General features: G+C 45.2%; 5 protein-coding genes across 5 annotated transcripts; 2 read left to right on the top strand and 3 right to left on the bottom strand.

The window, feature by feature from the left end:
- Nucleotides 1-8933: 8933 nt before the first annotated feature.
- LOC115320976 (glutathione S-transferase 1-1) lies at nt 8934-21413 on the top strand. Its single transcript, XM_029981219.4, has 5 exons — nt 8934-9113; nt 10361-10419; nt 16687-16828; nt 19333-19497; nt 20924-21413. The coding sequence occupies exons 1-5, from the start codon at nt 8973-8975 to the stop codon at nt 21149-21151; spliced, it is 735 nt and encodes a 244-aa protein (XP_029837079.3). The 5' UTR covers nt 8934-8972; the 3' UTR covers nt 21152-21413.
- A 5770-nt stretch (nt 21414-27183) lies between these two features.
- LOC121834219 lies at nt 27184-29656 on the bottom strand. Its single transcript, XM_042287966.1, has one exon. The coding sequence runs from the start codon at nt 29644-29646 to the stop codon at nt 27184-27186; it is 2463 nt and encodes an 820-aa protein (XP_042143900.1). The 5' UTR covers nt 29647-29656.
- Nucleotides 29657-32788: 3132 nt separating this feature from the next.
- Nucleotides 32789-35252, top strand: LOC121834218. Its single transcript, XM_042287965.1, has one exon. It carries the CDS (start codon nt 32790-32792, stop codon nt 35250-35252), a length of 2463 nt encoding a protein of 820 aa, XP_042143899.1. The 5' UTR covers nt 32789.
- An 8766-nt stretch (nt 35253-44018) lies between these two features.
- LOC121834217 (uncharacterized protein K02A2.6-like) lies at nt 44019-48369 on the bottom strand. The gene is given in 2 exon segments (XM_042287964.1): nt 44019-48178; nt 48180-48369. Coding segments are annotated over 2 exon segments (3534 nt in total). The 5' UTR covers nt 48303-48369; the 3' UTR covers nt 44019-44767.
- Nucleotides 48370-52036: 3667 nt separating this feature from the next.
- LOC115321020 lies at nt 52037-65387 on the bottom strand. The gene is made up of 4 exons (XM_029981259.4): nt 65296-65387; nt 63062-63242; nt 58407-58548; nt 52037-52312 (listed from the first exon to the last, which is right to left on the bottom strand). The coding sequence occupies exons 1-4, from the start codon at nt 65381-65383 to the stop codon at nt 52226-52228; spliced, it is 498 nt and encodes a 165-aa protein (XP_029837119.2). The 5' UTR covers nt 65384-65387; the 3' UTR covers nt 52037-52225.
- Nucleotides 65388-71024: the final 5637 nt, after the last annotated feature.

Raw genomic sequence — 71024 nt, 5'->3', positions numbered from 1 at the left:
TCAAAAGCGCGCCATCATGGCGTTCGTCATAGTTGTGTACCTGTTCTATTATCGCTGAACCAATCATGTACAGAAAAGGCCTAGATATACTTGCGCTCTTGACGCTATTTGATAGGTCCCATTATTTCGTAGCGTCGGCTGGCTGCGTCTGGACTTAAGCTGAAACGAAGTATACTTGAAATTCTGCAGTCTACTCCGACTTCCTCAATCTTTATTCGAATGTTTCTTTTTTGCAACGTGTTGCTGAACTCACTTGAGTCACTGATTCTACGGCCAGTATTCTAGATCTCCCTTGACTCTCCCATAATCTACGTACCGGGTATTAGCGATAATTATATTCTACATTTCAGCTTACTTCCTTCATTGTGTATTTCAGGTAAATCAGCAAAAGCATTTCCCTCACTATAGTAAGGCAAATTTCGGTAAAATAAACAATGAGTTAGCTGGCGTCTCTGATGAATTTCTTCTTAATTTCTCGGAACGTTCGGTGGAAAGCAATTAGACCTTTACACATGATGGGGAAAAGAGCCCATAAAACGCGGACAACGAAAAGAAAAAAAAAAAACACGATAGGACAATGCTGTTCTTTCGTGTTTACACAGCATTGTCCTGTTGGGTTTGCTCTTTTTCGTAGTTCGTGTTTTTTTAGTTGTTTTCCCCATCATGTATAACATCAACCAATTCATGAATTTAGTATCTCTCTTAACCGTACCGGGAAAATTGATGTAATATTTCGTGATCTATCTAAAGCTTTTGACAAGGGGTCTCACATTAAGTTGTTTGTAAAATTACAGTCCATCTTGAGAAATGATAGTATAATTAACTGGCTACGAGACTACCTAGAATCACGATCCCAGTTTGTTAAAATTGGCGGTTCTCAATCTTCAGATGCTTCGTTAATATCAGGCGTTCCGCAAGGTTCCGTCCTTGGACCTCTCTTATTCCTGATTTTCATTAATTACACTACTCGTAACATTCCTGTGAAATCATGCTTGTTGGCCGATGACGTCATATTGTACACCGTAGTTCGTGGTGTAAATGACCAAGTTCAACTTGATACTTGCCTTCGCAAAATTCAGGCTTGGTGCTCGACATGGCAAATGTCATTAAACCCCATAAAAAGTGTCTACATGCACATTACTCGCAAAGGCAAACTTCTAACTTATCAATACGCACTGGAGAGTCATTTCAGAAGTCTCCTCATATAAGTACCTTGGAGTTCTAATTAGCAACGATTTACGTTGGAATATTCATGTTAACTACATAGTGCGTAAGGCACTGTCGAAACTAGGGTACTTGCGTCGAAATCTCAAACAAGCTAGCGTGGATATTAAACCGATCGCTTATAAAACATTTATTCGATCTACTCTCGAATATGCTGCGGTCGTATGGGATCCCTACACTGCACGGAATATTTACTTACTTGAAAACGCACAAAACGGAGCACTCCGTTTTATTGTTAAGAAATATGGTCGTCTTGACTCAGTCTCATCCCTTTATGAGCAGGCAGGCTTGCCTACATTGCAGCATAGTTTATGTTCAGTCTAAGTTCCGGTCATGCAAACCTGAATCAATCTTTGGACATAACACCACTGAGGGTCCCAAGATATCCTTCCAGAAATCGAGATAGAAGAGCCTTCGCCGAGTTTAGCTGCAGAGTAGATGTTTTTAAGTACTCATTTTTTCTGCGACCAGTCATTGAGTGGAACAAGTTACCCGAGGAAATTGTTCATTCTTGTAGCTTGCCAGAATTTGTTAATCGTTTAAACAACTACCTGTAATTTTTTTCATTTGCTCAGTGTGTATTATTTTTGTGAGCTGTGTGTGTGATAAATAGGGAGCATTTTTTTTTCTTGTGTATCTTTTTGTTCTATTGGCGTGGTTGACCCTTGTATTTATACTTCGAGGTGTATTTACATGAGAGCCCATTGTTCATTTTTAGGCACTGTCGGCTGTTAGGCTGTTGTTTTCTGCATATTTGAAGTGTTTTTTTTCACTCCTACCATGACTCCAAATTGAAGTATGTAGTATTTCCTGAGTTGGACGTTATCTTTGCCGGGTGCTATATATTACAGGCACTGTGTTCGCTGCTAAACAGCAGCCCGCGGGGGTTCACTGTGACGACGTTAACGGTGTTTTCTTAATTGTTTTATATTGATTTAAAAAAGAAATCAGACCTGAAGAGAGTGAACTCAAATTTGCTACAGGTACAATAAATATGACAAAAATACAAAAAAGAATGTAATGTAATATGCCTTCATAATGCCTTAATATAGGTAGCAGCACCATGAGCATCTTAATGCAACACTCACGAGCTAAGCATACTCGTATTCAACGGAGATCACTTCGACACATAGACCACGTGTTTCAGACAGCCGTGTGATTGCTGCGCCATTTGCGCCGAGCTGATCGATGCTTGATGAGATCACTTCTATATCTGGACGTGTTTCAACACTTCAGTGATGTGATTGCTGCGTCATTATCGCCACTGCGCAAAAATGCTTACCCTGATACGTTCTGCTACATATTGCCAAAATGTTAGAAATTTGCGGCAACATTGCGCCAAAACTTAATTTCACCTTAATAATGATGAAAATACAACAGCTCGCGCCTGTTCGCTACCCGGCCAGATTGTTACGACAGTCTTGTGCGAGTTTTAGAACTTTCGATTGTTGCCTTAAATAACATAGTAATATTATATCTGACCTCGCATCAGACACTGACAGCACTCGGTAGTTTCGGAATATGCCCATGTTCGCGCCCTGCTCTGGCAAGTTTTTTTTTCTTTTTGTTTTTTTATTGGACACCACATTGCAGCACAAAAAGGCTATGCCATGAAAACACCTTGCCCCACATCTTGCGGACGAGTGGGCGAAACTAAAGTTCTCTCATGTTCTTAATTTCGTCAAACAAGTGCGCCCCATCGGGTGCAGTTGCTGCAGTACGGCAGTATACAGACTGAACCTCGGTGACAATATCGAGGAAGTGCTTATCTATAGATTTAATTTTGGTGTCTGCACGCCGGAATTCCATCCTAGTTTTCCAAATACTGAACAGTCAAAGGAAAATGAAAATGTCATACAGGACATTGTTGCTCTTCTCAGCTGGAAGGTACCGAATAGTGTGCTTGGTTAATACAATGTCTTTTTTCAAAGTTCTTCGCAGAATGTCCCAAAAGAACACAGCGTCCCAACAGTGGATGAAGACGTGTTCGATGGTTTCAGGTGTTTTACACGGGAGGCAATCCACAGACCAAGGGACGAAAATTTCTTTTTCTCTTAGCCACGGTTTGGCCGGCAACGTGCCACTGTGCAACTTAAAGAAAAATGACTTAGCAGCCGGTGGAACACACATTCTTTTCACGCGACAAAGTACATCTTGTCCGGGACACTGGCTGTGTCACTGCGATAGATACAAAGGTGCGAGAAAAAGGGAGCTCGACCAGGTCTCGGCTGAGCTTTTTCGTCGTGACATTTCCAAGGTATTCCATTGAAAAAAGTATTTGCCGAAACAGTGCGGCCTCTTTCACCTCTTTCAAGTACCCCGAAAGTCTTGGGGGCATGGTCTGGCAAGTTAGTGCGCTTCTCATCGCGCAGTGGTGTACTGCAATGAAGCGAGAATGGCAGAATATACACCGCGTATTGCGTGTCTTGCTTGGCCTCAGCGCACTCGCGTGGTAAGGGGAAAGTACTCCCCATAGCGGGGCATTATATATACACTTTCTAAATAAACCTATGGCTAGAATATATGGTAGCCTGCGATGGGGTCCCAAAAATATATATATTTTTTTTACAATTTGGAATTTAGCAAGGATCGTTTGGTATTCCAAGAATATTGCCGCGCGCCTAGTAGGCAGTGCGGCCGTGGCCTAGCGGTTATCGCGCTTGCTTCCCACGCGAAGTGCCAGGGTTCGATTCCCGGGAGTTACGCGTCCTTTTGTTTGTTCTTACAGTTTAATGTTCTAGCGAACTTGAGAACTCTGTCGCCTGTTCGAGGTGCGGATGTTCTAGTCGCCAAACCTTCCAGGTCGATTGTTCCAGAAGCCAACGCGTGTACATTAGGCGCTCCGCGTGGAAATCTGCAGTTAATCTCGCCCCAACGCTCGAACCTGCTGTTACGCCGACTTTGACTCGACGCACACGACGCTTTGTTCTCATCTTCTGTTTTTCCTTTTTGTTTTGGGCAGAAGTTCGCCTTATTAAACGTTTAGTTTCTTCAGTTATTCTTCGCCTCATCATTTGTCATTCGTGACATTCTGGTGGAGGTGCTGGGTATGAGACCCGTGCAGCGTACCCCTACAAGAAACCGTTCGGCAAGCCCCCTTTCCCGACGACCCTCCGTTGAAGAGTCAGAGCATTGTGCCAGCCGCCGTCTTCAAGGGCAAGCTCCTAAACTCGGACCACTCCCCGCGAGGACAAGGCAAGCGATAACGACAATGGCTTCATCGACGGCGCAGACCACAGCAGCACCCCCCGTCGTTTGCCTGCCCGTCGCCCCTCGTATGCCGACGTCTTTCCACGGCGAGATCTACGAAGACGTCAAAGATTGGTTGCAGCAATACGAACGGGTGGCGCTGCACAACCAATGGACTCCGGAACAGCGTATGCAAAACGTCTATTTTTCCCTCGAGGGCACGGCGCGACACTGATTCGAGAATCGTGAAACCTCGATTACATCATGGGACCAGCTGAAAGGAGAGATCTGAGGGACGTTCGCCAGTCAGCACCGAAGGGAGAGAGCCAAGGACCTCCTTCGGATGTGGACACAAGGCCTTAACGAAAGCGTCACCAGCTTCGTTCAAGACGTCCAGCCTCTGAGCGCGCGTGCCGAACCTCAAGCCGCCGACGACAAGAAGCTGCGCGTCCTCATGCACGGTGTGAGGGACGACATTTTTGGGGGCCTCGTCCGCAACCCTCCGACCACCGTCGAAGCGTTTGTCACGGAGGCAACGAACATGAAGTGAGTCGTCCAAGCACGCGCCTCCTGCTACGAAAGACATCCCGCCGTCGTTGCCTCCACGCTGCTTAACGACGAAATCGGCGCCCGTACCCGGGACATCCGTGAGGTTATCTGCGACGTCGTCCGGGAGGAGCTCCAGAAGTTGCTACCTGCGGCCAGTCCTCCGACATCCCTCTCCATCGCTAAGGCTCTTTGTGAAGAAATTCACCGGACACTCCGGCCAAAGGTTCCCGGCACCATGGTGGCGTAAGAGGAGCCGACACTGATCTACGCCGCCGTAGCTCGCCGACCGCTGCCTGTTGCCCATAAATACCAGGCGTCATCTCGACGGGACAATTCAACGCCGCAAAACAATCGACGCCAAGAACAAGTCCAGGACGTCCGCCCGGAGCGACCCTCGCCGAGGAAGACCGACGTTTGGCGAACGGCCGACCGACGCCCGCTCTGCTACTATTGCGGGGAAGCCGACCACATCTACCGCGGCGGCCCCTACCGTCGTCTTGGGTGCGTGGTTTCCACCCGAACGACCTACGCCCGAGGTACGGCGAACCCCCTCGGGAGATCAACGAGTACCTGCGACGACCTCAGTTCCCTCGAGCCTGCGTCCCGCCGAGAGTTCCGATCGCCTTCGCCACGACGTCGAGCTTCGCCGATGCACCGACCCCGACGTGAAAGCCTGTCGCCCCTCGCTCCTCGCCGGGGAAACTAGGCGCGGCAACCCCTGGAGGTGGAGTTACCGAAGACGACCGACGTAAAGAGCCTCCAAGAACGACGGGGCGCTTCCACTCTCCCGACGCTACGCATCACAACGACGCTCCTGCTTCGGTGTCCAACAACCTAAACGTTGTTATCGACGGCCTCGACCCATCGGCACTCGTGGACACCGGAGCAGACTACTCAGGCTTGAGTGAAAGGCTCTCTCGCCGCCTTCGAAAAGTGACGAAGCCGTGGGAGGGGCCGCAGATACGAACCGCTGGGGGACACCTCATTACGCCTGTCGGAAGGTTGACTGCTCGAGTTGAAATATACGGTGAGACGTACCCTGTCAAGTTCCTCGTTCTGCAAGACTGTTCGAGGGACGTTATCCTCGGAATGGACTTCCTCTTGTGCGGTCTTTGCCGAGTGGAGCTGTTGTAGTTCGTCGCTTTGTAGACGACATTTTGATTTGTTCTTTTGAGGAAGGGTTAGCAGGGACGGTTCAGAAGTGTATAATAGAAAAGTGCCACGATTTGACATTCACGGAGGGAAGCACTCTTCAGGGCAAGATTCAGTATCTAGACCTCCTGCTACACACACAAAAGGGCTTGTGTTGGAGGTTTGGTAAGGAATCGGCAAAACCCTTGTTGGCTGCTGACAGCTGTCACTCGAAGTTAGTCAAGAGGGGTGTAATCGCATCAGTGGTAGATAACGCGTGTAAAAAGTCATGTGTACATCACGTTGGAGAGGCAATAGGGTTGCAAAAGTTGCGTCTTTTGGAAGCGGGCCATCACCAGGATGTGATTTCTAGCGTTATGCTCAAGGTGTTAAGAAAGTTCAGTTCGGCTCCGGTAGAAAAACCGGTTGTGAAAAATGTGGTCTGTGTGCCTTACTATCATGGAATATCTCACATTTTGAAGTCAGTGGCCAAGAGGTTCGGAGTAAATTTAGTTTTCAAGGCACAACACAAATTGGAAAGCTTCACCCCCTTTTCGGGTGGTCGTCAGGGTTGCCTAAAGAAACACCAAAACCCTGATTTAACTTGTCAAGTAGGAGTTGTATACGACATTCCGTTGCGGTGTGGATTGTCTTATGTAGGTCAAACTGGTCGCTGTTTGAATGATAGGTTGCTGGAACATAAAAGGGCGGTAAAAGACAATGCGCAGCATTCAGAAATAGCTAAACATGTTGTAGACTGCAATCACTGTCAGCCTGAGTGGGGGGATACCCGGGTATTGCATAAAGAGAAAGAAAATGGTAGGAGAGTTGTGAGGGAGACTTCATGTATTTTGGAGCGTGGCAATTGTGTCAGCACACCGTCCTTGGGTTTCGGAAGTGAACTAAACGCTCTCTATGTCTCTAAAAAAATTTTTTTTTTGAGGGGTGTTTGAATGTTAGCGCCGTCTCTGTTGGATAGGCCTGTTATCAGCTGTGGCTTGTCGTTTCCGAAAAATCTATCTTTCTTTTTTTCTTTGGGGGGGGGGGAGGGGGGGGAGTTTTCATTGTTAGCAGGGTTGTTGTTTGAGCGCCCGTTTCATGGATTGGAAAGGAGGTCGTCTGGGTCAGTTTTTGGTTGGTATGAAAGGAAGGGAGGTAGCATGTGTCATTGGTTCAGTTTGAGATGCCGTTGATGGAGTGGAGAGGAGGTGTGTCGACATTTGGAGAGGAGGGTTGTGGTGTATATATAAGAGCGGAGGTGTTCAAATAAACTAGAAGCTGTGTTTGAGACTTGTTGTTGTTTTGTCCGTTTTTTTATTTTTCCGTGTCTCCGGTTTACGATGGAAGTCCTTCACCAGCTCGCCTGTGCTTTTACCCTTTCTTCTGTGCAGTTTGACTGATCCAACAGGTGCTCCAAAATCGCTCAAATGAATTATATCACTCAGTACCTTTCTGTTGCAAACATTACGCGTTTAAAAAAAAAAAAAAGAATATTACTTGCTGAAAAGTTGTCTCCCGTTATGTGAAAAGATTTTTTTTTTTTTTTTATTGAAAGCGGTATATTACGAGGTTTAGGGTTTCTTGCAAGGTCGCTGATAACTCGCCGATGAGGTTCGGTGGGACGTGGTGCGGTATTACGACAACAAAGAAAAGACAAATTAGGCTTTTTTTTTTGTTTTAAAAAGCCAGGGAGAAATTGTCATTATTTGTTTAATTATTATTTAGCATCAGGGCTCTTAGTGACGTACTAAATTACTTTCGCGTGAACGGAATGATTATTAAAAGACGACAAAAATTGTAAACTAAAAAAACTAATATAAAGAAGGGAACCCTAAAATGGTGATAACTCTTAGAAAATCCATTGAATTGCTCTTCTAATACTAACTTGAATCACCGTAGAGTATATGGCCGCTACGTAGCAACGCCGAACGCAATGGAAAGTTTCAAGATATCTTATACCGTCCTGGCGAAAGCATGCACCGCTGGCGTAATGCACGGGCTCTAGAATCATCGACAGTTTCTCCAGCTGCAGGTATGGTGAAACTGCGTTGCAAGATAGCGCACCCATCATCATTGCAGGCGTTGCCAAATGATCAAAAAGAAGCTCTGCATCATCAGCAACTTTCTTTCGACCATTCAAGCCGCATTCTTCTAAGTATAAACAGCTGGCGAAGAAAGGAGTGCGAGGCAGTAGAGAACTGCGGAGGCACCGCGTTTACACCGTTTCGGCACCACTACTGAAGTTCGGGACCTAACCTGCGAAGCATCTCTTCTTGTAGTGCGGCACTCGGGGTAGTACAAAAGCTATTTGCCTTTTCTTTTATGTCTCATCGTTACTCTATACTATTTTCAAAATCTTGATTGCATTTGACAGACTCGCTTAAGTACTGTTCACCTTCTTACGTTTTAACTTTCACGCACATTTCGTGAATATTCGAATGTTATACTGTGTCTGTAGAGGTAAATAATAGTAAAAACGTAAATAGTACGAGATATTGAGATTCCGTCTTGTGATTTAGAAGGCTTGCGTTTGTTAATAGTGGCTCTGTTTACGACGACCTAAGAAAATTTTAAATGCTACATGTCTCTAATTTTTATATCTGTTTGTTGACTCTAACGGTTTTAGTATAATAGCTAATAAGATCAAAGTTAATGCATAATTCGTATATCCCGATAAAGCTCCATCTCGTAAAAAAATTATTCCCCGAAGCTTTTCGGACGTATCGTTTCGAGTCATTCTTACCATATTCCTCTACTTTAGTGCTTTGCTTTACCGCCTATAACTTACTGCACGTTTCGCAGGATGCTCGGCTTTAAGTGTTTTCTTTATTGGGTACTTCAGGTTCTAGGAGAGACCGTCAGGAACCAGGGCTAGCATCATGGCAATCGACCTCTACGTTTCGACGAGCAGCCCTGTGTGTGCCTACGTCCTTATCTTGGCCAAGCGGCTCGGTCTCGAACTTAATGTTCACACTATCAGCATTCGAAATAAGGATAATCTCAAGGCAGATTTCGTCCAGGTAAGGTTGCGGTTATGTAGCCATTGAAACAAAGGAACAATTAAGAAACGAAAAAAAAGTATCAGTATAGTGTTTGTCGTCGCTAACACAAGGTTATTGTAGCAACATTTATAGAAGGGTGAAGAGTAAAGGTCAACTTAATTTAAAGCGTGATTGAAGTCATCTTTCCCGCAAAAGTAAGGAAAATATTTTTTTTTTTAAATTTACCGTTTGTCTACTATTTGACGTGTCTATGTGCATTTGTTGTATGTATAAATCACAGAATCATCAAAACGATATATATATACATGGCTTATCATAAGAAAAAAACAAATAACTAGAACTATACATTCCAGTCGCATTTGTCCTGTCGCGCGCGTACCCAACGAAAATTGTTTACAGTCTTTTTTTTTTGTTGCTTTTTTTGTTTTTTTAAATGTGGCACAATGCTTTCTTAATGTCCTCGGGAAAATACATGTTCTGTGAAACACAAAATATAGCGGGAAAAGACGAGAATTTAGCCGCCAGCAGCGTTTGAAACTGCGCCTACGCAGGCTGCGCCTGTTGAAATCACAGTCCACTCGGCTAGGGTTAGGAGGGACGCCGGTGAGAGTCTATCCTCAAACTCAGTGACTGGGCTCGAAAACGGTTTGTTGCTTCTGGGGTCGAGTGTTTTTTGGGAAGGTGTATACAGCTTGGCCCTAATGATAAGCGAACAAACTTGGTCAGGACCGTGTTAATGAATGTAGGCCAAATGCTGCTATGGTTTCAATCGTCTTAATCGGTATTGCGTAGTTTATAAAGCAAAATATATTAAAACTTCGAAAAGTATCAACTATACTTCGCGACAACTTTTCTTGGCAATGCAGTGGAAGGTACGTCCCGCGTCCCCTCTCCCATTTTGAGTGTACGCAGGCTCTCCTCCTCCCCCATTTCCGGGGAGAAGGGGAGAGCTCGCGCACACTCAAAATGGGAGAGGGGACGCGGGACGTACCTTCCACTGCATTGCCAAGAAAAGTTGTCGCGGAGTATAGAGTGTGTAGCTAAAGCCATGACAAGGTTGGGTCACGGTCAAGGTTCTTGCCATCTTTGTCGGCTGGGCTATAGAATGCCTTCTGAGCATGCGCTGTTACTCTGCTGTGCGGTATATCAGACGCTAGGTATACGTCCACAGCTCAGTGACTCAGCATTTTTTGCCCGGGTGATGAGCGATGCAAAAGTGTACAGTTCTGAGTATTAATCGATGGTTACCTGTTGGATCCCACAAGATGAATCCGCAGAAAACGGTGCCTCTTCTCAATGACAACGGAGTAATCTTGGCCGAAAGGTTCGTATTTTCACTTTCATTTCGACGGAACGGCAGTGTGACGTGCTAATTTAAATCGCTGTCTCATTAGCTCACAGCCTGCCGTCGGCGCATTTATTAAAGGAATACTGAAATGTAAAGTCTTTGTAAGTGCATGGTGAAACATAAAATAAAAAAAAAAAAAATAATTTCAACAGAATAATAAAATAGGCCGAAATCGCTGCTGCCGCCATGCTGATTCTCGAAGAATGCGCGAGCATTTCGCGCAGCGGTTATATATAAGAAAGCATGGTGCATGCAGCCTCTCAGCACTTTTTGCCCCCCCCGCGGGGTGAACATTCCCGAAATATTTTCTCTTTTGGCGCAAGCAAATCAGGTCTCTTAGCGTGTGCATGAAGGCAGAAAACGACAGAGCCATTTTGCTGTTGTGCATAGAGAAGCGACGAAACCGTGCGCTTACGGCCCGCTGGCATGGTAAGACCACTGCGCGTCAAGGACGGCGTGACAGGCCGAAGAACGGAGTCGCAGCCCGTGTGCGCACACAGGTCTCCGAAACCGGCGGCAGGAGCTTCCGAGGGCGTCGAAAGCGCTACGCACACCGGCCTCGTGACGTAGTACGTAACACAACCGAGATACAGTGGGCGAGAGCGGGGATAGAGCGTACTTGGGCTGCCGGCGGGGTGCCGAGAGGCTTTCGTGCAGGGGTGGCCCAAGGCGGGTTAATGTTTTGTAATGAGCCATCCGCAGACTGTCGCCGCGAAGCGGTGTTAACGAGGGGGGGGGGGGGGATGCTTGATGACACGCACACCCCAGTGATACACCCGCCGTCCTCCACTGCGCGGCGCCGAAATTGGCGAAGGGGACGTCGCCGGCGATCTTCGGTTGCTATTGTCGGTGACAGGTTAAAGGCTCTACTATACTTCGACCATGGCCTCCGAGATTGCGAAGAGTGCGCGCGAAGGCTTCTCCGGCCCTCCCATTCGAGTCGCTCCCCCAGCAGTACGAGTGTAATCATGACCTCTGAGATCCCGAAGCGCGCGCTTCGGGATCTAGGAGGCTATGCTCTGACGTTTTGTGTGTGTGTGTGTGTGTGTGTAGGCGTTGTATATGGAGATAGGCCGGGAAAGAGAGAGCCAATTGTGTACGCACATGGGGCGCATTTGTCACTCGCTCATGCAGCAAATACAGCGCAGCGCAGAACGCGCGCGCTTCACTTGCCGGCGAGCAGGAGCTCGATATCTGCGACAAATCGGTATCTGTGTGCGCTGCGCTACGCCGTGTTTGGTATGCGCTCGACGTCGGAGTATAACAGAGCCAAATACTTTACCAGGGCAATACGTAATGACATACTGACGGCCGTGCCATAAACCACACCTAGTGGAGTGGTTTATTTGGCGAGGCCTCTGTCTCCCACCACCCTCATATCGCCGCCAGAGCACGTGAAGGCGACGCCGGGGAATGCGGTGCGTTTGTCGGGGTCGCGGACGCGAAGAGGAACCACTGCCGCCTTCACGCGTGTTTCCGCAGATCTTCGTTGTCGCGTTTTTCTATGTATTCTCGGGGAGTGTCCTGCATTCCCCTAGTTATGTATTTAACAGCGCCTTAAAAAGTGCAAGCTCCTCGCACCTCTTTATACTTTAGCAGAGCGAACGCCAGAGAGGAGCTCGCCTTCTCTCCAGCGTTCCCTCTGTTAAAGTGGAAAGAGGTGGGAGGAGCTTCCACTCTACTCTTAACCTGTTACCGACTAAAGGTGTTACGTGGGACTGTGGTGCTATCCCGTGGCGAATTTGCGAACTTTGAATAAGTGTTCTCTAACCAGTCTAAAGTCAGCGCATGTATACTAAAGCAGTAATGCTAGCGCATAAAAAAAAAAAGAAAAGATAACGCAATGTTGACGTTGCAATACCTAATTTAGGTCAGGTCACAACCCGCTCTAGACCCCGCCCACAGAGCGATGACCCCTCCCATTACTACTGGATTGGCTCGGCTGCTCGGCCGAACACGTACACAGCCTCCCTGTCGCGACGTCCGGCGCGTCTAGTCCGCCGTCTGACACCGCCTGGTAGTCGTGCGAGCAGACGCGCGGCAGCATAGCGTATCGTCTCAGGGGCGGATCCAGGTTTTGTTTAAGGGGGGGGTCCAGCAAGGACCCGGGAAAGGGGGGGGGGGGGGGGGGATCGACCCATCATTTGACCGCGGAAGCCGGGCATCACTCCCTGCTCTCTCTCTCTCCCCCCCCCCCCCCCCCCCCTCTCCTCCTACTTCCCTGACCCATTAAATGCTTATTGGCTGGGGAAAGTGCTACAGGCGCCGACACAGATTGACCGCAATTATGTTGTGATAAATTGTAATCTATTTGATATAATTATTTCTGTTTGTTCCGTTTTCGGTCTGAAACCAAAACTCTAAACTGACCCGCTCGCCTCGCCGGCGCCCTGGGCCTTGGAAGGCGCCGCTGCTCCCCTCGCCCAAATTTGAAACTTCGTAACGGCGGACGGCGGTGTCGCGTGGTTTTGTTTACCCAAGGGTCGTGCAAGCGTGCTGGCACGACTCTTGGGTAAGAAATTATAGTTGCGGTCGCGTAAGCTGAGAAACGGACCGTCGTCTTTTTCACTGGTGTCCGAAGAGCTTAGCTGGCTGGCTAAAAAAAAAAAAAAAAGGGGGGGGGGGGGTCCGGACCCCAGGACCCCCCCCCTGGATCCGCCCCTGCGTCTGCTATTGGAACAGACTCTACACTACCGTCTGGAATGCCGGTAAGACGCGCCCGTGGGAGCGCCGCGTGGGCGTCCGCCATTGCAACATCACGGAACTGCCCAGAGACATTGCTGCACCGAGACTTGTGGGCAGGGCTTGAGGCATTTCTTCCCACACCCAGTTCCAGACGCAGGCAAACAAAAATGCAAGAACGCACTGATGAATGGATATCTTATAGCTCATTTACTCTTCGCAATTTATACCGAAATTCAAATTTTAATATTAACTTTCTTTTAAACTTTAAAATAACTTATCAAGTTTGTAGTTAATTAATGATTTGTAGTTTAGTATCAAACGAGTCTTAGAGGTAATATTGCCCCATATAATGTACGCCGAGCCCGACGAACACACAGTAAAGACAGGGTTCATGTAGCCTTCACTGTTTTTCTCTTAATAAATAAAAGAAAACAGCTCGTTCGTTAATCATGTCGATCTTACCCCTTCACGGAGGTAACTTTATTAGGAGCGCACAATTTAGTCATGATCATTTTCATTGAGGCAGCAACTGAGAAGCCTGATATTGTACGTGTTGATTGTTCATGCCTTTTAGAACGCAGCTCTTAGGCGCCCGTTTCCGGCTTGAGCGGCGTCGCCGTCGGCATCGCCGAAACCGTGAGGTCGCGTGACCCCCCTGAGGTCACGTATCCTTTTGTCCTCCTCCTCAAGAGCTGCGCTCTAATCCGGCGTTACGGGACTTGTAAACGGCTTTCATTTTTCTGGTGAAATTCGGTGTTCTTCGAACGCAAAAAGCCACGTGATCGCGGGGAGAGGGGCACCAAGCAAACCGTCGATGCGAGGGAGGGAGTGACAGCACTCCGCTCCCCCATTCTTTGTTACCTTGATCGTCGGCCCTCGCACAACCAGGGCAAAAACTTTCTACTCCACTCATTTGAATTAACAGCGCGACTATATATGACCAAGTCCTTTCCTATTCCCGTGGATAGACCTCGTCCAAGAGAACGCATGCCCATCGCGCTGCCCGAGCTGTCGCGCTTTCGGGCTGCGTCGAGGGAAAGAACTGCTGCGTGCGCACCGAAATACCGGATTTGCCGAGACTATATATAGTGTACTAGAATACGGGGTAGTGCTTGGACCGGCGCGGCTCTGCAATGGGAGCTCGTGATGTTGCGTGCGAGACAACAATCGTGGTGCTGCATTCGTCATGATAGTGGAAAGTGGCTGCAGTCCTCCAAGTTCGGCGAATATTGCATCAGGCGTCCGCAACATATCTCGAGGCGCGCGCGCAATGGGCACGAGATGGAACTATAGGGGGCGCTTTATCGAGCTTGTTGTCCCCATGCACAGCCCGGTGTTTACTGACACAACATAATAAAGAAATCGAACCTCGCCTAACACGGCCTGGGCACGAGCGCTTCGCTTTGACCAGTGCTTCAGTAGCACGAGGAGCGGCCTTCGAATCGTCATCTTCGATTTCTCAGATGAAAGATAAACAAGAAAATACGATTTTTTGTCCCCACAGCTGAAGCGCACCGCTAGAGGCATGACTATTCGATCTCCTCCCCAATAGTAGCAATGCGACACCACGCGCCTCACGCGATCCGCTCCGTTCGCAACACAACCCCGTATTCCGCTTTAGCAAAAGAGCAGAGAGGGCTGGTCTATGCTGCCTCGAAACCCCTCCCAAACTCTGCTCCTAATTCAATGGAGACAACACCGAGGCTGCGCCCAGCCGTTCTAATCACGCAAAAGCTGTTGGCCCCAAGGCCATGAAATTTTTCGCAGAGTAAGATGATATTTCATAGAAGAAAGTTCGACCACGTCAGATCTGCCAAGACGTTACCTCTTGAACCCCCCCCCCCCCCCCCCCCGCCCCCGCATTCGCCGCTCTTGATTCTTAATAAACAATGCAATCGCCAACATTTTTTTAAAGGATTCAATTTATTGTTATTAGACATTGGAGTCACGTGCACCGCGTCACGGATGTTTGCTGATTCTCCGAGACCGCGGGGAGCCGCGGAGAATCTGCAACCGACCTTCAGAATATACAGGGCGGTCCAAACCAACCGCAAAACGGGTGAAGACGGTCACCGGAGAAATCTGGGAGAGAGGAGTGACGCCAAAGGTTACGTGAACGTAACGTTTTGCGGTTGTCGCTTTGCGAGTCCAAAGTTGAATACATTGACCTTTTTCCAATCCCGGAGAGCCCCTCTACTCTCCTGGCCCTCCTCGCAAGCCTTGAGCGGAGGAGGGGGGGATGCGTTTGTTGCTTCTCGGGAATCCTACAAAAGGATAAAGGAAGGCTTAAGAAGCACATATTTGAACAAACCGGAGACGACAATTCTTTCAAATATGTGTAACATCAACCAGCTCGCCTGCTTACTGACTCTTTATTTTAAGAAGCAGTTGCTTTTGTTATATTCTCACCTTGGAAGCCACTCAAAAATCCCACAAAGAGTGGCTTTTCTCCCTCTCTCCCTGTAATGACCGTTTTTCTTTTTCCCGCTCAACCTTCCCGTCTCAGGCGTCCCGGCGCGCTGTCTTTTCACTCCTGCATGCTTCTAGGCTGCAACAACAAGCAAAAGTTATATACAAATTTTTTTCGCCTTTTTACTTTGGTGAAGAAGGAAGACCAGCGAAGTTGTACTATGGTGGAAATGAAGTAATGGCCGGCCGCAAGTCGGCAAGCCAGAGTAAAAGACTGGAATGGTTGCCGCCGTCGTTCATAGATGGCGGAAGCTGTCCAGAGTTCTGTGTCGTCATCTGTTTGCTGACGGACACGATGCTGGGGAAATTAGCCCATAACAGCTCCACTAAAAAAAAAGAAAAAAAGAAAAAAAGGAAATCGAGTTCCGTTTACCTTATTTTTGCGGGCCTGTTCTGCGGCTTGGTTTGGACCGCTTATGTCTTCCTCGCTTTTGGGAAGGATTGCAATGAGGCTCCTTCTTTTCTTTTTCTTTTCCCCTGGCTTTGTTCGATGAGCCCTCGAACGTAGGATTTCCTGAACCGCATTCTCCTTCTCGCGACGTTTCCTTTTTCAACCTTTAGGGGCCCTAAACTCGACAAACACAAAGTTGGAGCCGAAAGTTCGCTGAGCGTGCCTATTGGAAAAAGGTGGAAAAAGCGCGAAGGCATCGTCGTGATAGTCCAATCGGTGCGCTCCGTCAACTTGGGCCCCAACTTTGTGTCTGACGAGTTTAGAGGCTTAGGACGTACTCAGTTTTTTCCAGTGATAAAGATAAATCTGGCGTGCGAATGCACCATGAATTTTCTCCGCGCGTCTAGGAAGTGGTAACCAGAATGGCGTCATTGGCGGGCCGCAGACGACATGCTGCGCAAAGTGGCGGAGGCGGCTTTGCATGGCAGTTCTCCGGCTGCTTAGTGCGGTTGTTTTTGATGTATCTATATACTATAAACGCCTTGTTTCGTCTTACCTTGTCTTAGTCCTTGCTGTTTCAGAGCTTTATACTTTTTAAACTACGAACCTACTATTCCTGGTAACCACTTTGCCATGTACTATATACGTTGCGCATATCCGTGTTTGACTGCATGTGCTTGGCATGTCTTTTTATATAGCCGAGCTATAGGCATGTACCTGGTGAATAAATATGCACCGGGCAGCTCGCTCTACCCTCAAGACGCCGAGAAAAGAGCCATTGTGGATCGCCTAATATTTTTCGAATTTGCGAGTGTGTATGCCTCCGGTGAGAAGATGTTTGTAAGTAAAGCTGAAGTCCTTACACCCAAACCTTGTTGTCTCAAATGCTCGAACAAACTTTCAACGGTGAAAGGATATACATGTGATGTACTATATGATGGTCTTCCTTGTTTGAATAATATCGCGATAAAATTAGCCTCTTTCGAAGTGCTAATAGTTCCTAAACTTATCGTGTATTGTTACATTTTTAGTCTTCTTGCGTTGCGCTAAGAGTTGTAAATTTTGAGTGCATAGGTTAACATAGGTAAATATAAAAACGTCTTATGGTTTTAAATAAGCGCGGCATAATTTTGTCTTTTATAATACATTGCAGGGTGTTTAGCGGTATGCCTGGTTTCCGTAGCAACTTTGTATTCTCAAGCGGATTGAATATATTTATTCTCCAGTGGGAAAAAGTAGGTCGCTCCCCTAAAGCAGCAGTAAATGTATAGTATAGCGGACATTGTTATGCGACTACTGTTTCTTTTTCAGCCACATGTAAATTGGGTAAACAAAAACAAGAGTTATTAAATATGTTTTAATATACTCAACTTCTATATATATACACATTGTTACTAGGTCGTCACATGATCACCTCACAGATTTAAAGGGATACTGAACCGAAATTTCGAGCTCACAAAACAAGGAATGGCGAATAGACGGGATGCTTTGAAACCCAAAACCTTTACTCATACAACGATATCTCTAACGGATCGCCCTATTTTTGGAAAGAAGTGCGCGATTAACTGCTGCTGCTGCTGTTGGGTGGAGTGGCTATTCTTGTTGGGCACCCGGTGTTGCGGTTACAGCAGTCTGTGTACCGTGTACTGCTGAAACTTTGGTGGGAGGGTCAGGGTATCCTACGAAATCCAGGTCCTTGGCAGCTTGATCTTTCTTGGTTGGTGGCGGAACGTACCGGAGGCGATGCCAGGCACGCTCCATGATAGATCCTGCCGCTTTTGCCATTTTTTTACGGTGTGTGGCGCGCGAGCGCCTATGTTCTGTGCGCGACCGTCGCACGCACAGCCCGCACCCTCACAGTACAATCTCACAAAAAAAGGCGGTTGTCGAGTCTTTTGTTTATAACATGCATGCCTACTCATTTCGTGTTTTGCTGATTATTTCAAGCCGCCTCGATCGTTTCGAGGCAAAGCGCGAGACTGCGGTCCCCTGGTGGCGGGTTCGAACCCCGGAAAAAATGCCCGCAATCTGACGGATGATTATTGCAGAAAAGACGCCGTGGTAACCGATGCGCGTCAAGAGATCTCCAGGTGGTCAGAATCAATCCTTAGTTCTTCGCTGGGGTATCAGATGCCGTTGGTTTTGCACGTATAACCCCTGAATTTGATTTGTTTTGATAAGTTCATACAAGATAAACGCTATTACAGATAACCCCCTTAGCTGGATGCTTTGATGAACAGAAATACGAACATCCATTTGCAAATAGAAACGTAGAAAACGTTTCACATGAACTGTGTTTATTTAAAAAAGGCAAGAGTATAAGGTTTGCTTGCTTAACTTGTTGTTTAATGTTTATTAGCATTAAACAATAGTTGCAAAAAAGAATGATACACATTGTGTATGACAGACATTTTCAGCGTCGCTTTTTATGGTTATGATTTTATTCTTAAAGGTGTTTTACTGAGGGCTTTGTCAAATAGAAGGTTCAAGCGTAATTTGAACTTTTTTTTTGCGCAGGGTAGTAATTTGTTGGATTGATTATAATTTGCTTCTGAATTCTGTCCATTTTCATGTTTCTTGTTGCGTTGCCAGAAAGTTTACTGTCTTTTACGTTGAATCCATGTCTAAACTACCACCACTGTCCCGTATGCAAATTTCATTTAATAGAATCGCATCCTCTAGCTAGGACATTTTCACGGATCCCTCAATTTTTCGCCGGGACTTGGAGAGTATAGTTGAAAGTTAAAACTGTACTACATTTTGTGTGAAGTGTGCCCACTATTTGTAGTCATGTTAATTTGTACATTTGACGCTGTACGTGTATTGCATTTCTTTTTATCTTCTTGTGTGCCGCAATGTGAAGACCCGCGAGGTTGTTTTGGGCGCACAAAAAACAATATTATATTAATATGATTATATTATTACAATGTGCGCAATGCCATTTATATGATCAGATAATAATTAAATACGATAAGATATGAATCAATCAATCAATTTTTATTATGCCTCCAATCAGCAGGCAGTAAACACTTTTCTGAGCTTTTCAAAGGAATAGTTCAGATTTTCACGTCAGGGTTATTAAACTTTTCCTATATAAGCTAAATTCTTGTCATTATAGTTACGGATATGCTTAACTAATGACAAGAACGCAGCTGAACAACATTCCTATCCCACGTATATGTTATCAAGATGTTATTTTTGAACAAACATAAAATGAAGCGGACAAACGCGAAGAAACGCGAGCCTGTTCGTATTTAGGAGTACACTGAAAATCTTATAACTCTGAATTAAACGAAGAGCATGCGCACCTGAACCGCAATTGTATGCTTCTAAACAATCTGCAGAAGGCCTACACTAAACTTCGCTACCCATCTAAGGAAGAAAAGGATGATGCGTTGGAAGGAATGAGAACGGTGGTTGAGATGCTGAGAGGAAAGAGATTTCTTGCCGGAGATTCGCTCACCTTGGCGGACCTTGGGTTGTGCACAAGTCTGGAAATGTTTTTCAGGGTAAGTTTGGCGCCTCTCCCATTTGTTTCACATCATTTTTGATTACCAACAACGTAAAAGTTGGGACCAGAGAAAGGGTCGTTATAACAAACGTGATTTATACCCTCATCGATTGAGAAATGACACACTGAAAATGTACTGAAAATGAACCTTGATACACATAACTACTATGAAATGGCTAGATCACAAACATGAATTATTGTTTCTTGTAGCATTTCAAGCCAGTAGATTGGTGCTAATAAACACTGTAATCTTGCTTCTCTGCAGTCTTCTTTTATTTGGTTAAAGCTTCGATGCGGAGAAATAGCCTCCAAGATGAAGTTCCCCTTGGCCACATGCCTTAATGGTGTAAAGGGGTTGATTTCTCTTGTTCAAGCCCGAATGCTTTTTCTTTTTTGAGTATCTCAAGCAATTAAATACAAAAGTTGACTGAAAATAACAGTAGAACAAATCAGTTGCTTTATTATTTGTGTGACGCTAACTGTTCTTTACAATTTGAACGTTTTTTTTTGTAGCTTCAAAACTGTGAACCTACAAGAAATAGATCTTAGGTATTCAACTTGATACATTGTAAAATGCCTGAAGAATCGGCGGAATATTGATATTACTATTATATGACTGAACTGCATTTCAATGGAATTTTGAATATGACTAAAGACAAAAACAAAATGGCATTCTCTTTGGTTACTGTCAAAAAAAAAAGATGTAATGCGCGGACATTTAGGATTTTTTGCACCTCTTCAGACGTCCGTCAAACTCGGACATTTTCGAGTCAATTCTTTATCAGTAAAATGTGCATATATTTACACAAAATCAAGTTCTCCCGCTAAATTAAATTGATATACCGCAGATCGAACAAGGATACACGTTTTAATTTTATATTGGGCAGGCAAACGCTTCACACCACATTTAGTGAAAAACTTGAATGTTGGTCCGTTATTTATGATACATCAATTTAGGTTTAGGTATCAAGCCGCGGCGGACGATAGCATAGAATCTCACGATTTTGTGGCCCTCGAACTAGTATCATTTGTAACAATTGTCTGGACAAACTTATACACACTGTATTAAATTTTTATGGTAGTTGGATATTAAAAACCAGCGATCCGGGAAGCCAGAGTGCTACGAACCCGTGTCTTGCTCGGTACTTTAGTTCCTGTCAGTGTGGTGAAAGCTCTTATACATATGCTGTTTTATGCGATATTCTTTAAAGCGAATGTGCTAAATGTGTAAGCATCAATAGTCAAAAATTCAATGTAGTTTATGGTGTCCCCTGTCTTAATTTTTTTTTTTACGGTCTAATCGGTATTTTTGTTTGGAAGAGTCTTAATTAATGACGTAGTTCCCTGGAGTTACTTCATGAAATTTGTAGAAAAAACCAAGTTGTGATTACTTATTTTTTTTTTTTTTTTGCTTTTTATTGCAGCAAGACATTTCATCCGGCTTCAAGGACTTGGAACAACTCCGAGAATATTACGAGCGAGTAAACGCTGGAATGCCCGAAATACAGGATATTCTTTCGAAAACGATGGATGAACTCTGCGATGTGATATGTCGGTGCAAGCGTATAATTGAGATTGCCTCTTCAAAACCTGAACAGCCCCAAAGTGAGGTTGCTAATAATGACAAACAAAGGTATCACAACGTAAAATGATTCCGCCCAGATAATTTTCCGAGCGGAACAAGGCTCATAATTTCTCAATATTTACGGATATTTAGAAAGGCGAGTTTTTCTTTGTATATGCTTAAGACCGTAGTTGCTGAAGATATGTCTCTAATTGCTGAAGATATGTCTAATTTCGCTTTATCAAGCTTTGCTTGATGAAGCGAAATGATCAGGAGTTCGTGGTTTCCTGAGAATTGTCAGAAGTAAAATGAATAAACAAATAAAATAAAAATAAAAAGTTTCAGAATAATCGTGCGTGTTAGTCTCGTTTCTATTATGGGTGATAGATGAGATCAGTTTAAAACTCGAGTGAGCCAAGGAGCTGCCTCGTTTCGTCAACTATATATTTGTTTTTACGTCAAGAAACAAGCCAGTTTTTCGCGATTTTCGCATGCGCCGCGCGAAGTAGATCTTACAAGATTTGGTTGTCGAAAGAAGAAGCGGTGCTTGTGGCCTTTGAAACGTGTATACGTCTTGGTAAAATAACAAACAGAAAGCACGAGCCGTGTTTTTCGGCTCGTGTAAGAAATCTATTCATCGCTAGGGTGACCAGACGTCCCGTTTCGGCCGGGATAGTTCCGTTTGTGAAGTCCACTTCTGCCGTTCTGTCTTTTTGTCCTAATAAGAAATTATGTCCAGTTTTCGCAAGAGCGCATAGATTTGAAATTCATACTAAGCGAGTTAAAGCAAACCGAAACTCGCTTTGAAATGAAACGAGTGGATGCAACTGAACTGTGAGTGTAACTGTTCCCTAGCCTAGGGCTAAGTGCATTATGGTAACGTTTTGAAATAAGAGCGGTTAATTCATCAACCCCCCTCCCCCCCCCCCCCCCCTTTCCACTGAATGTCCCGTTTTCTACCTTGAGGAATATGGTCACCCTATGCATCGCAGAAAGCTCAAACTCAGTGGGAATGTGACGCTATTGGTTGGGAAAGAACACGACAGTTTGAGAGCATGACGTTAGCTTGATCAAAATAAAACCTAAACAAAAACACGAAATTTCTTTATGAGCCGACGTCCACCTAAACCTAATGTCGTAAAAACAAGAGATGACATTGTTTTTACAATGTCATCTCTTGTAGCACTTAATTGTAGTGATGGGCCGAATCTTCCGAACTTCAGGTTCGGCAAAGTTTGGCACATGCCGAACTTTTGAAGAAAAGCTCGGCAAATATTCGGCGAAAATTTGGCAAACGTCTGCGCACGTGCGAGAGCGCGACGGGGCCATGGATTACAAACAGACGTTGTGCGGTCCTGCGGTTTCAATGATACTGTGTAGTTTCCATGGTACTGTGTGTACTGACAGGTACTTTAAAGCATTCCTCGCAATTATAGCAGTCCTGTTTTCGGCTCAGAAACCAGCTCGTGCAAAGAAAAAAAAAGAAGATTATTTTTGTTTAATTTGTGTTATTTCGCTGTTTACATCTCTCCGCATAAAGCTAAACACAGAGCTATCATGCTCCACGTTGCACATCCGATATGCCTTACTCTTCCCATCTTCGGAAATGTCCGCGTGTGTCCTCACCAGAGTGTCGAACCGGAAGCGAACCGCACCGAAAACCGGAACCGCACCGTTATTCTTAGCAGAATCGGAACTGAACGGAACCGAAATCTTTGAAACCGTCTTGGAACTAAACCGGAACTGATCCGAAAAAAAAAAATTACGGTAACCGGTTCAAAAGGGCTCATGGTAATTTTTTTTAAATTTCTTTTGTTACAAAATGAGCATTTGAGAAGTAAAAGTTGGCAGCTCTATTTCTATGTAGTGATCAAATTGTCATCTGCCGATTTGCAATGTATTAGAAATTGTAGGTTTTCGTGGCGCCTTTGTATTGGCACTACGATTAATCATGTGTCACGTGGTCACGTGACGACGTGGTGCCCAGACATGTTGTCAAGTAGTGTCACGTCACATGGCCCCGTGACGTAGTCGCGTGACTCACCGCGTCGACTTAAATTGAGAATGTCACTAGATGTATTAGCGTCGTTGACAGCGTGACGTCACATACCATCACTACTTCTCCTCGCGACTCACGTGGCACTGTGACGTACTCGATTCTCATGAGCCCGAGTGCTCGGGTTCTTGAAAATCAGCGACGCCAAACATTGGTGCTGGCTCGTGTTCAATCAAAGATGAGAATAGCCGAAACCTAACGATGCCTAAGGCTCAACCCACGCTCTGTTATTTGCCAACCGCATCGCATGACTGTGATGAACACGGACGGTATACTATAATTAGCGTCAGATCACGTAGCCTCTGGTTCTAGTAGCGAGTTGAGGGGGAACAACTGTTTCTTTCCTCTATTTTTTCGAAGTCCGCCACTGAGAGGAGAGGAAACCTAATGGGTGATTTTGCAAGGTATCAACGTCAGGAATCATCTCTTAGCGGTATTTACTGTAAGTACAAAAAAATGTTCCACGAACCATTTTACATGCACACACCATTGAGACACCCAAGCTTGTTTTTGTTGTTGCTGAACTGTCTCAGAAAGTGGTCTCCGAGAATAGAAGAATTAAAGGGCTAAATATTGATTATTATTCAGACGATAAACAGAACTACAAGCGTGTACGGCATATCCGAAACGAAAGATTCTAGTGGCCTCAGAGGAATAGCCGAACGTTGGCAGCCGCTCAAATTCTCTAAGTTCTGTTTGAACTTTACAGTTTTTGAGTGAAAAATTCAAGAAATGGAGAATTACTTTTTACTCTTACACATTACTCTTACACATTACACGAATATAATTGTCGAATTGTCACCCCCAAACGAAAGATGGAGTCCCTCAAAATTTAAAAAGAAGTATTCTCTGGAGGAGCATCGTAAAAAGAAAAAAAAAAAAAGGCGGAGGGGAGGGGTAGGGGGATTTAAGGCATACTGTGGTGTACAGGTTCCTCTGCTCCACATCTTCGGCACAGACGCGACAGCGTGACCCCGAAAAACTACTTTTGCAAAAACACTCCTGCCAGAAAGCGCGTTTTTGTGGTGCCAGACGTTCGCGCCGTTACTCACGACGCTGCACCAAGCAAGAATAATTCTTGTTTCTGAATACATGGGTTGCACTGGAGCCACTAAATAAGCTAGGCCTCAGAATAACGACGCTTGGCCATATTGTGGCTTAAAATCATGGTTTCCAGTTATCTGAAGCTTCATCTGAAATGAAATTACAGGAAACTTTTTTTTTTGTCCTCCACAAGTGTTTAAACAGTTCGCGACAAAGCAAAGCAATATTACATGAGCTTCCTAATACCAAATCTAATGCTGAGGAAGTCGCACTTTTTAATCATGATCATTGACAGTTGCGTCTGCTCTGCACAAGCCCCAAAATGGCGGCCCCCACACCAATATCGGGGAACGGAGTGCCGATACTCCAAGCGCAGCTTATTTAGTGACTCTAGGTTGCAATGAGGGCGAATCTTCTGCAAAGTGAATTTTTCATCACGGGATTGGATTTTCTAAGCAAAAAGAAATCTCAATGACCACTAGCATATAGCACGATAATGTCACTAGCAAACCATGTTAAACAGTTCAGTTTTCTGGTGAAATGTGATGTTCTTACATGAAGTGAAAAGTGAAACGCTTCGTTTCACTTTAAGCGTGAGCGTATAACAGAACCTACGAGAACAAGCTCCGGGCTTTCAGCGTCTTTGTCAAGCACGCGCGCTCGTGCAGTCAAGCACTGTTCAGCACCACATGCTCGCGCTGGTAGCATCGGCTGCATCTGGACAGGCCCTGTAAAGCGTTTCTGGTCATTTCTTTTTAATTTGCACCGCGTTCGCTCGAACTTGTGAGCGGGACCCTAGCAACACATAAAACATAAAATAAACAAGAAATCAGATGTATTTTGAACCTAATAAGTGAAAGAAGTTCAGAATTTTGAGAACATTTTCTTTTGTTGATGACGTCCTTGGTATGAACCAACAGAGAACTGAAACGACAAGAGCGTGCAACAACCATGCGCTATCTTCCTAAGTGTTGGATTTTAACATCTATTAATGAAGATTTGAACGCCCAACCAAGTTACGTGTGTTTCAAACAAACATTTGGGTGAGAGTCAAGTGCTTCAAAGGATGTCATCATTATCCGACGCTCTATAAACAAACGTCGTAACTGAGCGCTTGTGTTTGACGCTGATAGGCAAGACTTTAGGAGCAGCGTTTAGTTTTCTTCGTCCCTTTGTAGTGTCCTTTTAACCTGAAACAAAGTATAGCAGAAGGGGATGTCCAAATTGTAAAGTTTTGCAGTATATATATGAGTCTTGCGATAATATACGGTAGCCGAATAAAATGCTAGAGCACGCATGACTGATAAAAAAACAGATGTAAAATGAGGCCCGAAAACAAGTGCACGTGAAACCGAATATAACGTTAGCCTCCCGAAGCAGTCTTCTGCGAAGTTTGGAACTCGTGCAAGCTAAAGTCTCTGGATACTTCTTTTACATATAACGACAACCAATACAAATGACAAAGCACATCCCGCTGGAACAAAATGGCGGCATTAAGTTCAAACCGCTGCTGTGCGGCGCCATTCGCTTCCTAAACCTGCACCGTCACGCAGCCGGCGCTTCAAAGAATATCGCTACCTCTAGGAAACTCTTATCTAGGGACTTTAGTGGAAGCCGATGTCCAAATGTGATTTAAATTAGAAATACATTGCCTGTTCTTTGCGCTATTAATGTGTAATTAGGAACATCATTGCACGTACCTCTATTAGAGAAATACGGACCATAACCTACCAAGTCCTAAACAGTTAGAAAACCGACGTTTCAAAACCGATGCGTTTTTTTTTTTTTTTTTTTTTTCAGGGGCGACTATTTGCACGTAGATAGCAGTAGCTTCTTTCCTATTTACAATGTGTCGTTTGCGTCACCCACATTTTCTACTTCAAGTGCCCTAGTCCGTTGACATACGCCGATGCTTAAGTGCCCGTCGACCTATTGAGCCCGACCTATTGAAACGTCAGGCTCTTAACTGTTTACGACTTGGTTTGTGAAGCTCTGTATTTCTCAATTTTCTGAACCAACCAGACGTAATTCTGTCAATCGTGTTTTCGCTTAAAACATACATCTCTATATATTTATTTTTGCAGTAAGGTGTCCTGTATTGGATTTTAAAAGAATACCATTTATTATCCTTTTTTCTTCATATTTCGGGTATTTGCCTTCAGATCTATAATGCGGGCACAAAGTCCTTTTTGGGCATACCCCTCAACCCGGTGTTTCACACTGCCAAACACCGAACATAAGAACACGTTCCCGCAGACTCAACAGAGGGCGTATTTTTGAGTATCGTCCTCCCGTTTCGGTATCAAGCGGCTATGTGAATTTCGCACATTCAAATTTTTTTTATGACAATGAAAAATATATTTTATTACTACCTGAAGACTTCACGACATAAATAAAGGGCCGATCACGCTACAGATATACATCATAAGTAACCATGTTGAATATACCTGAGACTGGGGTAGAAAAACATAAAAGTCGAAGAAACAGAACGGGACAGGACGACGTCTCAAACTCAGCTACCAGGTTTATTCAGTCCTCCTCCTTATATAGTCCACGAACAGCCCACCACCAACACAAAGGGGCAACTCTAACCAGTTCAACCGCCAAACCCTCCAGACAGTCACTACCAACACAAAGGGACAACCTCTAAACAGTCCAAACGCCAAACCCTGTAATTCCAAACTAGCGCTATGGACGGCCTTCATGCCGATTCACAAAGATAATTCAGCAATCTCCCCCAAAATATAACAAAAGGACCATTACCTCTTCCAAAGTAACAAGGATCCACAAACACATACAAAAAAAAAAAAAAAAAAAAAAAAAAAACTTTTTTTTTTTTTTACTTAAATTGTTTTCCTTTCCTCCTCGACGAAAGGATGACACGCACTTAACGTAAAACGGTGCAAAGTTGAACAGTACAGCTTTCCCTCTGTCCACCCCAAAAACAAAAAAGAAAAAGAAAGAAAGAAAAAAAAAAAATATATATATATATACACATATATATATATACATAAATATAACTATATTTTTAAAAAACTTTTGGAATTTTTACCGAACTGTAGCGACGCCTGGCTTATGCAATTACCTAAAGACTTTATTCGCACCGTCTCCCTTACTAGCCTTTTTGTATCATTCCTCTCCTTGTGAATGATTTCTGTCTCCGACCAAATAGCAGTGCAGTTGTTACATTCGTTGACATGTTTTGCGATTTCTGAGTTCGGTGCATTGTTCTTCACGTTTCTTTTGTGTTCACTTAATCTGTCGTTAATGCATCGTGATGTTTGTCCTACATACTTAAACCCGCATTCCAGTGGTATCTCATACACCACACCATTCTCGCAATCTACCGATTTTTCTCGATGGTTCTTTCTGCAATTGTTCGCACCTGTCTGAAATGGCGTCAATCTACTAAGTTTAAAATCTGAGCTGAAGACCGTGTCTACTCCAAACTTTTTCGCACAAGCCTTCAAGTTGTGCGAAATTTCATGAAAATAGGGGATCACGGCGAATCCAGTCCTTTTACCCTGTTCCTTTTCTCTCCTTCCTTTAATAACTATTTCTAACTGCCGTTTGATAAAACTGTCTTTATACCCTACATTGATCAACCTTTTGCATTGTCTTTTAACCGAATCCGTGATGAAATGAACACACGATCTGTCCAGCGCGTTTCTGACCAACGACTTTACAACCCCAGCTTTTACGGTCTTGGAATGACAGCTAATCCTTGGCAACACCGGTTTAGAACTTTCTTTTCCGTATTCCCAACATACCCCTTGATTTACATGTATACGTAAGTCCAGGAACTCTAGGACCCCTCTTTCTGGTTTTTCCGTAGTAAACGTCAATTCCGGAGCCGCTGACCTTATCTCGCGTTCCAGACTGCCCGTTAGATCATTTGTTACCGTGCAAATTATGATGTCGTCTACATATCTTCTTACTAACGCCATACCAGGGGACTTCTCCTTTAGTCTGTTATGCACTACTCGATCCAAGGAGTTTAAGTACACTTCCGCCAAAATCGGTGCGACCGACGAACCTATACAAACCCCGTCTTTTTGAACATACTTCCTTCCTTCGTACTCGATTACCGTCGACTTCAGGTAAACCTCAAGGATCGTTAGGAAACTCTCTACGCATATACCTGAACCTGCTTGGAACTTTACGAGATTCAACTCCAATGCCTCTCTCACTCTCTGCATCAACCGAGTCTTTTCTAGCGAGTAATAAAGGTCCTTAATATCCATGGACACAACAGAACATTGCTGTCCATGAAATTTTTCCAACATGTCAATCAGTTCATTTGAATTTTTTAGAGACAAAGAATTATCTAGGCATGCATACATCAACCCTCGCTGGAGAAACTTTGAAACTACTTTCTGCCAGGTTCCGTTCTCGTTGATGACCGCACGAAGAGGCATTTCAGGCTTATGGTCCTTGAGAAAGAACTTGATACTTAATGTCGATTTTGTAGCACTCGTGATACTTTTTGCTACATTCTTAAAGTCGTCTTCATTCAGGATTGCACAAATGTTCCCTCTCAACTTTCCTACATTGCCCGCCCACTCAGAAAACAAAGATTCCATTGCAACTTCTGTTTTTTTCTTGAATACTGCCATTGGCAAGACGGCAAACTTTCCAGACTTATCCGTTTCCAATAGTTTTAGGGACTTCGTTTCTAACTCCTTCTTAACCGCGTTAACTTCTCTGAAATTTCTTTTGTCCTTCGGGTACGCCTCTCCCATGACTTTCTCCATCCTACTAATAGCGTGATCTATAAAAGCGACCTTTTCTTCCGGGACGACCTTTCTGGCCACAGTGTGAATGGTAGACAACACGTCAAGTCTCGAGGGTTTTACATCTAAACAACACTTCGGTCCCTTAGCTAACACGTCCTCCGTCTCGCGTGTTAACGCTTCCCCACATGGATTGATAGGAGACTGTCGAGACTTAGGCCATGCATCAATCCCAAACCACGTTTTTTGCGGCCCATTATTAACAATTTTTGAGTTTTTTAGACTGTCCAAAACATGTCTGCGCTTCACATACCATAGTCGGTCGAACAGGGTTATTTTGCTGCTGGTCCATTGATGGTACTCCCGGTGGTACTTGAAATCATCTCCCAGGAGAAGAGTCCAAAGTCTGTCGCAGGCTCCTTTGATGTCCTGGATCCTTATGCTGGCTCCGTCCCGGTAGGCCTTGATGATCTTTTTCTTGGCGTACCAAGGAACACTGGTTGACGACAGATGCTTGAAGTTTTCCGGGTCCACGAACTTTTTTCGAAGACAGATGCCGAAGAATGCCACATCCGCTTCCAGCTCGGCCAAACGACGGCCCAGCTTGTCCAAAACCGTAATAGCTTGGAGGATTAACGTGTTGGGTGGAGGTGCGAATGTTGAACCATAAGAAAAGGCGACTAAGCCTGCCTCTGGGATGATCAGAGATACAATAGTAAGGGTGCAGGCGAGCTGGTGGATGTTAACCATGTTGAATATACCTGAGACTGGGGTAGAAAAACATAAAAGTCGAAGAAACAGAACGGGACAGGACGACGTCTCAAACTCAGCTACCAGGTTTATTCAGTCCTCCTCCTTATATAGTCCACGAACAGCCCACCACCAACACAAAGGGGCAACTCTAACCAGTTCAACCGCCAAACCCTCCAGACAGTCACTACCAACACAAAGGGACAACCTCTAAACAGTCCAAACGCCAAACCCTGTAATTCCAAACTAGCGCTATGGACGGCCTTCATGCCGATTCACAAAGATAATTCAGCAATCTCCCCCAAAATATAACAAAAGGACCATTACCTCTTCCAAAGTAACAAGGATCCACAAACACATACAAAAAAAAAAAAAAAAAAAAAAAACTTTTTTTTTTTTTTTTTTTTTACTTAAATTGTTTTCCTTTCCTCCTCGACGAAAGGATGACACGCACTTAACGTAAAACGGTGCAAAGTTGAACAGTACAGCTTTCCCTCTGTCCACCCCAAAAACAAAAAAGAAAAAGAAAGAAAGAAAAAAAAAATATATATATATATATATATATAAACTCAAAAATTGTTAATAATGGGCCGCAAAAAACGTGGTTTGGGATTGATGCATGGCCTAAGTCTCGACAGTCTCCTATCAATCCATGTGGGGAAGCGTTAACACGCGAGACGGAGGACGTGTTAGCTAAGGGACCGAAGTGTTGTTTAGATGTAAAACCCTCGAGACTTGACGTGTTGTCTACCATTCACACTGTGGCCAGAAAGGTCGTCCCGGAAGAAAAGGTCGCTTTTATAGATCACGCTATTAGTAGGATGGAGAAAGTCATGGGAGAGGCGTACCCGAAGGACAAAAGAAATTTCAGAGAAGTTAACGCGGTTAAGAAGGAGTTAGAAACGAAGTCCCTAAAACTATTGGAAACGGATAAGTCTGGAAAGTTTGCCGTCTTGCCAATGGCAGTATTCAAGAAAAAAAACAGAAGTTGCAATGGAATCTTTGTTTTCTGAGTGGGCGGGCAATGTAGGAAAGTTGAGAGGGAACATTTGTGCAATCCTGAATGAAGACGACTTTAAGAATGTAGCAAAAAGTATCACGAGTGCTACAAAATCGACATTAAGTATCAAGTTCTTTCTCAAGGACCATAAGCCTGAAATGCCTCTTCGTGCGGTCATCAACGAGAACGGAACCTGGCAGAAAGTAGTTTCAAAGTTTCTCCAGCGAGGGTTGATGTATGCATGCCTAGATAATTCTTTGTCTCTAAAAAATTCAAATGAACTGATTGACATGTTGGAAAAATTTCATGGACAGCAATGTTCTGTTGTGTCCATGGATATTAAGGACCTTTATTACTCGCTAGAAAAGACTCGGTTGATGCAGAGAGTGAGAGAGGCATTGGAGTTGAATCTCGTAAAGTTCCAAGCAGGTTCAGGTATATGCGTAGAGAGTTTCCTAACGATCCTTGAGGTTTACCTGAAGTCGACGGTAATCGAGTACGAAGGAAGGAAGTATGTTCAAAAAGACGGGGTTTGTATAGGTTCGTCGGTCGCACCGATTTTGGCGGAAGTGTACTTAAACTCCTTGGATCGAGTAGTGCATAACAGACTAAAGGAGAAGTCCCCTGGTATGGCGTTAGTAAGAAGATATGTAGACGACATCATAATTTGCACGGTAACAAATGATCTAACGGGCAGTCTGGAACGCGAGATAAGGTCAGCGGCTCCGGAATTGACGTTTACTACGGAAAAACCAGAAAGAGGGGTCCTAGAGTTCCTGGACTTACGTATACATGTAAATCAAGGGGTATGTTGGGAATACGGAAAAGAAAGTTCTAAACCGGTGTTGCCAAGGATTAGCTGTCATTCCAAGACCGTAAAAGCTGGGGTTGTAAAGTCGTTGGTCAGAAACGCGCTGGACAGATCGTGTGTTCATTTCATCACGGATTCGGTTAAAAGACAATGCAAAAGGTTGATCAATGTAGGGTATAAAGACAGTTTTATCAAACGGCAGTTAGAAATAGTTATTAAAGGAAGGAGAGAAAAGGAACAGGGTAAAAGGACTGGATTCGCCGTGATCCCCTATTTTCATGAAATTTCGCACAACTTGAAGGCTTGTGCGAAAAAGTTTGGAGTAGACACGGTCTTCAGCTCAGATTTTAAACTTAGTAGATTGACGCCATTTCAGACAGGTGCGAACAATTGCAGAAAGAACCATCGAGAAAAATCGGTAGATTGCGAGAATGGTGTGGTGTATGAGATACCACTGGAATGCGGGTTTAAGTATGTAGGACAAACATCACGATGCATCAACGACAGATTAAGTGAACACAAAAGAAACGTGAAGAACAATGCACCGAACTCAGAAATCGCAAAACATGTCAACGAATGTAACAACTGCACTGCTATTTGGTCGGAGACAGAAATCATTCACAAGGAGAGGAATGATACAAAAAGGCTAGTAAGGGAGACGGTGCGAATAAAGTCTTTAGGTAATTGCATAAGCCAGGCGTCGCTACAGTTCGGTAAAAATTCCAAAAGTTTTTTAAAAATATAGTTATATTTATGTATATATATATATGTGTATATATATATATATTTTTTTTTTCTTTCTTTCTTTTTCTTTTTTGTTTTTGGGGTGGACAGAGGGAAAGCTGTACTGTTCAACTTTGCACCGTTTTACGTTAAGTGCGTGTCATCCTTTCGTCGAGGAGGAAAGGAAAACAATTTAAGTAAAAAAAAAAAAAAAAAAAAAAAAGTTTTTTTTTTTTTTTTTTTTTTTGTATGTGTTTGTGGGTCCTTGTTACTTTGGAAGAGGTAATGGTCCTTTTGTTATATTTTGGGGGAGATTGCTGAATTATCTTTGTGAATCGGCATGAAGGCCGTCCATAGCGCTAGTTTGGAATTACAGGGTTTGGCGTTTGGACTGTTTAGAGGTTGTCCCTTTGTGTTGGTAGTGACTGTCTGGAGGGTTTGGCGGTTGAACTGGTTAGAGTTGCCCCTTTGTGTTGGTGGTGGGCTGTTCGTGGACTATATAAGGAGGAGGACTGAATAAACCTGGTAGCTGAGTTTGAGACGTCGTCCTGTCCCGTTCTGTTTCTTCGACTTTTATGTTTTTCTACCCCAGTCTCAGGTATATTCAACATGGTTAACATCCACCAGCTCGCCTGCACCCTTACTATTGTATCTCTGATCATCCCAGAGGCAGGCTTAGTCGCCTTTTCTTATGGTTCAACATTCGCACCTCCACCCAACACGTTAATCCTCCAAGCTATTACGGTTTTGGACAAGCTGGGCCGTCGTTTGGCCGAGCTGGAAGCGGATGTGGCATTCTTCGGCATCTGTCTTCGAAAAAAGTTCGTGGACCCGGAAAACTTCAAGCATCTGTCGTCAACCAGTGTTCCTTGGTACGCCAAGAAAAAGATCATCAAGGCCTACCGGGACGGAGCCAGCATAAGGATCCAGGACATCAAAGGAGCCTGCGACAGACTTTGGACTCTTCTCCTGGGAGATGATTTCAAGTACCACCGGGAGTACCATCAATGGACCAGCAGCAAAATAACCCTGTTCGACCGACTATGGTATGTGAAGCGCAGACATGTTTTGGACAGTCTAAAAAACTCAAAAATTGTTAATAATGGGCCGCAAAAAACGTGGTTTGGGATTGATGCATGGCCTAAGTCTCGACAGTCTCCTATCAATCCATGTGGGGAAGCGTTAACACGCGAGACGGAGGACGTGTTAGCTAAGGGACCGAAGTGTTGTTTAGATGTAAAACCCTCGAGACTTGACGTGTTGTCTACCATTCACACTGTGGCCAGAAAGGTCGTCCCGGAAGAAAAGGTCGCTTTTATAGATCACGCTATTAGTAGGATGGAGAAAGTCATGGGAGAGGCGTACCCGAAGGACAAAAGAAATTTCAGAGAAGTTAACGCGGTTAAGAAGGAGTTAGAAACGAAGTCCCTAAAACTATTGGAAACGGATAAGTCTGGAAAGTTTGCCGTCTTGCCAATGGCAGTATTCAAGAAAAAAACAGAAGTTGCAATGGAATCTTTGTTTTCTGAGTGGGCGGGCAATGTAGGAAAGTTGAGAGGGAACATTTGTGCAATCCTGAATGAAGACGACTTTAAGAATGTAGCAAAAAGTATCACGAGTGCTACAAAATCGACATTAAGTATCAAGTTCTTTCTCAAGGACCATAAGCCTGAAATGCCTCTTCGTGCGGTCATCAACGAGAACGGAACCTGGCAGAAAGTAGTTTCAAAGTTTCTCCAGCGAGGGTTGATGTATGCATGCCTAGATAATTCTTTGTCTCTAAAAAATTCAAATGAACTGATTGACATGTTGGAAAAATTTCATGGACAGCAATGTTCTGTTGTGTCCATGGATATTAAGGACCTTTATTACTCGCTAGAAAAGACTCGGTTGATGCAGAGAGTGAGAGAGGCATTGGAGTTGAATCTCGTAAAGTTCCAAGCAGGTTCAGGTATATGCGTAGAGAGTTTCCTAACGATCCTTGAGGTTTACCTGAAGTCGACGGTAATCGAGTACGAAGGAAGGAAGTATGTTCAAAAAGACGGGGTTTGTATAGGTTCGTCGGTCGCACCGATTTTGGCGGAAGTGTACTTAAACTCCTTGGATCGAGTAGTGCATAACAGACTAAAGGAGAAGTCCCCTGGTATGGCGTTAGTAAGAAGATATGTAGACGACATCATAATTTGCACGGTAACAAATGATCTAACGGGCAGTCTGGAACGCGAGATAAGGTCAGCGGCTCCGGAATTGACGTTTACTACGGAAAAACCAGAAAGAGGGGTCCTAGAGTTCCTGGACTTACGTATACATGTAAATCAAGGGGTATGTTGGGAATACGGAAAAGAAAGTTCTAAACCGGTGTTGCCAAGGATTAGCTGTCATTCCAAGACCGTAAAAGCTGGGGTTGTAAAGTCGTTGGTCAGAAACGCGCTGGACAGATCGTGTGTTCATTTCATCACGGATTCGGTTAAAAGACAATGCAAAAGGTTGATCAATGTAGGGTATAAAGACAGTTTTATCAAACGGCAGTTAGAAATAGTTATTAAAGGAAGGAGAGAAAAGGAACAGGGTAAAAGGACTGGATTCGCCGTGATCCCCTATTTTCATGAAATTTCGCACAACTTGAAGGCTTGTGCGAAAAAGTTTGGAGTAGACACGGTCTTCAGCTCAGATTTTAAACTTAGTAGATTGACGCCATTTCAGACAGGTGCGAACAATTGCAGAAAGAACCATCGAGAAAAATCGGTAGATTGCGAGAATGGTGTGGTGTATGAGATACCACTGGAATGCGGGTTTAAGTATGTAGGACAAACATCACGATGCATCAACGACAGATTAAGTGAACACAAAAGAAACGTGAAGAACAATGCACCGAACTCAGAAATCGCAAAACATGTCAACGAATGTAACAACTGCACTGCTATTTGGTCGGAGACAGAAATCATTCACAAGGAGAGGAATGATACAAAAAGGCTAGTAAGGGAGACGGTGCGAATAAAGTCTTTAGGTAATTGCATAAGCCAGGCGTCGCTACAGTTCGGTAAAAATTCCAAAAGTTTTTTAAAAATATAGTTATATTTATGTATATATATATATGTGTATATATATATATATTTTTTTTTTCTTTCTTTCTTTTTCTTTTTTGTTTTTGGGGTGGACAGAGGGAAAGCTGTACTGTTCAACTTTGCACCGTTTTACGTTAAGTGCGTGTCATCCTTTCGTCGAGGAGGAAAGGAAAACAATTTAAGTAAAAAAAAAAAAAAAAAAGTTTTTTTTTTTTTTTTTTTTTTTTTTTTTGTATGTGTTTGTGGATCCTTGTTACTTTGGAAGAGGTAATGGTCCTTTTGTTATATTTTGGGGGAGATTGCTGAATTATCTTTGTGAATCGGCATGAAGGCCGTCCATAGCGCTAGTTTGGAATTACAGGGTTTGGCGTTTGGACTGTTTAGAGGTTGTCCCTTTGTGTTGGTAGTGACTGTCTGGAGGGTTTGGCGGTTGAACTGGTTAGAGTTGCCCCTTTGTGTTGGTGGTGGGCTGTTCGTGGACTATATAAGGAGGAGGACTGAATAAACCTGGTAGCTGAGTTTGAGACGTCGTCCTGTCCCGTTCTGTTTCTTCGACTTTTATGTTTTTCTACCCCAGTCTCAGGTATATTCAACATGGTTAACATCCACCAGCTCGCCTGCACCCTTACTATTGTATCTCTGATCATAAGTAAATGCACGGTGCAGCCCCAAATTATATAAAAATACGCTGTGCAAATTTCTTTCGGCGTTTTTATACTCGATAGGCACGTATATGTGATTTAAGGGAACCTTAAACCATTTTTTAGGCTTATTTATATAACTTATGTGCTTCTGACGCATATTCAACTTCTCCAACATAAAGAAGTCTGTTGCCTCTTTTATATGATGAACAACAATTTTATGTGTCTGTGGGCTGTGTGAAAACAAAGTCCAAAGAGACGCGTGGCGGAACTGTGATGATTGCGCTCGCAGACCGTCTGAAAGTGACCAGTTAAGTAGCTGCAATGTCGAGTAAAGTACGAAATACTACTTTCTTCTATTTAGCAAACAAAAAAAAAAAAAAAAGAAATAGAAACGGTGTTGTTTTTTTTTTTTGAAAATTGAACTGACCAACATCTTGCCAAGAACAAACCATAAACGCCAAGCTATGTCGAAAATGTTCACTTCTGTGCGCGCTATTTCAGGACAGATCCATTTTGAGTACGAAGGTCACTCTTTTCTGCATGATTATTTGGCTGCCTCACGGTGCTGAGTGAAAACATTGTTGGTCGGGAAAGCAAGCGTTGTGATTGCCGCTCAGTGTTTCGATAAAAGGTAGACTGAAGGGTTTGACCCAGTCATGGGTAAGTTACTTTTAAAAAGTAATTCGTTACAGTTACAGTTACTTTCAGAAAAAAGTAGCGAAGTTACCGTTACAGTTAGCGCAACAAGAGAGTAACTCGTTACAGCTACAGTTACTTTCAAAAAGTAACGACGTTACTTTTTAGTTACTTTTCTATAACACAAAAATTAAGGAAAAACTAGTGTTTGAAAGGAAAAAATATAGACACGATTCAGTCGGGCTTGCACCATAGCGGTAAATTCAAACTTAATAATTTAGCTGAAAAATTAGTCAATATTATGAAAACAATAAAGAACAAAATTCAACTGGATGTGTTTTCTCAGATTTGAACACGAAGACGTGTTGTCGGAGTTCTCCTTGTTGCAAAGTTTGCATACTGCGGTCAAATAGTTAGAAATCACCTTCACCACAGAAAAATACTCTCCGTACGCCGGCCATGCTAGTTCTTTGTTCTCATCAACATCCCTACCCTTGGTAGCACTAGCACATTGCTGGCTCATTGACGGTTGCGCTGGGTTCATGGCCGCCTTTGATATATTTCAGTCCGTACCCGGCAAACAGGAAACAAGCCTTGCGCAAACAGCAGTAAATTTTGCCTCCACCGTTGAAACCACGCCGGTGTAGTGGCGCAAATCAAAATACGAAACATACGAAGTTCTCTCCGCGTGTATTGTTGTTTCACGGTTGATTCACCCGATTAAAAATCGAGCGCAGAAAAAAGAAAAACCGCAACAGAGATAGTGCTTCAATATGCTAAGATGTAAGTGCCCAGTCACAAAGTACAAGCAAGTGCGTAAAGATAACTACATTCTTCTTTTTTTTTTCATAAAATCTATAGTGGCTAAATCCGGATAGTGACTCGCAAGACCGTATTCTCAAGTTTGTGCAAGGCCAGCTGACAGTCCAAATATTGGAACCGATAATTTGGAAAGTGCAAGGAATAGCTAGATTATACTCGTTCAATGATATATTATTCACAAAGAACTGAAAAGTAACGACAAAAGTAACGTCGTTACTTTCATCGCTACCTCATAAAAAGTAATAGAACTACAGTTCCAAGTTACATTATTAAAAAGTAACTCGTTACAGCTACAAGTTTCCGAAAAAGTAACGAAATTACAGTGATGCGTTACTATAGTAACGCGTTACTACCCAAGACTGATTCGACATAAACCTTTCTCGCCATTTTGAAAATATTGTTACGTTTTTAATTTACAAAAGGACGTCCATAACCAAATCAGACCAAATTAGAAGTGTGTCACGCGCCGTCTGCTCGCGCTTCGTCGTCGTCTTTGGTGGTTCCCGGCACGCGCCTTAGCACGCCGCTACACTATTCCCCCTAAGGACTTGTTTTCTTGGAGAGATGATCTTTGGATCGTTTTCCTGCTACACAACCTCGCCCCATTGCTGTGGTGTTAGACAGTTTGCTTGAACTTGTTTGTTTCGAAAAGTTTATCTTGAGTGAAGTTCTTTCAGCCTGCAGATTCTTGACATGAAACTTAAACTTAGTGCTCATTTGCACACACTCTAAAGTTCAGGCCGACCTCACAGTCCACCTGCAGCACCAAAGTCCAGCACGTTAGCGCTTTTGGAAGATTGATGCGAAGAGTCCTGATACCAGGGGGTCAAGTGGTTCACTTATTGTCACCCCTGGCGACATGTCGGAGAACAAATCTTATGCCGGCACAGAAGATGTCGGTGCCTAAGTTCACAGCGCATTTGCGCCTTTTGAAAAGTTAACACCGACAACGATATGCATCGGCAATGCCTAATACAGAAGACACCATGATTTTTCGTGAATGCTTTCAACCGCAAAACTGCCACAACCTGTCCGAAAACCATTGAAGCCTAGCGCGCACTTACGCGCTTTTGTGGCGTGGGCTCCCGGGAGACCGTGACAGTCGGTTAGCGTTGCTTCAGTGATGGAACATGGCGAAGGAAGCTGGTCTGGGGTGCTATGTTGCGCTTTTTGGACTCCCAGGAGACTTGGAAGAGGGAAGTGACGTCAACGACTAGAGCAAACGCAGATTGGATGTTGACAGAAGAAAACGAAATCAACACCCAATCTGCGCTTGCTGTGTCGTTGACGTCACTTCCCTCTCCCTAGTCTCCTGGGAGTCCAAAAAGCGCAACATAGCACCCCTGGTCGGTGGTAATCCAGGTAGGGCCTCGCCACTCAATGAGGTGCTGACACTCGCGCAGAGAATGTCCTTGCGCCTTGTAAAATGATTTCTTGGGCCGTCAGGAAAAATGCCGGGAATCCCACTTCTGACACCAAATGTTACGTTTTTAATTTACAAGAGGACGTCCATAACCAAATTAGGCCAGACTAAAAGTGTGTCACGCGCCGTCTGCACGCGCTTCGTCGTCGTCCTCGGTGGGCTCTAGCACGCGCCCCGGCAGCACCGCTACAATATTATTGCTTTTAGCTCAGTTGCGTCGTCATCATACATATTGTGAAACGTATTTTGTAAACTAGATTTCATGATATATAGGACGAGGACGTGCCCATTTCATGATTTTAAGTACTGAAATTAATTTCTAAGGTCAAGAGCACGACAAGATCAGATTCTTAATACTGCGAAAGAAAGTTGCAACAATCACGGTTATCTTAGGCGACCTACCATCTGATAACCTCTCGATTCAGGTAAAATATATGCGACCGAGGTAAAAGAAAGGACGTTGAGTCATATAAGATAACCTATACTTCGTTTGACCTTAGGTCCAATCTCGGCCGATGTTAGGAGCCGAAGGGCCAATCAAGCAGCGCAAAAAAAACGCAATGTTAAGGCGTGCTTTCTGCGCTTGATAGGACTAGCCGGCGGAGGAGCACGCACACAGAGACGGCGAATACCGCCTGGTCCTATCAACTGCAGTAAGCACGCCATGACTTTGTGCTTTCTTTCGCTGTTTGAATGGCACTTCGGCTCATAACATCGGCCGTGCTCGAACCTAAACTGAAGGGAAGTATAGCTGTTATTTTACTGTTTCATCGAAATTAAATAACAAAATTTATTTTTGTTACCTGAAAATAAAAGTGGATTATACGAATGGTAAAAAGCTGTATAGATACTCGTTTCACTGCTAAAAGGGTGCCTACTGCCCCCCCCCCCCCCCCCAAAAAAAAAAGAAAAAAAAATCGCGGAAAATATATATATTTTTTTTAATGGTTCAAACCGGCTCTAACCGGTTCAAACCGGTTCGAATCGTTATTTTTGCTCCCCGGAACTGAACCAGAACTGAACCGAAAGCCGTGAACCCGAACCGAAAGCGATCGGTTAAAAAATTCGGTTCGACACTCTGCATGAAACACTCTAGCATTCGAGACGTTTCTATCATCGTTTAGCGGCACGTCTAGCTGGTTCATGCAGACGCGTGCTTTCACGGCGCTCTTCATCAAATAGTTCAAGCGAAAACTAAAGAGGTTCCGTATTTGAGAAAAAAAAATCCATTTAAATCGTCTTCATTTGGCCTCCAGGATTATAAGTATTAAAATTATATTTCAGATTGATGGGCCAAGTAGCCACAACAGCGCTTTCAAAATAGCGCTGAGGCCCCTCCTTCCCGCCGCGTTCGGTGCGAGAAGGGAATCATGACGTGTTATAGAGGGATCTCGACATTTCCGCACTCTCCGCAGGCCTTACCCGAGCAGTCAAAAGCGCAGCTCCCGTTCCCTCACAAGCGGCACGCGCGAGGCTGACGCAAGGCAGCTGAAACCTCTGAGCTTGACGCCACACCCAGCGGTCAGGTTTTCGGTTCTTCAAATGCTTGTGATATTGAAATTCACAGAGCAAAAATACGCCACAATTTACGTCTAACTAGTTTCTTCCTTTTCCTTTTTTTCAAGAGCCTCTTCAGCTTTACGTTCACTCTGGCATATAGACCCTTTTCAGCAGCTGTTCATGGGCGCCGCCATAAGTGACCTTCAGTTTTTGTTTCCTTTTATTTTGATCATTTCCATCCATCATTCCCCCAGCAGGACAGGTTATTGCCATTTTAGATCCGACTGTGTCCTTCTCCCCAGCAATGGCCTTTGTGGAGGCTCCTCAAAGCGCGCTTCAGTGGCTTGGTATCTCGGTAAGACAAGAGAAGGTCAGTAATGGCGGCTGCAATATAGCTCGTGTGCAAAGCGTCTATATGTACACCTGAAATGATAAGCCTGGTGATTTTCACAACCTTCTAACCCCCTCCTCCTCTCCCACCTCGCCTCCTCGCCTACCTCGTTTCCCACTCCCCTCCAGGTCCCATGACCTCCCCGTTAACCATTCAGTGTCAAGCATCTCACTCCCCCTCTCCCACCCGTCAACGAATCAATGTCGAGCCTCGCGGTCACGCTTTTATTGAGGTTTCACTTTTGGGCTTCACGCACACATAGGCAAAAAAAAAAAAAAGTTTCACGTTAATATTAACAAAAAAAAAAAAAAAAAAACCACGGCATTTTTAAGCGCGTTTGTGTTAGGTAGCCGTGTGTGACTAGTCCTCAGAATGGGCAGTCTTGGCGAGGCTGACCGCAAAGTTGCGAATAACACGGTACACAGACGTAGTGTGTTGAAAAATTTCTATTCCATAAAGCAATATATTACGCAAACACCACCAGAAAATAAAAACTCACGTTGTGCACTTTTTTTTTGGGGGGGGGGGGGGAGGGGAGGGAGGAAGAAGAAAAAAACCCAACCACCCCCCCTTCCCCCCCAGAAAAAGAAAAAAAAAAACACTAATGGTGTTGTTACTAACTACGACGGTGAGAAGTGAACACAAATACAGAACTTAAGAAAACACATGCCAATCTCATGATTCGGAAAATAATGAGCTGAGTGCTTTCTGGGTTTGTCGGAAAATCATGGAGGTTTTGTTAGGAAAATGACTTTAAGTGTAAAAGTACAAATGTTATATCAAGTATTGTGACTGTCTTCTCATTTACGACTTCACAGGCTAAATACTGCGAGAGGAAGTGAAAGAGAGAGACCAGACGTTTTTTTACTGGTCTAGTCTCACTACTCCTCGCCCAGCAAGTCTTTGACATGCTGAACGAGAAGTGGTCAGAGGATTACTTTAATTCAGATTACTTCGGTTCCGGTAGGCGGAGTGGCCCATTCCTCCCAGCTAACTCCCAGCTGGGGTAGCATTATGTGCTACTCCCAGCTTACGTCCCTAAAAATTTCTTGAGAATATCGCGCGTCTTTACTCCGATGTCCCCTCCAATGTCCCGGGCTAGAGTCTCTCAGAAAGGGCTGGCCGTGTTACTCGAGTTCTGGCTGCTACCTTGGGGCAGTCCCATAGCTAATGAGCATTACTGGGGTACTGGCTGCAGGGACTGCATTGGGGTGTGTTTCCTGCGTCGCTATTTTGTGGTATTTTGTCATTTGGGTTCGAGTCCGCGTTCCGCGCACCACATTGAGATATCCTCTGTTTAATATGTCAGGAGGGATGTTTAGTAAAGTTTCGTTTTCTCTCAGCTCTTTGAGCGTCTTCGTTTTTTGGTTGTGCATAGGTGCATAGATGTTCTACGAATGTAGGGTTTATTGGATGGGACCATGGGATGGGGCGGCATAGATTAGGGTTTCCGCGCGTGAGCTCGTCGCCCCCTATGCCCTTGTGCCCCGGTATTCATTCCACGGTTACTGTGGTGATGGGATGTTTAGTCCTAGTGTCTCTTAGCATAAGCATGAGGTGGGAGCAAAGGAGACGAATACACCTCCCGGGTTCTGGCGTATCTTTTGCACTTTCGCCTCGTTGTTTCGTGAAGTCGCTCGTAGTACAAAAGGCGTGTTTATCCTAGCCAGGTGTGAGCTGGAGTTTGGGTCGAAGCCAATCAGGATCCGGCCAGTGCCAGCAGTGCGCCGACGCGGACGAAAAACCCTGTGCGGTTGATTGAAAGGGCTCCGCGTGAACGCGTGTTACTGAATAAAACCGCAGTAGAATATCCCATTTATACGCACGTGGGTTGGAATTCTGGCAATGAAAACGTATGGAATAAAATAAATACCTAAAAACAACCGCGTAGCGTTATTAAGGCTAAAAAAACACAGCAAAAGTCACCTTATATTGAATTCTTTTTTTTGTCTTCTCGTTTTTTCAGCAGGGTTTTATTTCAAAGCACACATGTTAGCACAGTGAGGCCCGAGAACAGGATACAGCCGAGCCTACCGCGGTAATGTTAGAAGCTTCGACGTATTGGTCTTTTTAATGGAAGACCAGATGTATGCGACGGAAATGTTTTAATCATGGTAAATGCGACGCTGTATACTGTAACATCTCGTTTATGATTGAAGCTTGGGTTATTCACTCCTTTCTTTTTTATATGATTTTTTTTACACGAGCATGGCTTTGATATAAGGGATAACGCCAAGTATACCCCATTAGCAGCGCCAAGCGTGCATATGATCACGGCGGCGCGGCACTAGTTGTCGATGTGCTTTTGCCTGTCCCCCGGCTAAACCAAACAGGCGCACCGTGAATGCCCCCATAAACCTGCGCTTATATATCTCTTTTTCTGTGTGCGTGATTGTTATAGTTGGTAATATAGCGACCGCTCAAAGACGACGATCGCCGTTACGATGCACTTTTGGCGCTGCATGCTTGGCTCCACCGGATAGTATAGACCAACTAAACTCCCTGACGTCACGCGACAATGGTTGCGCTGCTGTCGGTACTGCGCATGTGCAGACGCTTCGCTCCTCCCAATTTCGGTTTCTGCTCACGCACAGTGCTCACACCTGGTGTCGGCAAAGCGGCCTTGTTTGTAAACATTGTCTGCGATCGGACTCGGAGTGAAACGAAGTGTCGTCTTTAGATACTACGCGCATAAAACAGTTATTAAGACATACGTAAGATTTTATTTGGGAGGCCGAGTTCCCCATCTTTCACCATACAAAAACAGAAAAAAACCACGAGCAGAAAATAAAAAAGGAGACTGAGAGTTGACAGGAAAATGCTTCAATTTTTCAAGCGTAATATTGACTCGTCGAACCAAACTAAACGCTTAGAAATAAATTACCATCGACTTTTTGTTTTTTAAAGTGCTACAATGAAGAAAATGCTGAATTTTAGAACATTTATATCATTTATAATTGTTTAAAACATGTTAGACTTTAGCGTGCCGATCTGTGCAGCTGGAGGATTTTGTGTTGTTGTTGTACACTTTCATGGAGAGAAAGAAACATGTTTCGATTTGACGACCTTACTGCGAAACCATTTCAGTCCCAAGAACCCCGTGATCGCCGAGCCGTGCAAATTTAATTGTAACCTGGCGCGAAAGGATGCGCCCACAGCTGGCTGCAGCTACGATATGAAACAGACATTCGTCTGCTTTAGAATTCATTTTATCAAACAAAACACGTTCGCTTGTTTCTAAAAACTGCTCCGTCGCTCGTATATTTCGCTGAAATTATTATTTATCGCGATTATCCCGCTTGTCGCCAGCGTCCCTGTTCTATCGCAGCATCGCAGGCAGACAGGCTCTCCGGGTAGCTGGAACGTATTGAACTTTTATTACGGCCAGACAGTCTGTTTTATAGACGTAAGCAAGAGTGACGTAATAACGTTGGGCGAATCACATGCGACCTTTACAGATATAACATTCCTTCCGCCTTTAAAACCGCCATACATTTCATTACGGTCGAGTCTACTTGGCTTGACGACGAAACTCGTACGATTGGTAGCGGTCCGGTGCTTTCCGGGTCCGGCTTCCTCTTCGAAGCGTTGTTGCTGTGGAAGACGCAGAGGCAGATCCGTCGCCTTGATCTTGCTGAGCAGCTGCAGGAGGCTCGGAGGCAGAAGCGTTGTGTTGAGTGTGCTGTCGATCATCGGGCTCAGGCACCTCGAGGAGCTGCTCTGGGTGTGGAACCGAGCCGGTGCCTTGACTCGGGAGCTCAGCGGCGTGGAACCTCGGAGCAGGAGATTCCGCCCTGGGTAGTTGACCAGCGCGGCTGCCCTCCGGGACTGCTTCCGTTGTGGCGCTCGGTGTTGGAGCTGGGATCTCAGGAAAAACAGACCCAGTCGAAGAAGCCCAACTTGCACGGAGATGGTCCATATGGATGAACCGTGTTCGATTATTCACATTCACCAAATATGTAGTGGGGCTCACAACTTGAGTTACCAGCCCTTCTTCCCAGGACACTTCCTCGCCTCTAGTCGTTTTTACAAGTACTTTGTCACCTGCTATAAACGACTCTTCCCGACCTCTCCGGCCGTTTCGTAGTGCAGTTTCGCGTTCTTGCTTAGTCCTCATGTCTCCTGCAAAGTTTGGTCGTATCAGTGAAAGCAGTGTACGAGGTTGACGCTTCAAAAACAGTTCTGCTGGGGTCTTCCCAGTAACGGCGTTTGGTGTATTCCTGTACGCCAACAAAAAATCGTTTACTCGTTCCAGAATAGTCCTTTTCCCCCCCGGTGATTTGATCATGTCTTACTTGTTTCAACAGGGTAGTCTTCGTAGTTTGTACCAGGCGCTCAGCGGCTCCATTCGAGGCTGCGTGATACGGTGGTATCCGGGTATGTTTTATGCCATGCCGCTGCAGGTAGACCCCAAAGTCCTCTGCGGTGAATTGTGGGCCGTTGTCGCTCACCAACTCTTCTGGGTAACCGTAGGCTGCAAAAACAGAGCTGAGGCACCGCACAGTTTTTTCAGTGGTCGTGCTTGACACTACAAACACTTCAATCCACTTTGAAAAAGCATCCACCAACACAAGAAAGTTCAAGCCCTCCTTCGTTGCGTAGTCGACGTGTATCCGTTGCCATACGCGACTTGGATACGCCCAGGGCTGCAGGGGTCCTGGCGGTTTTGCTGGCAGAACACTTTGGCATACCTTACAGTGACGAACTCTCGTTTCAATGTCGCCGTCCAAAGTTGGCCACCAAACGAACGACCTAGCAAGCATCTTCATCCGCGTCATTCCGGGATGTTCTTCATGCAAGAGTGTCAATACTTGCTCTTGGAGGGTTAAAGGGACGATAACCCGCTGGCCCCATGACAGACAGCCCTGTTCCAGGGAAAGTTCGTTGCGGCGGACGTAGAAAGGCCTCAGTTCCTCGGAGACGGACGATGGCCAGCCGTTTAAAGTGAAGTCAGCAACCGCTGATAAAACGCGGTCGCGCTGTGTAGCAAGTGCCACCTCTTTCGCAGTTAACGGCGTAGCCGCAAATAAAGCAAAGCATTCTTCCTGTTCTTCCGCAGCTGGAACAGGGAGCGGGAGGCGCGATAAAGCGTCGGCCACTTCCATGTTTTTGCCTTTGCGATACTTTAAGCTATACTGATAAGCAGATAGCGTGACTGCCCAACGCTGCATCCTAGCAGCCGCTAGTGACGGGATAGGCTTGTCTGGAGCCAAGATTCCAAGAAGCGGTTGATGGTCCGTGAATAAGCAAAACTTCCTGCCATACAGGTATCTGTGAAACCGTCGCAATGCGAAAATTATGGCAAGGGTTTCTTTCTCTCCTTGCGCGTAGTTTCGTTCGGCAGTGCTCAACGTGCGCGAAGCAAAAGCTATGGGTTGCTCGCTTCCATCTGGCAAAATGTGAAAGATAACGGCCCCCAGGCCGTACGCTGACGCATCAGAACTCACTCCTATCGGTCTATTGACGTCGTAGTACGTCAATACCCGACTGTTCAAAAGAAGCTGCTTCGTTGTTTCAAAGGCTTTTGCACATGCCTTTGTCCATTTCCAATGACGGTCTTTTTTGAGGAGCTCGTACAAGGGTGCAGCTGCCGTTGCAAAGTTCTCAAGAAATTTCCCGTAAAAGGTCAACAACCCCAAGTAGGCTCTTAGCTCTGTAACATTTGTCGGCTCTGGGGCAGAAATGATAGCCTTTACCTTGGTGTCGGTTGGGTAGATCCCTTCTGCCGAAACCTTGTGTCCGAGGTAAACCACGGAGTCCTGGAAGAACCTGCATTTGTCTTCCTTCAGGGTAATGTTATACTTCTGTAAGCGTTGCAGCACTTTCTCCACGGTAGCTTGGCAAGTTTTCATGTCGGTTCCTGTAACGATAACATCGTCAATATAGCATCCGACTCCCGGAATGCCCTGGAAGACCTGGTCCATCAAAGACTGAAAAATCGCCGGTGCGCTGGCGATTCCGAAAGGCAAACGCTGATACTCAAAGAGCCCTAGGTGAGTGTTGACCGTCAGCAGGCGTTTGGATTTCTCGCTCAGGGGCACTTGCTGATATGCAGACGAAAGGTCCAGCACACAAAAGACTTTTCCCCCAGCCAGTGTCGCAAACAAGTCTTCGGGCCGCGGCAGGGGGTAAACATCCATCTTGAGCACGGGGTTAACTGTTACTTTATAGTCACCACAAAGTCTAATGCCCCCTCCTGCTTTCTTCGGCACAACCACCAAGGGTGTAGCCCAGTCGCTTTTAGTGACGTGCTTCAATATTCCACGCTCTTCGAGCCTGTTCAGCTCTTTTGCTACCTCGTCCTTAAGAGCAAAGGGAATAGGTCTCGCTTTGCAGAAAACCGGCTGACTGTTTTCCTTAACCGCTATGTGGGCTTCATAATTTTTGACAATGCCCGGCGAATCCCTGAAGGGCTCAGGGAACTTCTTCCGCAACGCAGCTACCTTGTCGGGCGCCGTGACAAGGCACACTGCATTCCAGTTAATTTTAAGGTGCTCGAGCCAACTCCTACCCATCAACACTTGCATTTTCTTATCATCGTTCTGCACAACAAAAAGCGGTAGAGTCAGGCTTTGTCCCTCGTAGTCAACTTTTACATTCGCCTTGCCAACTACTGGCACCTTCTCTCCAGTATAAGTTTTCAGCGACACATTAGTTTGGTCGCAATGGACGTGGGGAAACTTTTCTTTAAACAAACTCTGAGGCATCAGGGTTACTGCTGCCCCGGTATCCAAAATCATTTCCACCGGTGTTCCTTCAACAGAAACGCTGACGCTGTAACCGGGTATCTTTTCTTTCGCGAAGAACACCACGTGGCTTTCTATGTCATCAGATTCGCTGTCAGTAGTTTCTACTGCTTTAACCCGGTGACTCCGATGTTTAGTTCGACACATTACTTGTAAGTGTCCAGTCTTAGAACAAGCCTTACATTTATACGTGCGGTACCAGCACTTATCAGGCTCATGACCCTTTCCGCAGCGATAGCATGTACTCGCTTTTCCCGAAGCGTTTTCTTGATTAACTTGGCGCTCCTTCGTTGGCTTGCCTGATTTTCTCTTGTTAACGGCATTTATGGTACCCGCGGGCCCGTCAGGCGCGTGCATTTGCTTTGTCTGCTTTGCGGCTAGTTCTTTCTCTAGGGCGATTTTGCAAGCCTCTTCGAACGACAGTGGCGCAGTTGCGAACAAAATCCTTTGGGTCTCTTCATCACGTAGTCCGGCCACCAGCCTATCGCGTAAAGCGTCGTTTAAGAAAGTTCCGAAAGAACAGTTCCTCGACAAGTGCTTGAGTTCTGTAATGAATTCTTGCAAGCTTTCTCCGTCACGTTGATGTCGGCGATTAAACTGACACCTCTCGGCAATTACGGAGTATCGCGGGCTGTAGTGGTCCTCTAAGAGTCTTTTTACTTCAGCATACGATTTCGCGGTAGGGATGTCTGGTACGACAATCTTTCTTAGCTCTTCATACGCCTGTGGGCCAAGCACGTTCAGAAACAGTTTCAGTTTTTTTTTCTTCGGGTACGTCGTTAATGTCGACGTAATTGTCGAACCGCTCGAAGTAAGACTTAATGTTGTCAGTCTTCGGATCAAATTCCCGCATGCTACCGAGCCTTTGAAAATGCCCTGCCGGTGGCTGCGTCATGTTCCGGCGGATTGTTTCCACTTATCTTTTTTCACGGTGTTTCGTCTGGTCCTTTCCGCTGGCCGTGCTGGAGCCAGCTGCCGACTAACGATGACTGGCGGTTCAGGCCCTGTTGCGTTGCCGGCGCGTCGGGGAATGTGCTGATCCTTTATCCCATCTTCGTCGCCAACTTGTTCTATCGCAGCATCGCAGGCAGACAGGCTCTCCGGGTAGCTGGAACGTATTGAACTTTTATTACGGCCAGACAGTCTGTTTTATAGACGTAAGCAAGAGTGACGTAATAACGTTGGGCGAATCACATGCGACCTTTACAGATATAACAGTCCCCTATGGCGTTTTCATCGTCTTTGCGTTCAGCACTCCATCTTCGAGCGACCTCGCAAACCTGTGTACAGGCTACAAGCAGGCCGATGCAGGACCAACAAAAGGCACGGCCACAGCTTTAATGCGGTATGGGCTGAATTTCACGTGAAAAGCGCCGCACTCGGGTATGGCGAAAAATTGTCAAACGCAGGTCAAGGCAACATAAAGCTCGAATAGCACACAGCAGTCAACGCACATCAAAGGCACACTTAGTCCTAAAATTCGTACGTAATCATGACTAGGCACCAATGATCGCGACCAGAGATATTCACCAAGGGACTCAGCGTGAATTGAACCCCGGAACATGCGAGCCTCAGTCCGACGTCTTCTCTCGGCGCCGAAAGAAGGAGATGAAAAAAAGCGCCAGCAGCTGGACGAAGGATGACTTACCACCGATGGTCGTCTGCAGCAGAACGCGACTGTCTGCGGCCAGTGATGCTTAGATCAGCATACATAGTACGCAGGCGACCGTCGGTGGCAAGTCATACTAAGACCAGCATAATTAGCATACAAGCGATTGTTGGTGTCCAGATATATTTAGTCCAGCATACTTAAGGGGTGTCTAGACAGGACACTACTAAACGCACGACTCCGACAAATCGTGAAAATTGAAGCCGACGCGCCCGCTTCAATTTCCACGATTTGTCGGAGTCGTGCGTTTTGGAGTGTCCTGTTTGGACACCCCTTTAGTCCGCCTGTGACAGTCGGCGACGGGTCAAACTTAGTCCTGAATAATTTGTCGGCAGATGACTGTGGGCTGCCATTCATAAGGAGTCCTCCATAATTGGACTGCAAACGACCCTCGGCAGCGAGTTCAGTATACTTAATACTTAGTCCAGCATACTTAGTACTCAGACGACCGTCGAAGGCAGGTCCTACTAAACCCGGCATACTTAGCCAGCAGGTGACTGTTGGCGGCGAGTCATATTTAGACCAGCATGCTTAATCCACAGACGACCGTTGGCGCCGAGCGATATATACTTAGACCAGCATACTTTGTACGCAGGCGACTGTCGGTGGCGAGTTATTCGCGGCGGGAATTTTTAGAATCGCCATCTAGCGGAGGCCCGGCACAACCCAAAGTGAGGGCTCCTCCTACACCGCCAGGTCTGAACGGATGTTCTTTCAGCCTTGCTGTCTCGCTCGTAACTTCTTATGTTGTCTTTTATTCTATAACACGCTTTCTGCATTCGCGCGACTACAGATTCCGCGTCTGCCAGGTCGGTCTTGATCGCAAGCTTCAGTGATTCTCGCTGGAGTGGTTTTCCTTGTCCAGGGAAATGCACGGTAAGGATTACTTATTTTAGGTTCCTTAATGTTTAGAAATTATGGTTACAAATTTTTCTTGGCAGTTTCAGGAAAATTTCTCGTCCCACTTTTTTAGAGAACAATTAATGGCACAACTGTTGTACATGTTTTCACCCTTCTGGTAAACTTACTAGTTTTCTATGCCAATTGATGGATCTTTAAAATACCAGGGGCAGTATTCCACCCGTTTTCTTTTACAAACATGCTTGACCTTTACAAGCTTGGCGAAATCAACACCAGCACAATGTTTACCATTTTTGTATTTACAGTGAAGTATTGGACTCCCAGGATATAAAGTGTAGATGACTTTGAGTCTTTACAGAGTTGATGCATAAAGATATGTTGCAATGTGAAGATGCACGCAGTTTAAAATCCTAGCTTGAATAATATAGATAGTGCACACAATGACATAGGCAAGCTTCTGGTAAAATTTATCTTGTCAAACTATCCTTATCAACGAGTAACATTGCTAAGATCGTGCGTTTTAACTGACAATTAGTGCGCTGGTGCGAACGATGAACATGGTGCGGTTGGTTGGTTGGATCGAAGCCTATTCACATTGTTAAATGAGGGAACTGTTGGATCCCATTTATCCACATAGATCATACTTGTAGCAGACATAAAAAGTACATTCGATATATTAAATAACTGAAAATTACTTTTAATTGTTATTAAGGCTAGAAAAACCATCCTCGGTGCACCTTTTATTTTTTATGATTGCCGCAGTATTGTAGTCGGAAATGCGGGCCAAACCACCGGGGTGCACAAATGGTATGCAGCCAAGCCTGCTGGCGTAATTTTAAGTTTACGCAATATTGGTCTCCTTACTTAAAAACCGGAGGAGTGTTTCTGAACATTTCAAACTTGGTTAATCAGATACAGACTTGTAGCAGTTTTCCGACGCATCCTGCCGTTGAATATTTGTTCGGTTTAATAATTTATTTATTTACTCGAGTGTGTCTTTTATAGAAGCAATACTAAAAACAAAACGTAAACTAGTTTTAACTACATACGTAGACAAAGCGCAGAATATATGCTGTTTGAGGTCCAATATAATGTAATATAGTACAGTATTATTATGATGATTATTTCGCATGCTAAATTGACTTCCTAAGTTATAGAATTTCGACAGTATTGCTGAGGATAATCAGGGATAGATTTATAAACACTGCAAAGATTTTAGTCCTCATATAATGTCCCCATAGATGACCAAATATAAAATACTGCTTGCGTAAATATCATTGGACTAAAGCGTGGAAGTGAGACACGCACCTTTCTATGGCAGACAATAAGTCTTTAGAGCAGACCAATACGAAGTTGTGGTTCTGAAAAGGTTGAGCTGAAAAACTTCTTAATTTGTGGAAAAACCATGAGCTTGTTACATAAGTGCAAATCATTTTAGAGACACTAGCGTAAAGTCTCAAAACGTCAATGTCTTCCTGTTTCTTATCACACATAAACAACCAAAAGCGTGTTCAGAATTCAGCTTCGATGTTGCAGAAATCGTTTCCAGGAGATACCATTATCGTAAAGGCACTTTTTTATGCTCATCTGTAAGCGACTGTGTCGGCTAAACTGCGCAAGGGAGACCTAAACACAGAAAGATAAGAAAATGGTCGTGCATTTTTTATGATGTGGAAAATTCTCGTTTATATTAGTGTATCAATGTCCTGTGTACCTATGGGATGGTTGGATTTTGAGACATCAACGTCGATAAGCACCGTCCTTCTGCTGGCCGGAGTGTCCAAACACTCTGTGAACTGTTTAGATTTTCTGTTCGTAATAAAGATGCTCGAATGTAGTATGAGGAAGATATGTTTATTGTGACGTTAGTTTAAAGCGAAACATTGCAATGTGGTTGGCGTAAAGTGCGGAGAAATCTGCTAGACGCTATTAGGATGAATGTATTACTCATGTGTCGCAAGTGGCCGACATGGAAGGCGAATGTGTGACCACACACTCTGGAAATACGACAGTCGATGATACATGCTGAGGTGCGTATTCAACTGGAGATACAATCTAGTGATATTGATAAAAAACAACTGAAAAAATTACACAAGGTCGAAAAATCGAAAAAATTGTTTATTCAGCTTGATTACTCGTGTCAATTGTGCAATGAGACTTGGTTCTTCTACAGAAGAAACTTCACGGTGCACTTGATCTTGGTTACAAAATAAAGAAACCTGCCATGAAATTAGCTCTTTTCAATGCTGGGAGTGCATTTTTGTCCTGATGAATGAACAGCCTGATTTTCAGATTTTTATAGTAACTGGAAACTTCTGGCATCCGACAGTTTTCCCGCCGTCTTGTACCTCGAACATGAGGTTGATAGTTCCATTCTGTAAAGACCGGTGCGAAATAAAGAGATTCAAATTTCGCGTGTTAAGGGCCAGAAGAAGTGAAGTTGAGTATAGTAGTACTGAATACAATTTCTTCGTGAGATGGCGTGTTTAGGGCAAGATTTCTGCATATTTACCTCAAATTATTGGTGGGGGGGGGGGGCGGGGGGGGGGGGGGGGGGAGGCCGCCGCGAAGATTCGTAGTAAGACTGTCAGGTACGGAAAGAAAGGGATACAATTTAGCTGGAAATCAATCCTGCAGAGACAGCGCTGGCCATGGGGAAGAAGGAAGAGGTGTCTCAACAAGGCCAGCCTAGAGCCAATAAATGAGCTGTGCTTAGAGTATTGGTACTCCGTTACTCGACATTGTTGTGGCCGCCGCCATTTTGGCTCGTATGCAGAGCAGACGCAACTGCCGATCGTCATAATTCAAAAGTGCGACTTCCTCATCAATAAATTTGGTGTTAGCAAGGTCATGTAATATTGCTCTGATCGGTCGCGAACTGTTTAAACATTTGTGGAGGGCGGAGAAACGTTTCCTGTGATTTCAGATAAAGCTTCAGATAACTGGCAACCATGATTTTCAGCCACAATATGGCCAAGTGTCGTTGCTCTCAAGCGTAGCTCATTTAGGGGCACTGGGCCAGCCAAGGCGGCAGAAGTTTCTCGGGCTCGACGTATTTCCCGGCAGGAGCACTGTCCGTTTAAGGAAAGTTAAACAGGACACGTAAACAGCAGCAAACAGCACGATTTTGCTTCTCTTTCCTAGGTGTCATCTCTTCTCTTTCCTTGTCTTCGGGAGATTGGGGACCGACAACAACAGCGGAGGTGGTGACGTCTGCTAGCAGAGCGCATAGTGGCTATCCCCATCTACATGATGAGCAAGCTGTAAGCCTCTGTTCAAGGACGCAAGCGGAAAGAAGCTTTCCTGCTGTCAAGTGTAAAAATGGTTTTCTTGATTTTCTAGATGAAAGCTAAAACCAGAATACTTTTATGCTGTGTTTCAGATTAGTAAAATGTGGAATTACTTATGTTAGCTTTTTGTGATATTTTAATTTTATGCTGTGCATGTTGCCTGTCGCATTGAATAAAAAATCTATTTCGTTTTTGAACCCCAAACTAGCCTTTGGATATGGGTTCAAACGCTCTATATTTTTGTGACCATATTATAAAATAAAGTATAAAAGAAAATGAACTGAATGAATAAAAAAAAGCGTACGAAAGCAGATTAGAGTACGGCATATGAAGGTGAAATTAAAAAAGCACTTCCTCTCTTCAGAGGAAGAAACTCGCCATCTGCCGTGTTCTGTTTGGACACCCCTTAAGGACTGACCAAACAAGACACTTCAAATGGCGTACAGCGACACAGCACAGTCATATAGCGTGCTGCAATCCGTTTTCATCCGTTTTTTTTTTTAATAAGGATGACCCTTTGTATTGTTGGTGTCCTTGACGTAGACCTGAGCGTGTTCATCACGTGAGTCCGGACAATCTATCACGCGCTCTGTTGGCTATCATCCCACACGGTTGTTGCGGTGTGAGCCTCCCGGAAACGGGAAAGGGAAAGATACGAGTACAGAACGTTATAATACGAGAGAAAAGAGGTGAAACCTCTTTGGCCGTCTCCCGTGGCAACGGCGGCCGCGGGATGAAAGGCCGCCGTCGCCACAGATAGACAGGTACACCATTGGTAGCTAGCGTGTGACGTCAATCATGACGAGGCCCGACGTCACAGAAGAGCGTAGCAGGCGAGGAGGATAGCCGCGCTATTTGTGTAGATGATGTCCAAACTGAAAGCGGAGGGGCGGACGGACACTTTCACTTATATGCTGGAGTTGTGCCGCTTCACGCCCGTTGACGGGCTCGTGCTTCGCGCAGCGCTCGCGGCCTCGAAAACATGCCCGAATAAGGACGGCTTCTGGAGTGCCTCCCGCAGGCCTCCTACTACCCTAGAGGCGTTGCGCCATCCCACGGCGTTTGTCAGAAGTCCGAGCGAGCCTTCGACACACTTTCTCCAAGGCGAGACCGCGCCGTTCAGACGCCTCTCTTCCACCGTGGTGTGTGTGGGCCCTTCATGCGACTTCAATAATGGTCATAGTTTCGAAGTATTTAAAAATAAAAACGAGCGCACTAATTTTCTAATATGCTCAATGCTGTAGTTGCTCAAGGTATCACATTAAGTGCGAAAAGTGCTTTATATAAATGTATTAATGACGGTGTCAGGAGTCTGTTGCTGGCTCCTCAAACACCGAGCAGAAGTATACAAACAAATTGAGGAATAATTGCGTGCGGAAGTCATGACTCCACCCTGGATAAACCATCAGCCTGGTCTAAAAGTCCCATGCATATATACATCAGAAGTGCATCTCTATGTTACGCGCTAAGTTAAATAAGGGTAATATTCAGCGTAACGGCATGTCTTGCGATTTTATCTTTTATCTAGCGAAGGCAAACCACAGTTAAATCTTTTTTAAACCTTTGTCTTGCATTGAAGCAGGCAGAAAAAGGGGAAGCTCGTTTTGCTATTTCTTAACACGAATGCCCTTTCCCGTTCGACATTCGTGACCTGGATTGTGTGGAATACTATTCTTATCTCAAATGGGCCTGGATGTGTACTGCCTAATTTCTATAGGTACGGATAATTAAATAAAATGTCAGACAGCCGTTAAATTTTTATTTATATATTTTTTTGATCGGAAGGACTTATTTAATGTGGAAATTTTCGGCAATTTTAGTTAACACTTGTAATTAAAAATGTATCATATCTCGCTGAAATATATTTAGTTGAAACATAGCTATATTTGGTGGGGTATAATTTATACTATACACCCGTAGAACGTTGAAATTCACGAAAATATGAGGCTGAAGGAAACATCGTCATGATAGCACGGTACCTGGTCTGCATTATAGGCGCAGCGCTTTTGGCGGGCAAGACCTTCGTGTCTTTTGCATTCTAACAGTAACTAGGTAGAAACATCCGCGTCGACATACCGTTTAACGATTATTGATTCAAATCCTCCGCAAATATCTTAATAAAAACCATTGTCTCACACCTTAGCAGAAGTGCTTGTATGCAGGCTACTCTGGGATACACTAGGAACATTTAATATTCTTTAAGTCGGTGAGGGCTTTATCACGCTCTTGGGGTCATGCAGGAATCAAAGAAAGAATAAAAACGCTTAGGGACAGAGACGGACAGCCGAGGTATTTCAACCAGTAACGAACATTTACTGATGTCTCCTTCAATATGTACCATCTCCCTCCCAACTTTTTAAACTAAAGGAGAAGATACATGAATCTTTCATCTTTTTCTTTAGTTTAAAAATGAGGGAGATAGTACGTAATAAAAGAGGAATCAGTGAATGTTCGTGCTAGTTGAAAGAACCGTGCTGTCTGTCCTCGCCCCTAAGTGTTTTTATTCTTTCTTTGATTCTTGGGCTTTCACCAACCCGCTCTTTGTTCTTAGTCATTCAAGCTCAGGGGCTTCTCGGTCTATAAAACAACATGCCGTCTGAACGAGACAGCTCTCGCCGTCTACATTTCCAAGACTAATTTAAAATAAAAGTCAATGACCGGTATTTTAAGTGCACCGGGGTGTGCCACGCATACAGACACTTCTGAGAGTAGCTCTCGTGAGAAAATTGCTATTTACGCCCCCGTGTGAATCAATCTTCGGTTTTGGAATGCCTTCGGTACAACGCAGCGTTGAAAGCCCCCCCACTAAACCTAGCTGCCTGGTATAGGGTGTCACAAATGCTCAAATACACAAAGTAACAGTACGTACATCTTTTTATTTAACGGGAATACTTCCCATACTACTTAATGGCGTCAGGACACGAAAAATATGGGCGTACACTACTTATAAAATGGAATGCTCATGGGTTACTTAGTGCGTATATGCACTACATTTCGCGATTGCTAGAACTCTAGTAATTGCAATGATACGTTTACGGATGTTGATCATTTTCATCTGGCGACCAGGCAACACTGGCAGAATTCTGACGTCGGTGCCTAAGTTAGTTGCACCATGGTGTTCATAAACCAGGTGACCATAATCGCGGAATGAACGTTCTCTCATTCTAGGCTCACTCACGCCCCAATGGCAACCTGGCTGACCCGCTAAGATACTTCGGTTCTTCGGCCTCGGCCCGTGACCTCGGCACGCCGGAGAGGTTTTAACGTAAAAAAAGTTCCAAATGTCTCGCCAAGTTTTTTTTTTGCGGTGGAATGTAGGAATGTAGAGGAGAAACAACAGCGGTTACGTTGTTTTCCGGTTCCGACAACTCCTACGCGAAGGGAGGCAAGGAAACGTAATGCCGCGCGCGATGGCTGGGCTCCGTCGGACGGGATGGTTTTGTTTGCGGACCACTTCACAACTGAGTACGCTCGAGATCTTCGCGGCGACGGCGAGTTTGTCCGCGAAGATCTCGCCGTCGTCGCTGTAGCTTGTTGGCAGCAGGTCGAAGTCAAAATGACCAGCTTCCAACATTTCTAGATAACACTCACTCTCATCGCTGCTGCGATCAGTGTCGAAGGCGCCGGCGAAGCGAGCGATATCGTGGACGCCATCGTCTCGAAACCGTGTGCTCGAAACGAGAAAGGTAAATGAGGAAGCTGAAGCGTGAGACACCGAGATAGCCAAGTCTGCGAGTGCGTGCCAGAAGACGCCGTGCTGCGAGGGACGGTGGGTGAAGTACGTTACCGACCCACAAAACCAACCCGCCTTCCGAATGGGGTGGATGAGAGCGCCTCGTGAATACATCGATTTATCCGCGAAACTATCACGTCATCTGAAAAACAAAATAAATTTAGCAAAATTATAGGACCATGCAATTGGTTATAGCGTATTGTTATCTCATTTTTATTTTTGGCGCGTCCTAACCCCTTCAATATCTGTTAAGTTTCATAAAACGCTCAACGAGATGTTTATGCTGTTTTATTTCGAATGAATTGCAACACTTCAGCGTTAGCGTTGACATACGGGTGAAAAAACTGGGTAAATTGGGCCGAAGGACGACGCTGGTATCTCATTGTGCGATTCTGCAAAATGTAAGCGCAAAAAAAAAAAAAAAAAAAAAAACAGCAACAGAGACGTGCTTTTCTTTCTGAAACTTTTTTTCAGTACGGGAGTGCCCACTACCGCTCCTGCGGTGGAAGAAGCAAAAGTACGTACGCGAGCTGTTCTGCAGAGGCACAAAAAGACTATAAAAGCTCGAGCTTATGTGTATATACATATATGCCTGTATTAAACTCACAAAATATGGTTTATCATTCTTTTTTTAAGGCTGCGCACAATTGTGGCAGGTCTGTGGTGTACCATTTGAAAAATTGCGCCAAAGGGAATTTTCTGAGAAGCCTTATTTGCTATGTTCGCTTGTCACGCTTTTATTTTACGGCGGTAGCGTTGGTGTTCTTTCTATGCAAAACAAAACTAATCTTCGACCGCAAAACCCTACTCTACGGCGGAGGAACTGCGTCCCCTCTCGCCGTCGTTCCTGCTGCATCTTCCGGAGGGTACGTGGGTACATCCATGTACCCTCGTACCCTCCGGAGACGCACACCCACTCCCTTCCTCCTCCGCCCATCCCCTGCCTCCCCATCCCTCCTGTAGCCCTCATTGCAAAATACCCTAATTGTCGCGCTATGTGGACATGCTCCCCGCCTCCCCAGTGCCGCCGCCCAGCGGCCCAGATTCCACTCTCGAGTGCTTTTCGCGCCTCTAGAGAACAGCTCGTGTACGTACTTTCGCTTCTTCCACCGTAGGAGCGGCCATAGGCGTCCCCGTACCACAAAAAAAAAAAGAAAAAAAAAAAAACTCAGTAAAAAAAAAATGCACGTCTTTGTTTTTTTTTTTTTTAACACTTGCAACATCTTTTACCATCGTGCTGCCAAAGCACATATCGATTCACACTGGTCTCCTACAGGATTCCATTGAAATCAAAGCATTAAATGAAAACATTGTGCAGCACACTTGCGGAAGGAAAATCTCCTTCAACATGCCTTTTCACTGCGCAGCAGCAACCGCTGTCAACCGCAGCACATTTTCTGTGGTCGTTTGGAGTTTCTGTACTGCACGAACTGGGACTATACTTACCCCAAGAAAAGACTTCGCAAGTTCGGGAAGTTCACCACTAAGGGACTTTGTGTAGGAATTTGGTTCGATGGGGCACTCGTTGTTCCACAAGGACCCGAGCGTTTTTTCGACAATGCTAGTTCCGCCACACATGTCATACGTGCTGGAACAGGACGTAAATTATTGAGAGAAAAAGAGACGTAAGTCACTGATAACCACGCAGTTAAAATGGCGGTGCAACGATTTTTAACGTTTAACCAATTAACTGCGGAAGTCAATCTGCCTCACCCATGGAACGAAGAACAGAAAACCGTCTTTTCTTGCGAGAAGTAGTTTTTACGTAAAAAATGAAACAAATCGAAGATCAAAGTGTCTCTCACCTCTCCACGTCGCCTTACGAGTGACGTACTCTGGGGGATCACGTGGTTTCCCTTTGGGATCTCTCTTTAGACACCCCAGCCGCTTCCTCCGCGATTATCGACTTTTCAAGTATTAGCATCGTCGAAGGTCGCGGCGGTCGATCGACACAAAAGACGGTTCGCCACCGGGCTGACGGCGAGTGTAGCAGCTGAGGGGAACAGGTTTTGTTCACTTCCGCGTATCCCCAGAGTACGTTACAGATCGATCAGTTCCGTTAACCACCACAAGCGGTTGCAGATCGACAAATATTTTGTTTTCTTCTTTGCAATTACGCACCGGAATAGCAGTTTTTCGGGGCAAGGTGACGCGTTTTTGGTCACTTCTGCTTGAATAAACAATATAAAAAATACAAATCGCCAATTCTTTCAACACTAAAATCGTTGCACTGCCCCTTTCAAGTTACTATACGGCTTGCAAGTTCCTCTGCTCCTTACGCACCCTACGGGTTCTCTACATTGCCCTTTGATTGGCGTACTCCTCCTTGTGCTCCGATGCGCCGAAGACGCATTTTGGAACACTTGCTAGCCGTATAGTCGGTGACAGGTTAAAAGGTCAGGAAAATCTTCCAGCTCTTTCTGCTTCAGCGAAACAAAAGCTGGAGAGGAGGCGACCTTCTCTTCAGCGTTCGCTTTGCTAATATAGAAAGAGATGGGATCAGCTTCCCGTGAAATCTTCTCCTGTCACCAACTACTCACTTGTGAAACTCCCACAGAGAAGCGAACCCCTCCCCCTCTCCTACCTCCCCCTTTCCCCCCAAAGGCCACCCCCGTCGTTCGAAGCGCCACCCAGAGGCTGTAGTTCAAAACTGCATTCTTTGGAGACGCTCAATAAGACCTAGAAGACAAGGGCTGCGCCTCTCCCCACCAAACATCTTCACTCAATTGGTCTAAATAGCGCCGCCATAGCTTGCGTCAGCATCGCCGCCCGCGCGTCTCGCAGTATCTCACAGAAAGCGCGACGCTATGTGGAGCGCAAATTCGTCTGCTTTTTGCACAGTGGGTTGCGATGATATCAGAACTCCAAACTCTTATTGGCAGATAAAAAAATATATAGTGGATAGACCCTAAGTCATCTAGTACATATTGAAGTCTACCCAATACCCTTCCAATCAAAGCCAATCAGAACTCAGCGTCGTTCTGACGTCACCGCAACTCCAGTGCAAGAAGCAGATGACTTGCTCTCAGCATAGCACCTGGCGACGCCAATACGAACGCGTCTGGTGCGTTGCGGCTTGTCGAGCTTCGACGTTTTAGCTCTTTGGGGCGGGTTGAAGACCCACTAACGATGACATCACACGCAGGCCTTGTCTTTTAGATGCCGTTGAGACATTCAGTGTAGCGCCATTTGGGCGCTGTGCTTCAAAACCAGTGTAAATATAGGTACCCCAGCACCCGTATTCAAAATGATGGCAGGTCGACCGACTGGAGGCGGACCTTCGGGGTAAATGGGTTTACTGGCCGTGGAAGCAGCCTCTCTGGACATTTCCGTAACCGAGTGGATTTATACTTTCTTTCGCCTTAAGTCCGAGCACAGCCGACGCTACGAGTTGGCAGGACCAATGGAACAGCGTAAAAAGTGCAACGTCATGCCTAGACTATTTTTTTAGAGCGCAGCACTTAAGCGCCCGTTTTGAGCAGCGTCGGCGCCTTCGTAACCGCGGGCGTTGCATTATGGGACGTCATAGTTTCTCCGCTAAATTTAGTGGGCAAACCGAATTGGTGTTCAGGTCACGCGACGTCAATTTCCCCGCTAAATTTAGCGGGGAAATTTTCGCTCAGTTTAGCGGGAAATCTAGCGAAGATTTCCCGCTAAATGGGAGGCGAGGAGGAGGGGAGGGTACGGAGGGGCAGGAGAGGCATACCCTCCCCTCCGAACCCTCCCCTTCTCCTCCTTAAGAACTGCGCTCCAATTTCACGTTACAGAAAATTGTGAACGGTTTTATTTTTTTTTACTTCCTCGCAGTCATGATTGTCCCAAGCTATACTTTAGCATCTCCTATATCCTGACGTTCGGCGCAGTGAACGCAGTGTAGTACAGAACGAGGGCCTTTCATTGGCCGGCAAGTAGGAACCCGATATCTGCGACCAATCAGTATTGTGTTCGCTACGCTACGCTGTGTTTGCTGCGCTCGACGTCTGAGTATCGATTAACACACTGCTTATAAACAAGACCGCGCTTGCCCACACTGCACTCTAAAAGAATCCCTTCCGTCTTTTTTCCCGCACAACAAACGAAGAGCCAATCACCGGAACTTACGGAGGCAGCTCAGCGAATGAGGATCAGAAACATGATTAAATCAAAAGACACAGTCAGAGTTGTGACATTAAGCAATGCAAGCGTGACGTTTTGCATTGCTTAATGTCACAACTCAGATTGTGGTTTTTCGTCTAAACATCTGTTTCGGCATAGTGACAAGTCATTCGCTGAGCTGCCTCCCTAAGTTGCGCTGATTGGCTCTCCGAGTGTTGTGCGTGAAAGTGGACGCACAGACTTTTTTAGAGGGGGTCTGGGCACTGCGCGGGTGCAGAAACCAGATTCGCGCAAATCCAAGCATCTGCGCATGCCCAGTATCGACAGCAGCGCCACCGCAGTGGTGTGACGTCGGAGGGTTGAGTTGGTCAAAGCCTTTTGTTTTACCTCTGGACGCTGAAGACGCCACGAGCTGATGGACCATTCAAATAGCGTCAATAGCTCACCAAACATAGTGCTTGTTGTGTTTTTTTACGCGTTCTATCATTGCTGGACCAATCATGTATGGGAAGACCCAGTGGCTCGCGTATTTGACGGTGTTTTATTGGCATCATCTCCTTTTAACGTCGTCTAGCAGGAATTTCCACGCCTGGTTTTACTAATTGTAAGTCATGGCACGGTCGAAGGGTAAAAGACGCGCAAGCGCATGCACACAGACTAAAATCAGATTGTCACGGGCGGTGCATTTTCTGAATCTAATGGAATTTGACGCGAAGAGAAAACCTAAACAGGTTGAAGGCCAGTTCACACACTTGCGACTGCGTACGACCGCGAGTGCCTTCTTAGGATCTTTTACGGGTGCAGAGGCGTATATAGAAAGAGTTCGGCCAGTTTATGATTTCGCCGCCCTAACGCCCCCCTCCCAAATGAGCCAATCAGCCGGCGGCGCAGAGCGAAAGGCGTGAGCGCGAGCGCGTGAGCGCGAAACGCGTGAATTCCCGCCTGCTCCCAAAAGAGCGGAGAAGGCAGCCATTTTCATTCATTCGCCCGGTGGAATGCTTAGGATCGGCCCCTAAATTTCAGGTATTTCCATTAAATTGCTGGCCCCGGCAAGAAAGTGATATACTGTTATTCTTCGGTGGGTTAAAGAGCTAACATATGAAGTTTTCTCGATGTCTGACCGCAAACTTTTATGCAGGCGAAAAGGGAGTCAGCCCGCAGCAGACGACGCGTAGCTTTAGCAGTGCTCTGTACGGAAAGCGTGTCGCATCAAAATGGCGCTCGTCTCCTCCTTTGCTCCCTCTTTCCTCTCTCGCTCCTTTGGCGCTCTTCTTCACTTTTCTCCTCTCCGGCGCCTTCGTCGCCACACCCACTGGCCAGACTCTCCCCATATACAGCTCTGTACGGGTGAAAACACTGACGCCATCTATCCGGTGACTGTGGCGTTTTCGTATTTTCCAATCTTTATGGCGCGTCATTTTTTTTTTCTTTTTTTGCTTGACAAACTTTTGTTACTTGTAGAAACGACAATTTTTCGTAGTATCCGTACATTTCATCACGAAAATACCGCAAAACCTTTGCTCTAGAGAAATGCAGTTCTAGTGTAAGAGGTCGCAAGACCTCGGTCCGAAGCCGATGCAAGTGTGCGTGGACGGGCCTTTATACTTGGGACCGCGTTGGGCGTTACGCGGGCCCTCGAAGCCCATCCATTGGGGTGCGACTGCCACGTCACTTTTTTGGGAGGCGTAGAGACTCGCGGGACGCCTCGTCTCGCGATATGTTTACGGGTTATGATTATACAGCTCGTGGCGCCCTCCCCGTCCCATTGCAGACTACAACGAAATACAGCCCACAGCATCTGTATGACATGGCGCATTTGCTCGTTTGATTCTATGAGTCAGCGGGGCTTCAGTTCGGAGTTTCGGCTTAGAGTAGCCAATCTGTTTATGGGCCCCGCGTAAGTTTGGAAACGATGAAAAAAAAAAAAGTCGTCATTGGACAGGAATATTTTAACGATGCAATATATCGAAATAGATATATCACCATGCTATGCAATATATACGTACCAAGAGCCGATCAAATTAAATAAGCAGCCTATTTCTTGCCCGTTGTTTTTGGTCGCGGTTACCGTGAGTTGAGGACTGCTCTTTAATTCTTGGGTAATGTCCAACGTGAAATCCACAGTCATGGTCTGTCCCAGCACAGCATTTGTGAGTTTAAGGTCGCTAAGCTTGAAGCCTTGAACATCTGCAAGGCAAATTCAGTCGGGTGATATTGCATAGTTGGGCAAACTTGCATGTGCGACCGGATCGAAATTAAACACCTTGGATACTCTGAACCCGCGAGCAAATATAAAGCTTGTTCTTTCTTTCTTTGTACGCCTTAGGTTTTAGTTTAACATATCTATAGTCGGTGATAGGGTAAGAGTTCAGGGCGAGGTAAAGAGCGGCTGGAGAGGATGATTCAGGCGAAATGCTGGATCGAAGAGGATGTTTCCTCCTCCTCTCTCGAGCAATCCATGTGCTTCCTTCTCCCCGGCCTTACTTTCCCTCGCCGTGAGCTCTTAACCTGTAACCAAGTATAGACTAAAACGCTCGTGAATGTAAATAACTAGTAGCGAGCTTATTTGTCAAGTTCGAGTATCTAACATTAGACATACAATCTCAGCTCGTTATGATTTGTAACCATTTCTTCGAGGTAGGCCAAAGTAGTGGTTATACCTAAAAAAAAATACTTTTGAATACAATATGCTTTTGAGTTTTAGTGTCAAATTTAAGATCTTCACAAACCAAGACAGCAAAATTCAACTGTACAAGGGCGAAAACCGTTTCTCCCTGTATTGACCCGATTGACCTAATAATATGAATCCGATCAGGCGAAGGCGCGATATTCGGAAGTTACGTGATCACACCTAGGGCTTTTCGTGCTTTGCTGTCTCTTTGAAAGCGTAGCTTTTGGTGTTCGTTTCCTTCTTAACTTCGGTACGGTGTGCTTTGCAGGGTCTAAACCCGCCACTAAATAAAGGTGACGAGAGTTCGTTTTTCAGGTGAAATTTTCTTTAAAATATCGCGAATTTTCGTTTTGCTTTTATTATGGTCGCAAATAATTTGTCTTCCGAAAGTAAAAATTTTTTAGAAATAATGCGTGTTTTTTTATTATGAACATTATTATTATCGTTTAATGTTATCCATCTATTCGGAAACCTTCTGCGGGAAGAAACAATCGCGTGCTCTTTTGTAAGAATAAAGGATATACCCAAGAATATAACCAATCTTTCTTTTTCCGCCTTAGCACTACGACAGTGCATTCTATTCGGAATATAGTTGAGTTGGCCGGTAACACAACAGGCCAACAGCTGAAGTATGTAACCTATTATAGAAGTGGAAACAAAATCATATGTGTTTGGTGTCTTCTTGTTATTAGATGCTCATAATAGATGACCCCTATTGCAATGCTCCTTCCCAAAGAACTTGGATAGATAAGCGTCTTGAACTTCCATTATGCGTGGCAAGAGGTAGGGCCACACAACGTTGAGACGTAGGAATTTTTTTTTTTTCGCATTTCAAACACTTTACGCCTGTTGCGCAAGTGTTTCTAGTCTTGTTCACTCTAAAAAAAAGTCTGTGCGTCTGCTTCCACGCACAACAATCGGAGAGCCAATCAGCGCAACTTAGGGAGGCAGCTCAGCGAATGACAATGCCGAACCATATGTTTAGACCAAAAAACGCAGTCTGAGTTGTGACATTAAGCAATGCAAGCGTGACGTTTTGCATTGCCTAATTTCACAACTCAGACTGCGTTTTTTGCTCTAAACAGATGTTTGCGCATCGTCATTTGCTGTAAGTTGCGTTGATTGGCTCTCCGAGTGTTGTGCGTGAAAGTAGACGCACAGATATTTTTTAGTGTTGTTGTGTCCCTCTATCTGGTGCGTATACAATATTCAAAGAAAAATAACTTAAATCATTTTAGAAATAAATATAATGGGCCATTTTTTATTATTTCGCCATGCAGTAAGTCCCGCCAGGGTCCCAGCAGTTGTGAACACAGGGCTCAATGGAAAAGACGAACTTCTAACCGGCGAACCAAAACGGTGGTGAAAAAATTGTTTGAGATCGCACTAATTATTTACATAAAATGCATTCAAGTGTTTCGCTTTCTATAGTCATTTGAACGAGTGAGCGGGTTTTGACCTAAGGTTTTCATTTTTTCGCACGCTTTAATCCCTAGAGTGACATTTCTCGCCTAAATGCTTGTGAGCGTTTTGTCGTTCAGTTGCGTGGAGTGTCACAAACGTGCTTACCCGAGCAAGGTGTGAGCTCCGGAGTCTCAATTGAAGCCGAGCAGAATCCGGCCAGAGCCAACAGTGTGCCGACGTGGACAAAGACCATGGTGTGCTCGGTTGAAGGGGCTCGACGTCAAACACCGTACTAGATGAGACCAGACTGGTATCGCATTTATACGCATAAATTGAGACTGCAGAAAAAAAGCATTAATAAAGAAAAGAAAATACACGAGAGGCATTCTGTAGCGGTATTAAATCTGGAAAAACTAGTCACGGTGCACTTTACGATATTATATTTTTTCATGGCTGCCGCAACATAGTAGACCGGAAAAACAGGTCAAAGTACCAAGGGGCACAAACAGGATGCAGCCAAGGCTAGGACCGAAATCTAAAATTAATAACCGGATGAATGCGAATGAAAGGCTGAAATGTGAATAGTGAAATGTTGACTCGGTATCAATTCGCAGAAATACATCCTGGCAATGATAGAAAGTTAAGTGATTTATTTGCTTTTGTTAGAACCTGCGAAATCCAATTCATATTCTTTATTTTTTCTTCAAAAATAAAGGAAGGGATCGAGAGAAAAAAACCCGCTAAATTGCTCACAGTTATCGGTAAAAAATAACATTGACTTTACAGGGCGCAAGAAAACAGAGCACATATCATTCATAACTTGTCATGATGTCTTGGTGCGATCACGCATGCTTCAGCGAATTATGTTCAGCTTGAACCATGGTAGTCTTGGAAAACCCTGTTCTATGGGCGTTACTGTCGGGCGCGTGCGACCCTTTATTTTTTCGACTTCTGAATGATCCGCCGCAACACACCGTAAGCGCAGCTACGTTCGAATGTTGAGCGCATCCGTTTATATTTCCTGGGGTTGCGCCCCGGCGCGCTGCGCGTCGGCGCGCATTGTACCGCAAGCAACTGGTTCCTGCCGGAGTGACGCCGTTCCGCACGAAATGGATTCCTTAGGACGACGTCTTCACGGACCAATAAATGTCTACCCTCATAAACGCTACCAATCTGAAGAATAGCGAAAATGCAGAAAAAAAGGAGAAGATACTTTACAAAGCCTTAAAATTACGGCATTTAGCTACAGGCGTTCTATTCCTTCTATATTCGAATTGACTACGAGGTAACTGACCAGTACTAAAGAGTATTCTGCAGTTTTTGTTTTTAAAATAATTTAAAACATACGAATGTGCTATTTGAGCAATCAACAGGAAAAGATAAAGCAATGACGCTCGTGTGGGTCGGAGTTCCAATTTATATAAAATAAGAAAAGGTAGTTTTGATTCTCTCTTTTCCCTGTGCTGTGGGTAGGTTGGTAGACCCTAAGTCAACGTGGAAGTATTTTAGTAACGTCGAATGGCAAGGCTCTAGATGGAAGTTGTCGAAGGAAAAAATCATGAAAGTAAAAACGTCCCTTGCCACGTGTAATTTATGCTTGAATCAGAAGGGTACACGCAGTGGAGGATTCAGAGGCGGATCCGGATGTCCTGACCCCCCTCGGGAAATACCTGCATCCGCCCCTGCGTACATACATTATGGTAAATCTTGCGTGTGTAACTAAAAGGTAACATTTTACAATTACAATTACTTTTGGTTAAAAATATTCGGTTTGATTTACCTGAATATACTTAACAAGAAAAGTAACTCCCCGTTACATAAAAAAAAATTCTTTACATTACCGATTGCTTGAGATTTTTCAAAGGACAGATTTTCTCGTGGTTGAAAACTTCCATTTCGTACTTATTTTTTTAAATTAGAGACACCGGATTACAATTCACTCGTGTTATTAATACACTAACTTTTGTAGATCATCCTCCTGACGGTTTCTTGGTTCGAGAATATTTAGTAGAAAACTTACAGAAACAAAGCGTGCCATTAGCGAGAGGAGGGGAAATTGGCAAGGGTTACAAGTAATTTTCGTACTTCCAAATGTAATCGGATTACTTTTGCGGTTACTTTCTGATAAAAAGTAATCAAACGATTACAAAATAACGTTAAGCAGTAATCGATTACAAGTAATTTGATGAGTTTTAATGAGCACGTGCCGTACAAGTCTGATTCCGGTTTACATCATGCTTACTGAAGAGAAACCATGCAACACCGAAGCATGGTCTGCAAACATCACCTTGTTATTTTTAATGTGACCTCGTATTCCTTCTCAGGTTCCACATTGCCTTAAAAGGGCACTGACGCGGAAACAAAAAAAAAAAGTTTACTTTTAAAAGTCATAAATTGGACACTTCATTTTTTTTTTAATTTTCCACGAAAAATGTTTTTCTTTTTTTTGCAAAATATTTACGCCGTTAGACGCAATTTAGGTGGATATCACGGGCCTAAGCCCCTCCCACAGATCACTGGCCCCGACCATCACTACTGGATTTCTTTTCTTTTCTTTTCTTTATTATTCTTTTCTTATTCTTTTTTTAAATACACAATCGTAGCTTGGACCCATAGCCGTGGAGGCTAGTCGCGGGTCCAACATTAGAAATAACCTCTACAATGCGGCAGGCAAACAAAACAAATGTACGCACATATCAAAGTATTCACAAAACAATATACATACTAATTGAGAAAAAAAATATATAGGGCATGATATTGAACTTAATCATTGGCTCGCAATTTAATTAAATACTTCTTTAAGGATGGCAATATATTGGGTTTACATTTGATGTCGGTAGGGATATCATTCCATACCAGGGCACCGTTGAATTCAATAAGGCTTTCTCCATAAACATTTCCACAAGATGGCAAATTAAACAGATTATTTGTTGCAGCTCTCGTATTCCGTGGCTTGGCTGCGTGGGCCAACACGCTCGCAAGCCTAGTGTCTCCCTGTCACGACGGCCGGTGGGTCTAGTTTCGCGTATCACACCGCCTGCTAGCCGTGCGAGCAGACGCGCGGCACAGCCACTAATCTTTATGTCTATCTACTGGATCACGGTTGACCAGCTCCGCCTATGGACGGGAATGCGGCCATGGTCGGCCATCTTTTTAGTAGAGTTATATTATCTCTAGCCATCATAGTAATATGGCGGACACAGCTGTGGCGGCAGGCTGCTATAAAAATAGCCGTGGGTCTAGTAGACTGTACCGTGGGTGATAGTTCTTGCTTGAAGTTGTTTGACGAATCAGATTCTCGAAACCCGGCGTGAACGGTAGCCCCATCTTTGAGGCACCGGGGGAAACCAGCGCAGCTCGCATCGAAAGCAGACGCACTCTTAGAAAAAGGGGTATCCACAGTCCTCCCGAAAGGGAGGAACGGTCTTGTAACCTATGTTCCTACAGAAAGGAAGAAACTTTCGTCCCTAAAGCAGGGGAGCAAAAGTTCCTCCGTCGCCTGCATCTCATTATAGCGGCCCTGAATCGAGCACATCGAGCTCAATAAGGCCTATTGAGGACGCTACGTCTCTTGCACAGGGCGAGAGGAGGAGCAAATAAGAGCGTAACAGGAGCTTTCCGCGCACTGTGCTTATTTCTGAAGGCAGGTCCCCCCCACAGGCAAAGAGTCTTCCGTTTTAAAAATGGTTACTCAGTCTTCTCGTCGTCAGCACTGCGATGTTAAACGGAGACCACCGATGCCCAGTTACGTCGCGCACGTTACGTCTTACCTTTGCTATTCCTCGAGTCACAATGCCTTCGTAAACTGCAAATCACGGAGTGGTAAACCATTCGTGATACCGAAAGCCGCTCTAAAAAGAGCGAATTCGAAGCAGTTGTTCCACGATAACCATTGCGCTGAACTTTTGCCGAATCGAAAATTCGGCGACGATTCTTGGGACTCAGCAAAGTCGAACTTTTGCCGAACCTTTCTCAAGATTCGGCAATGAATTGTATTTGACTGGAGTCTGCGGCTTTCCCCTTTGCATCGGGTGATCAACAGTAATTGATACTGGATCTAGCCTGGTCAGTCGTGCCTCCCGCGACTTCCGCTTCCGCTTGGTGTTCCGTTGGTCGGCTGCAGTCCCTCCGCCGATGTGTCTCTCTCCACCAGACCTCTAGCCGCCTTTTCGTCACCTCTTTCGCCGGCCGAACGTTCTTTTGTTCTTCCTCTCCTTGCTCTTCACCGATACGGAACCCCAGTGCTACTGGTAGCACCGTCGCACTGGGGACCGGTACAATCTGCTGGCAATGCAGCACCAGATGCTCCGTCGCCTCGTCGGTCTGCCCGCAGATTGTGCACGTCCTCTCCTGTACTTCCGTGAACCTGGCTCTCCACACCCGGGTCCGTAATGTACCCATGCGGGCGTCTGCGAGGAGTCCACTTCTTGTCGAGCTGTCGTACCAGGGCTCTTTCCTTATGGCCTCCTTCTCTGCGTAGTACATCACGTGGGACGGCTTCCCCGCCGCTCCCGTTCTCCACCTCTCCGTTTCCACTGCTCTGATGCCCTCGCTGATTACCACTGGGCCCACCCGGGTCTCGCACGCTGACTCCAGCCAGATCGATTCGAATCCATAGTGGTCCCGCAGCCTTCGGAGGCGGTGCATCCATTTGGAGCCTCTTTCCTGGTATAGCATGTAGCGCAGGGTGCGGTGGGCCCAATTCCTATCCGGGAGTCTGTGCACTCTCATCTCGTACAGTGCCTTGGCACTGGCTTCTCTGGCTTCAAAGGACGACCAGCCTAGGTCCCCCTGGATACCTTCGTTGGGTGCTGTTTTTGAGACTGCCAAGGCAATCCTTCCCACATTTTTCTGTCTTCTCTCCAGGAATTCTCTTGTTTGCGACGAGGGGACAAGCACGCCATTCGCGTACGTGAGTCCCAAAACGATGGCCATGTACCACAGTCCCCGCACCATTTCGAACCTGTTGAAGGTGCAGGTCGTCTTCTTCGCCAGGACTCCTTTCCCCCTTATCGCTTCTAGTCTCTTCTCCCGTACATGGGCCTTCAGGTAGTTGGACTCCGCAGTCAGGGTCGCTCCCAAGCAACCCTGTCGGGGTTTTGTCTTATCAATTTCCCTCCCTGCGGGTGCCACCGTTGTTCCTGTGGTTCTTGATTCCGTCTATCTCGATCTCCCCAGACTAAGCCCGCACATTTGCTCTGGTTGAAACGGAGTCTAAGGTGCGTGTTAAGCTCCACACAGATGTCCCGAAGCATTTGGAGGTCCTCCGGCAAGTCGGCAAGGAGCACCAGATCATCTGCGTACATGAGCGCCGGTACACTCTGTTGCTTCCAGGCTCCCTCCATCCTGTACGATAGGTCGAAGCCCACATCTGACTACTTCAGTGCTTTCTCCAACGGTGCTACATACAACATAAAGAACAAGGGGGATAGTGGGCATCCCTGCCTGAGACCTCTGGGTACTGGTAGACGTTTGGTCATGTGGTCCTCCCACTCAATCCGCACCAAGACCCCAGCATACAGTGCCTGCAGCAGATTCACATCTGCCTCGTTTATTCCGAGCCCTCGTAGTCGACTCCAGAGTATGTTCCGGCCCACCGTGTCGTATTCCCCGGAGATATCCAGGAACGCTGCGTAAAGTGGTCTGCCCCCCTAGGCTGCCACTTCGATGCACTGTGTTACCTCAAATAGGTTGTCTTCTATGCATCTTCCTGTTCGAAAACTGTTACGCAGCTCTCCCAGCACTTCAGTTTCCTCGGCCCATTTCTGCAGTCTTGTTCTGATTATCTGAATGCACATTCTCTAGAGTACTGATGTGATGCTGATTGGGCGGTAGTTACCGAGTTCAGTCTTTTCGCCTTTTTCCTTGCACAAGAACCTCATTCTTGTTTTTTT

The sequence above is a fragment of the Ixodes scapularis genome, unplaced genomic scaffold (assembly GCF_016920785.2).
Source record: "Ixodes scapularis isolate PalLabHiFi unplaced genomic scaffold, ASM1692078v2 ptg000683l_1___fragment_2___debris__unscaffolded, whole genome shotgun sequence".
In the NCBI taxonomy this organism is placed as follows: Eukaryota; Metazoa; Arthropoda; class Arachnida; order Ixodida; family Ixodidae; genus Ixodes; species Ixodes scapularis.
Note: the sequence above shows the minus strand (reverse complement) of the source record. Positions and strands in the feature narration are given on the sequence as shown.

Excerpts from the sequence above, each read along its gene's own strand:
- LOC115320976 (XM_029981219.4), top strand. The coding sequence starts at position 8,973 with ATGGCAATCGACCTCTACGTTTCGACGAGCAGCCCTGTGTGTGCCTAC. Across the intron at positions 10,420-16,686 it reads GGAGTAATCTTGGCCGAAAG|CCGAGCTATAGGCATGTACC; the intron begins GTTCGTATTTTC and ends CTTTTTATATAG. Across the intron at positions 16,829-19,332 it reads CCTCCGGTGAGAAGATGTTT|AAGGCCTACACTAAACTTCG; the intron begins GTAAGTAAAGCT and ends AACAATCTGCAG.
- LOC121834219 (XM_042287966.1), bottom strand. The coding sequence starts at position 29,646 with ATGGTTAACATCCACCAGCTCGCCTGCACCCTTACTATTGTATCTCTG.
- LOC121834218 (XM_042287965.1), top strand. The coding sequence starts at position 32,790 with ATGGTTAACATCCACCAGCTCGCCTGCACCCTTACTATTGTATCTCTG.
- LOC115321020 (XM_029981259.4), bottom strand. The coding sequence starts at position 65,383 with ATGGTCTTTGTCCACGTCGGCACACTGTTGGCTCTGGCCGGATTCTGC. Across the intron at positions 63,243-65,295 it reads GGAGCTCACACCTTGCTCGG|ATGTTCAAGGCTTCAAGCTT; the intron begins GTAAGCACGTTT and ends TTTGCCTTGCAG. Across the intron at positions 58,549-63,061 it reads TTTAATTTGATCGGCTCTTG|CACGTATGACATGTGTGGCG; the intron begins GTACGTATATAT and ends GTCCTGTTCCAG.